The following is a 72,089-nucleotide window of genomic DNA, read 5'->3' as shown; positions in this document are numbered from 1 at the left end:
ACCTCTTCTTACACCTCAGAACTGAGTTTATAGACCCTCAATGGCATAGTGTTTAAGATCCATTCTTCTTTTTCATTTTCTATTGACCAGTTCAAGATAGAATCTTTTGTATATCTCCTCCGTGCTGCTTAAAACTTCCATATAATACGTTATTCCCTTCGGCACACAAGATGTTTTATGCAGTTTTTAACACCACCGTGTTGACACCTTTGTGGATCTGCCTCTAGAATTCAAAATTTCTCAATACCAGTACATGCTAACACATCTAAATCTGGTATTACAAGTACAGAATAAGCACAGTGAAAGTAGCAGTTAAGTAACAGTTTTTCTGCTTTCTGAATTGATTTATTAAAGCCTCTTAAATTATTTATCATTCTAAATATTTAAGTTGTAGTGATTCAAGCCAACACTGGCCTTCTTGGATTTTGAATTTGGGTTTTTTTTTTTTGGTCAGATTTTAATGAGCACTTCCCTTAATGCCTATGTCAGATTCTGTTTCTCACTGCTTCAATTAAATGGATTTTCATTACTCTATTTAAAGTTTAACTTCTCTAATATATCTGGTTAAAATGAATATGACACTGAATGTTACTCTTTTGCCACTGTTTTAAAAGATACAGTGATAATTATGCCAGATTGCTAAAACTGAACTGCTTAAGAACAGAAAAACACTGCTCACAGGGTGTGCCATAATATATTTTCACTTTTCACCAGATTCTTCACACCAAATTACATTTTCCCAAGAGGATTTAAAAATAGTCTCTTTTAAAACAAATTAAAGAACTAAGAAATTTAAAATAATGACCCTTTCTATCAAGTAAACTCAGACTGCAAAATGATGAAAGGTTCCCAGAATATTCTGTGGGATGTCAACCAATACATATTGTTGTCTTGGCAACCAGAATAAATGTAAACTCATTTTTCACCAGAAACTGAAAACAACACTGTCAGTTAAGAAAACTAATTATTTACATTGAATCATAACTTGAAAACTTTAAGTTTCCAAACATAATTATGAATCATTATATTTATGCAAAATAAATCAGAAATATTAAATATTAATTCATTGTATTCATAAAAATAATTGAAAATCTCTTTAGATATTAGAAAAAGTATTCTGAGCAACAATTTCCACTGGCTGGGAAAACTATCAGAGATGTTCAAAACTTGAGTGTGTGCAGTGGGAAGCTAGTGTCGAAATAGTAAATTTGTGTCGGTTTGCTCTTTTGTGCAAATTTTATTAGAACTACTTGAAAAAGTAATAACTTGTTGAGTAGACAACAACAGTACGTGATTAATCTTTGAAGATGACTAGCACAGTGAATGATCTCTGAAGTAATACTTTAAAATGTAACCTCTAGAATCTGATCTGTATGGTAGAGAGGTGCTCAACTGAGTTCTACTTCAGTGATTGTTTCACTGGGAAAACAAAACAAACAAGCGAACATAATATTTTATTAAAAGAATATCAACTCATAACATTTCTCATGAAGAAATCTAATCTGCAGTCAGACATATTTTCATCCATTCATGTTACATAAATATCTAGTGATGAAATTGATATGAACTGAATTATATAATTCTTTAAAAAAATTATATTCTCTACTAGGTAAGGTACATAATATTGCTTTGAAGCTAATTCTCAAACAGCACTTGAAATTTAACACTGAAGACGATGCCTGTAGAAAGGTGCAGTTTAGAATATTTACTGAGATAATGTGGTCTGGAAGAATGATGCTGTAATCTTTGAATGTAGTGATATTCCAGTGAATTCCAGTTTTTTCAGTGATTAATTATTCAAATATGTGGTGGCTCTTGTCTATCTTATATATGTGGGGCAGAAAATCACATATTGCTAGTATATATCTTTGTAAGCACCTGTGTTCAAGAATAACCACACACAAATGTAGTTGAACAAAAGCATAAATTTTCTGAGGGTAGAGTAGTGCAGGCACAATGGTCCCATTTCTTGTCACCTTCTGTACAAGGAGACATGAATATCCATGCCTTCAGGTCTGTGGTTTTTTTTTTATGATAATTATAATAATACATTATTATAATGCCTTAAGAGCTCCAGGTTCTTTTGTGCTGGGAGATTTTCAGTGGCTCAGAATACAAAAAGCAATACGTTACCTCTTGCACACTAGATGTAGTGGTCAACAACCTATGTAGACCTGTCAGACATCTTTCTTGCTATTGACATCTTTATAGGATAATGGATTTTTACTAAAACTGATTAAATTGATTAAATTCAGTCTATATGGACATGAAGTTAAGGTGATTTGATCCAATATTTTCAAGTCATGACTTCACTACTTTAAAAACAGCATAAGGTCCATAACAATAAAGAATTAAGTGTTAACCATCTAGTGCATAGATTTAACTAATGCTAGGTTAACCCTGGGTAACTGGACATGTCAACTACAGTTGGCCATTTCAAGCAGAGCCATATATGTGTAATATAATCTAGTAAACAAAAAGATGATAATTTGAAGAAAGCTGAAACAGCATGATAAAACTCTTCATGCCTGCACCAAAAAAAAAAAAAAACTTTTAAGAAGTGGGAACAGCAATTGTGCTGATCTAGGACAGCCACGAACACTGGTACTAATCTGTAGCTTTGACCAGCATTGAACTTGTTTAATCTAGGGCCTTCAATAAATTAGGATTGTGAAAGTAATGCATATTTTTACATATGTACTTCTAATAGCTTAGTTCTCCTTTGTTCTTCTATGTGTACAATGAAAATACATAGTAAATTTTTCCCTTCTTTTAGTAGAGAAAATTGATGTCTGAAATTCAGCTGCAGCAACTTCATTTCCTGTTCATCATGCATTAGCAGGAAAAATGCTTTTCAAAGTTCTTGTAGGTTTAAAGAACACTTTATGCGTTAACAATACAGTTTCCACCATCTTCATAGTACAACATAATCAAAGAAGCTAAAAATGTTATCTTGTAAATAAAGTACTTTCCTAACTCATCTTTTGAATACCATTTACTTACAGAAAATGGAGAGTGTAGAAAATAAATAATATTACATATGAATATGTTGAATGATAGAGTATTTTCCTTAAACTTTTAAGCTCTTCATAAATGTTCTTCTATTGTGTCTCTCCAGGATTGACAAAATCCTGTTGTATATTAAATAATACTTTGAAGCATTAACAATTTGGTAAGAAATGTGATTCTGACTCCAAGAGTTCATCAGCTGCTATATCCAAATAAATTATAAATAAAATCCAAAGCCAGTGATAACAAAATGTAAATGATTGACTACAGGCTTTGCTTAAAGTATTGGCTAAAATTTAATTATAAAACTCCTGGAATAACATTGGAGAAGTTATTTAGTTTCATAGATGGATACAGAAAAGCAACGTAGTGTTGCATAATTTGATGTGAAGAATTTTTCTTTATCCTGTTGGGGAATACTCCTGTATACAGGTGTGCAGTGCTTGAACTAGGATTTGAACTGTAAATTCAGGTGTTTTTCCCTATCTCACTGAGATTTGTGATGCACTAGTGGCCCAGAAGGCCAATAGTATCCTGGTCTGTATCAAAAGGAGGTTGGCCAGTAGGGTGTGGGAGGGGATCATCACCTTCTTTTCTACCCTCATGAGGTTTCATCTGAAATACTGTGTCCAAATCTGGAGACCCCAGACCAAGAAAGACATAGTGGTGTTTTAGTGGGTCCAGAGAAAGGCCATGAAGATGATCAAAGGGATGGAGAACCTCTTCTATGAAGAAAGGCTTGGGTAACAGAGCTTCAAAAGCTGGGAAAAGAGAGGGGAGATCCAATTCTGGCATTCCAACACTTAACAAGAACTTACAAACAGGAGGGAGATTGATTTTTTGCATTTATCTTTTTTTTTTTTTTTTTTACATATGATTTTAATGTTAATTTTGTCAGCCATTTAAGGTTAGCACCACTATGTACGCACAACGTGAAATAACTTGTAGACCTGTAGGTAATATATTCTCATGCACTTTCAGTCCTCTGTACCTTCAAGACACTTTAAAAGCCATATTTTAATACATTTTTTCTCATTTTATTTCAAACTGCTTTTTCATGCTACATTAAATGACCAGATTTTATACTAAAAATCATATTAATTTGAATTGTAGATACTATATGAACATATTTAAATGACAGTTACTTAATGTTATGGTGTTATTTTACACGAAGTACAGTGTATTTAAATTCATTAGACTTGGAGGAAGTGCAAATCAGGCAACAATGGATAATCACTTTATTCCTGTAGTAGATATTGCCTCAGGCAGGTAGGACTATTTAATGAGTGACTAATAAAATACAGTAACAGTACCATTGTACCTGCAAGACATTTAAGCAAGCTCAAGGTCTAAATTAAAAAACATTAATTTAGAAATTTAATGCCAGCATACTCAGACCAAACATATATTTTGCATCATTTTCTGTCTTTCTCTAAATTCAATTTTTTTCTTTGAATGCTAGAATGTCTAGAAACTTTAGAACTTTGCAGCACATTTCGGATGGGAAACCATAAGGTGATAGTAACTTGAAAAATAAGCACTGGCTGGTTTTAGAAACGTGGAAAGTAAAATAAATTGGCCTGGGGTCACATAACTAGCATTGGTGGTTCATATCCACAATGTAATCTTAAAATAAATGCAATTTTAAGACTGAGTTTCTTGGGATTATGGGGAACATGGTTTTATGGTTGAACTCCATCATGAGCTATATTCAGAGGTCAGGATAGCAGCCAGAAATCAAATCACAGAATAGTTTGAGTTGGAAGGGTTCATTGAATGTCATCTAGTCCAGCTCCTCTACAACAAATAGGGACATCTGCAATTAGGTCATGTTGCTCAGAGCCTGGTCCATCCTCACCTTGGATGTTTTCAAGGATGTGGCAAGGGTGGTAACTGTCCTAGTGCTTTACCATTGGAACAGATAGAGAAAGCTGTCCTCGGACGCAGTGTGTCATTAAGTTATAGATTGCTTGAGATCTCATTTGGCTTTTCATGTACCTTCTGTCACAATTCTATTTAATCCTTTTGAACATTAGTCTTAAAAATTTTGAGCATTCAATGTTTGAGGAGTACACTGGCTATCTCAAATGAACTGTAGAGATGCAAACCTTGGTAAATTATGTCTGTGTGAAGTGTTTGGATGTCATAGGAAGATTGCAGTGTAAGATGTTGCTCTCTTCCCACTAAACCCATTCTGCCCAGCAAATAAGTTTCAGATTGTATGTCTGTTCTTATTGTTGCACCACCCTAATTACCCCATGACATATCCATACAGCAATTACACCTATTTCTTAGGCATTCCTTCTTTATGTCATAGTATCTGAACTAACTCTGCTGTGTCTCTATTAGAACTTGTATATTACATTAGTCACAAAGATGACCAACAGGTAAGTATAATCTGACTCAAACTCCAATTCTTTTTAGCAATAAATTTCTACACATTCATTCTTTGAGAAATCACAACTGTTGCATCACCAGGATCTGGTCATATTCAAAAAAGCTGTTTCAGATTTTGGAAGCTGTCTGAAACTACTCAGAGAGAAGGTCCATTTATTTAACTGTTATGGCAGAGATAAAGTCCAAATTATTTTCAGTTGAATTAATGTGAGACTAATAGCCATGCAGGCAACATCTGATGTATTTAGCCCGGGTTTGCATTTAGTTCTAGAGGCAAAAGTTTAGTTTGATGAACAATGTAAATGAATCACTCCTGGGTCTTGGCACTAGAGTATGCTGTAATTGTAGCATAATGAGATAAGGAAGAGACTCTGTCAAATTTGTTATTATTATTTTAATTTAGAGGAGCTTGGGGAGATACAAATGTGTGTGTCACTGCAAAAGTAATGCCTCCTATTTATTTTTGTTATTTATGTGAGAGCATTTGCAGGACCCATCCAGCACAAACTTCGCACTATTCCAAAATTGCTATTATCGTTTCCAATGTATTGAAGCTGATATTAAGGTCTGTATACAAGTTTCCTGTTCATAATCCATCAATTCACATGGATGAGCTCATTGGAACACTCTTCATTTTGTGGTATGACATCTGTACATGGCTGTCTGGAACAAGGCTTGTGTCACTATTGCTAAAATGCACCATCCATCACCTCGCTGTGCTCATATCCACTGAATGTCATGGAGACCACACATCAACACTGAATGTTTAATGTCTGCCATTTTTTCTCATGGAGAAATTAAACAACACATTTTTACTTTATCTGCTCTTGCATGTCAGATGCCAATTTGTCAGACTACCCCTCTGCTGCCGTCTGTCACATGGCAACAAAATGTAATGGAATATTGGTGGAAACAGTCAATGTCTACTGTCCTACTACCAACATGTGCCTCTGATGTTTTGGGCTGATGTAATGAACTAGGAGGTATCATTTTCAGAGTAGACCTTGTAGTTAAAAACAGAATACCAACTAACTTCTCAATTTACATCTGCTCTTCTGCTCTCTCTGTCCAGGTCCCTTTCCACTGTAAGCCTATTTCAGAGTTGAATCACAGAACTGTAGGGGCTGGAAGGGACATCCACAGATCATTGAGTCCAGCACTCCTGCAAAGCTGCCCCTGTACAGCAAGCTGCACAGGTAAGTGTCTAGGTTAGTTTTGAATATCTCCAGAGGAGGAGAATCCACAACCTCCCTGGACAGCCTGTTCCAGTGCTCTGTCACCCTTTCTGTTAAGAAGTTCCTTCGCATAGTGGTGCAAACTTCCTATGCTCCAGTCTGTGGCCGCTTTCTCTAGTCCTGTCCCTACAGACTGCTGAAAAGACGTTGGCTGCATCTCAGCCTAGATGTGGTTCTGGGCAGCCTGGTCTAGTGGTTGGCGATCCTGCCTGTTACAGGAGGGTTGAAACTCGATGATCTTTGAGGTCCTTTTCAACCCATACCATTCCATGATCATGATTCCCTCCATCCCACACATAAGATACAAACATTAATCAGATCCCCTCTGAGTCTTTTTTTCTCAAGGCTGAACAGACCTAGTTTACTCAGCCTTTCCTCATAGGAGAGATGCTACAGGCCCTTTATCATCTTTGTCTCCAGGAGATCCCTGTCTTTCTTGTACCAGGGAACCCAGAAGTGGATACAGTACTCCAAGTGAGACTTGACCAGGACAGAGTAGAGAGGGAGGATCACCTCCCTTGACCTGTCGGTCGTGATATTTTTTATAATAGGAGTTCTGGAATACAAAAAAAGTGTATAATTTCTAGGATTACCATCTTCAGCATGATGTATAGAAGAGTGGAACAGAAAATGAAGTTCATTTCTGAAAGATAGCAGATTTCAAATTTCAGTATTTCCAAACTTTGGATTTCGAACTTCAGAAGCAGGATTTACTTGAATTAGCTCAATGCACTTCAAAACATATACTTCACACTTAGTATTTTCAATAAATATCAGATGTGCTATTAAAAACATGATGGCAATTATATTTTAAATATAATCATATTCACACTCTCTTTAGTATTCTTTAAAACAGGCCTAGAAGGGTCTATTAAATTGCATTTAAACCCAGTACAGTTTGCAGGTGTCCAGTATAATGAAAACTTTAAATGGTTATACTCTAAGGTTAATTTGTTCTGTAAAATTGCCCAGGCCCCTCTAGGGTATTCATTAGTAGAATGAAACAGAGACCTAATCCAGATAAATGCTAAAGGATTATCATTATTGCTGTAAGGATGACTTTGATAAAATTCTAATTGGTATTGCCTCACGAGGATTGAACAAACGAAGCAGATTACGATAAATATTGAGTTTCAGACCTGTCTAACTAAATTCTGAGACTAGGGTAAAATAAAGTGATCAAATACATCTGAAAACAGATAGCTACCTCAATTTACTCTGGAATTTCTTTGAGTGGCATGAAAGATAAAATTATACTGAACCGCAGATAATTACCCAAATGTCAGCACAGTACAATTAGAACTAAAAGACCATTGTGGCACTCATTTTGCTTTTAATAGCATCGTCATTACAAATAGCCTTTGTCTCATTAGTGCAGAACTGACAGATTTAAACTTGCAGTTATACAGATTAATCCATAATAGTATCAAATGTGATCATTAAATTTTCTTCTCTCAGCATTACATAAAATCAAAATATTTTCATCTGGACTACTTACATACAAGGCAGAATTTATGCTTTCTAAATAAAATTGAAATAGATCACCTTACATTATACTTAGATAAATTCCCTGACTGATAAAATTCTTACACTATCAAACCATACTGTAAGTTGAGAAGGTGGTACAGATACATCAAAGACAAAATTTAATTATTTGGATACCATTATGGTATTTATCCTTAGCAAAAATTATAAATCAGTATGTTTTTATGTGAGTAAACATTGAAGTCTAGCCATATTTGATCTATGTTCAACTACACTACTCTTGGAAGAATAACTCCACCCAAAAGGAGCTATGATACTAGGATAGTCTTTCTTTTTCTGTTGCACTGCAAAACACTGTTTTCTTTCTATGCCGTACTCACCTGGAGAATGCTATTATTCTGTATATTTTTGTTCTACAAACAATGTGCAAACTCTTATGTCAAGCCAGTTTCTTTCAAGACCTTTGTATTACAAGATAGATGAATATTAGCACAGTATACACAATGTTGGGTGACACACATATTTAGGGTGAATGTGTGTCTACACCATTATGTTTTTAATAACAACCCAAATTCTGAAGTATGCAAATGGCATAAATGTATACATATTTCAAATATTTGTGTTTATATTTGCATCCAGACTAGGATTTAAAATGAATTCATCAGTAGCTATTAAAAAATTAATTAAAATGTCAAGTAAGAATAATATGTAGGAAGTTAAAATATGAAATGTGAAGAATTTTAAGATAAACACCCAGCCTAGAATTAACAGAAAACAAAGAATTAAGTGCTTATTTTTAAGATCATTTTTGAAAAAAATGATGTCAAGGAAGGTCAGAGAAAATATTCTAGGGTACATATATAGAGCAAGTCTTCAAGTAAACATCATATCTATATTGTTTCACTATACAGTTTACTTGTAATTACTAATTCCAAAGGTTAGAGCTCAGCATAAGTTGACAAAAATGATGCTATATGATTCAGAAATACAAAAATAGTCTGAATTTGCAGTGAATCTGATCTGTTTCTATAAACAGACTGTCACATCTAATTCTTTTGAAAGAGGTGTTTCTATAACTTGCAGTATAATTTTACGCTGTTGGTCATCAGTTCCAATCCATTGTATTGGGAAATCATAAAAGAAGATAATATGACCTATTCGAGAGTTTTACCTCGAGTATCTCCTAATGATGTCGTAATGTTTTACCAATTACACTGTATCAGCGGCAGGCAGTTCTGAGACTGCAATCACTTCCACTGCAGACTCCACTACAAGTAATACATGTTGATAAGAGATGGTCCTACTATACATTTTTAATGTATAATAATAATAATAAAGAAATTTAATATAAATGTATAATTTAAAAGAAATATTTAAGATTCAGCTATTTATTTCTTTCTATGTTTTACTACATCACACTGCTTGTTAAACACAGAATTATGCAGCATGAATGATGTGTTTTCATGCAGTGTATTGATCAGGAGAGCTGCTGAAATTGTAATTAATCTGTGTTACAATAATATTTCAGGTAGGTCCTGAAATACTGTTCAAATGTGTACAATTAAAACATCATGGCCTAAGTTACAAACAAGATTGAGATTTTATGTTTCATCTGTTTTCAAGTCAAAAATCAAATAATGAACAAAACCACCCTATATTCTATGACTTAAAAAGTGGTGTATTTGTGGTATTTTAATTTTGCATAGCAGAAGCCAGTGTGTTTTTTTCAAGTATATCAATTGCTCTGATTTAAAAAAAAAAAAAAAAAAAAAATCTTCTGTTAAGCCCCTTACCTGATTCCTGTAGATTACCATTACGTGCCTCATTACTACCATTAATTTCTTTAAATCTACTTTTTTACAGTGTGCCACAGATCTTTAATAATCCATATTTACAGAGTATGGAGGCCTCACAGACCTCCCCTTTTCTGCTGTCAGTTTTGGAACAAAGATATTCAGTCTCCTTCCCTATCAGCCCTGCTCCACTGCAGTTTCTTATTCCTGATGATTGTTTCTCTGTCTTCCCTATTTTCTAAATGGACTTTTTCTTTCAGAAAAATCTGGCAGAAAATATCTCCTGAGGTAGCACTTACTGTCTTTGTGATTCTTAGTGATGCTGATAGGAAATAATGTGCACACAGAGTTTGACCACCTGTATACATATTTTACTGCATAGCTATTTCTTTTTTCTTGGAAAAAATAAGCATGGCCATACCCTTTCTGGAGAACAGGTGTTATCAGATTACTACTCAAATATCTCTGTCACTAATCCAGTCCCATTTTTTTGCTTAAAGACAATAAAATGTTCCAAATTATTCTGTTCCAGATTGAAATACACGTTGCATATGATTTACATTGTCTTAGAATATGTACAGTCAGCAGCACTGATTCCTGAGTGTTTGGGACATTAGTCAGGGTGTCAGGGACATCTAACTAATATCAGTAATAATTAAATTGGTTTAAAAAAATTTAAAAACTCACCTAACCAGATTTAATCTATTCTTTCCCCTCCCTGTTCTAACATCAGCATATCTATCTATCTAAGCTCTATCTTTTCAGCTCCTGTCTTTCTCTATCTCTCCCTGCTTTATCTACCTACCTTCACACCTCATAATGTATTCTGTTGCCTCCTATACTCTGAAACACAATTGAATTAGGTGTTTAAATTTATGCAGTAAATTCTACCTTTACCTGATTTAAGTTAAACTTGAAATGTGTGATAGACTAATCTCTTTTTTCTTTTTCCAACAGGAAATACTAACCAAAATTTTCACCCTAAGAGATTCCTTTCATATGATCACAAATCACTAAGTTTGGAAAAGACATCCAAGATCACCCAGTCTAACTGTCCACCTGTCAACTGTATTTCCCACTAAACCATGTTCCTCAGTATAACGTCAAAACGTTTCTTGAACACCTCCTAGGATGGTGACTCCACCACCTTCCTGGGCAGCCCATTCCAGCACCTGACAACCCTGTCAGATAAGTTTTTCCTAATGTTTAACCTAATTCTCCCCTGGCACAACTTGAAACCATTTTCTCTAATGCGATTGCTAGTTACATGGGAGAAGAGGCTTACTCCCACTTACCTTCAGGTAGTTGTACAGAGCAATAAAGTCTCCTGTGAGACTCTTCCAGAGTAATCTGGAAAAACAATCTCACTTCCCTCAGCCATCCCTCTTAAGACTAGAACCCTCACCACCTTTGTTGCCTTTCTCTAAACACACTCTAGGGATTCAGTGTCTTTCTTGTAGTGAGAGGCCCAAACCTGAACACAGTACTGAAAGTGTGGCCTCACCAGGGCTGAGTACAGAGGGATCATCTCTTTTTTCCTTCAGCTATTTCTGATACAAGCCAGGACAGCCTTCTTCGCCACCTGTGCACACTGCTTGCTCATGTTCAACTGAGTATAAGCATGCAGGTCTGTTTCTTCTTCCAGTCTTCCAGGCACACTGTCCCAAAACTTTGCTTTTTAAAAGTGCAGGACGTGGTACTTGGTCTTGTTAAACTTCATCCCAGCCTGTTCAGGCCCCTCTGTATGTCCTTCCTACTCTCAGGCAGACCAGCATTTCCTGCCAACTTGGTGTCATCTGCAAACTTACTGAGGGTGCTCTCAATGCCCTCATGGTGGTCATCAATAAAGATATTAAATAGGACAGGCAGTACCAACCCCTGGGGAACACAATTTGTGATCAGTTGCTAGCTGGATTTAACTCTACTCACCATCACTCTCTGGTCCCAACCATGCAGCTAACTCTTTAAACAGCAAAGACTGCATCTGTACAAGCCAAGGGCTGCCAGCTTCCTTGGGAGAATACTGTGTGAGACTGAATCAACAGCCTTCCCCACATCCACCAAGCAGGTCACTCAAAGACAGAAGGAGAGCAGGTTGATCAAGCAGGACCTGCTTTTCATGAACCCCTGCTGGCTAGGAATGATCCTCTGTCCTGCACACGACATGATCTCCCTCAGGATGATCTGCTCAATGATTTGCCTGTCCTGGCACTGAAGTCAGGTTGACAGGCCTGTTGTTCCCTAGATCCTCCTTACAACCCTTCTCGTACATGGGAGTCATGCTGAAAAACCTCCAACCCTCTCCAGTTGACCAGGAATACTGATAGAAGATGGAAAGTGTCTCGGCAATCACCCCTACCAGCTCCCTTGGCATTCACAGGTGGATCCCATCTGGACCCAAGGACTTGTGGCAGTCCAGGTGAAATAGCAGGTCTCTGCTTCCACGTGAACCGTGGAGGTGGTTATTGTGGTCCCCATATGAGACTTTCAGGTCAGGGGTAGAGTACCCTGGGGATAACTGGTCTGACTTTTAAATATAGTTATAAAAGAGGCATTGAAAACTTCAGCCTTTACATTATATCTCATTTAAATCCCTATCGTGTCTGAAGAATAAATATTTCACACTCACAGTTGTTAAGAATAATGAAAATATAGAGAAAAGGAGAATAACAAACTCTTGGAAAAATTATAGAAAAATGCATTTTAGTAAATGACAGATATAATCTTCTCATTCAGAATCTGTGCAGATGTTTTTCAGATCAATTCTGTAGATTTTGCTGGTCATCTATGATGCATCACTTTGTGCTTCTGTTTACAAGAAGTTTCAAGCAAGATTTAGTGTCAGCGAGTAGTATACTCCCGAAGTCCTCAGACAATCTCAGAGAGAAACAAATCATATTCTTATTGTCTGACAGGACATTTACGATTTGAGCTTTATTTCTCTGCTGAGGAAAAAATACCATCGAGATTGTCATTGAATTTAAAATTTAAAAATGTGCTGTCAGATCAAGATGACACCCTTCCATATCCCTTGGCAAATTCATCGTAGTGGTAAATACCTCTAATGTGTGCAACATTCATCATCACAGATGAATGTTCATCACAGCTTTTTTTCCTCTCTTTTTGAACCTGCTGTCATAAAAGGAATTGCACACTAACCTGAGTGCCTGAGAATACGTGAGATTTGGATAGAAAGCACGTGTGAAACAGAGCTTAGTTGATATCCATCAGGTGATTCCAATTATACTTGCTGCATCATCATGCTTTATAAGTGAACTTTGCACTTGGTACATTAATACATTATACTGCTATAAAGCCATTTACCCCAGCTGAGTTTATTACTCTATAAAGTTCAAATAATTGGTTTTCACATAGACATGTTTCCAGATCACTTTGTGATCTGGAAACTTCAGGAATTAAATATTTCCTTTCCTTCTAGCATTTAATGTCAGTGGATAGCAGGCATAGATTTTCTTCTTCTCTGCTTGAAGATTTGTTTGCATTATTCTATGTACTCAGCCTGAGAATGTTTTCACATTTTGTTCAAGCAAATTGTGAATATGTTCAGTTTTCTTTCCAAGAGTAACCTAATCTTAAATTCTGACTATTAAACATGTGCTAAGAAAAATACAGTGTTATTATTCAAATTAGAGGCAGGTTTAACTTTAAAGTGATTTAGAGGAGAGCCCTCTCTGTGTAGAGATTACTCTGTATGGCATGGCAAAACCAGACTGTGCTGAAATTGAGGGCTTCTGAAAGAGGCAGAATGCTTGTTCAATTGCATTGCAGCTAGATCCTCAGTTCCATTTCTCACATAAAAATGAAGAGAGTCTAATTGAGAACATGAAATCCACTTAATAATTTTCTCCTAAGTGAGAAAAATTTAATTTGTAAATTAAATCTGAATCAGTCTTCAGAACATTTATTCATAAATAACGTGCCAGAGAGGGAAATTACAGAAGTGTCTATCCACATATGATAAACAGGGAAGACACTCACGTGGGTACCTATGAGCAACTACCTGAATCTTAGAATTTAGTATACATGGTGATAAGGACATTGCTGTCTAACACTTTGGGGCATTAGAAAAGTCGGGGAGAGCTGAGGAACAGGAAAACTAAACCACACTTAGAAATTTTCAGGAAAGTAGTGAAAGTAGTGAAAGTAGTGAAATATATGCCTTGACAAGAGAATTCTTCTTAGGATGCTTCTTGGGTAAATCATGCTGCAGTTGAACACAGAATTAACACAAAGTTCACCCAAATATTTTTGATCATACATATGTGCAACTTTTTCTAACCTCCTCTTTGAGTGTCTTAGGCTTACTATGACAAAGATTCTGAAATAAATTTTAAAAATCACACAACAGGACACAAAATCCATTTAGAATCTATGGAAGGTGACCCAAGTCTTACCAAAACACAACAGTGAAACAATTAACTTGCATTCAGTAAAATTCTAAATGTCTAATATAAAACTTATTTTCAGAAGTCCATGTTGTTATTGTTACACATACTCATCTGAAAATTATCAGTGCAACACAGGTCCTCTTAAAACTGTTACTAGTAAATAGCTAATGTGTCCAGATGTTAATTCTTTCTCCCCCTTCTCCCCTACTGGAGATTAAAAAAAAAAAAAAAAAAAAAAAAAAAAAAAAGTAACAGCCTTTGATGAAATTTCATTGGCAATTACACTTTACTTTATGAAGGCTATTGCAGTGAACAAAGAGAATATGATTCCCAATGAAATAGGTTGTAAACTAAAATCAGGCTAGAAACCTTAGAGGTAACAGTTGCTTAAACTGCACAGGAAACTTAAACATCCAACAAGAATGGAAGGATCTCTGAAAGGGCAAAGTCTACTTAATATCAAATTTGAAGGACAAATTTGAAAATGCATTGTTACCAAATTGAATCTTTCCCCTACCTTCTGTCCTCCACACACTAAAAATATTATTTCAGATGGATATTCTTGATCAAATTAATTTTAATTTCCCTTTTGCCAAATATATCTACTTGCACTGACATAACATCTTAGTTAACATCTCTGTCTAAGCCTTCTCTTTTCAGTATGTGTTGCAAATACATAGTGTAATTTGCAGACTGTTACACCATTGTGTAATGCACCAGAAAGAAACAAGAATGTAGAATTAATGATTTAGTATTTTATCATGTTGAAATACATATATCAAATGATCCACATCTCATTTTGTTTCATTGAAATAGAAGAATGATATCTACTCCTTGATTTTTCCCTGGTATTTTGCTTTTCAAGTCAGGAAACTGAAGTATCTGGGTAGATGATATCTCTTTCCCTTGAATTAATTTAGTGATTATCTTTGCAACTTCCTTTGTCTTTAAATATTAAGAACTAATCTCACAGAGAATTTAACATTGCCTATAAGTTATAGCACAAGTAACAACTAAGGATATAATTATCAGTCAGATTTAATTTTCTTGGGGGTGAAAGAGTTAATAGCAATGGTACTTAAAAGACTGTAATAAGAAATTACATTAAAATAAAAAAGGATAACTTTTTTAACATCATACTGCTTCTAATCATCTCACATAAATGTAATGAGTGGGAAATTTTATTAGAATAATTTAATGCTCGTCCAGGCTAATTCATGGGATGTGATACATTATTATTCACCTCTTATTCTTACTCTTGATTTACCTTTCTTCTTTGCTATTTCTTTCCCAGTACTGCAGGTGACATTTAGAAGTAAAATCAGTATAAATACACAGTCATATAAATAAACAAATAAATAAATATATAAACACACATACGCACTTAAACCACACGACTGTAAACATGGATATCCTTGAATATTATTTAAATTCTAGACACTATCTTTTATAAAATTAGCCCCATGTTTCTTTTAGGGGCAAGAAGTTATGTGCATAGTGATGGCAAACATCTTCCACTGAAGCACATGAACCATCCACTCTTTATATGAATACATCATATATGTTAGTGGCTTGATCCCGGAAAGTGCAGTCTGTATGTTGTAGTATTGTTTTTCTTGCTTAAGTGAAGGCTATACCTTCATCTATGTTTTTCTGTACTGCACAGAACATCAATAAATGAATTTACTAGTACTTCTCATTGTTTTTGACATTTGTTTGAAAAGTCTTACTTTATAAAGCATTATGAAGAGATACCTTTCAGTTCAAAGCTTAGCTATTAGCTTCAATTTATTGTTCAGTTGCATTATTATACAAATTACATATTAGAATAACAAAGGATAATCTGAATGATAACATAGCACTAATACATATACCCTTTTATATTTATGCTATTATTTTATAGAGTTTACCATGTTCATGCAATATTTCAGTAGGTATTATTTACCAGTTTCATTCAGTAACTTAAAAAGAAATATCTGTTAGACTCAGGAACTCCAATACCCTCAAAATACTAATTAGGACTGAAAATTATGGCAAATTGATTTCTCAGAGTTTGAATTTTTTTAAAAGAAGTATGATCTAAAGAGGCTTTACTACTCAGAAAACCTGAAGGAAAATAATTATACTCTGTCCATCTTTCTTAACAAGAGCTTTAATGAGACTCAATCTCTGTCTCAGTCTTTCCTATAGGCAGCTATCATGCTCAATGATTTATGGAAAAATATTAGAGAATCCAGTAATGAGATTTTATGCCAGAGAAAGACTGTTCTAATTGATACACTTATATTGTCAGGGCACAAAGAAAATAAGTTACTTCATTGAAAACATTTTTATGCACTGTTTGCAAATACAGCATTCAAGCAAGTTTATGCATCAGATAAAATAGTTCTGTGGAAAACTGCATAGATGCAAACACAGAAAATAGGAAATGATCTGATCATGGCCTCAAAATGTGGAAATTAGAGCTAGAAGTAAAACTGTAGAAGGGTGTCCATTTGGTTGGGAAAAAAAAAAAAAAAAAAATGGTTCTCAGTTAACATTTCCCAATTAAAACAATTAGTCATTTCTCAGAGGGTACTTTGGAGTCTTTTAAAAAAATAGTGGATGACACTAAGCTAGACCGATACAGTAAGGTAGGATGTAGGGCAGGGTCAAAATGTGCAGCAATCATGACATACTGGTCTAAAATTAAGATAAAATATAATTATTTTACTGAAAAGTTCATTATTTCAATATACACGTGTATCTAATGTATGAGTTAGAGATTTTTAGCATGGAGGGAGAGATGGCAGATGGAGGAACAAAATACAAACTGCTTTGATGCAGCCAGTCTCCCCTAGCATTACAATCTCTGCCAAGGCTGGAGCAGCAGCCTCCTGTGGAAGGCTGGGTGGAATAGCATCGGGCTCTGAAGTGATAACATGGAGAGCAGCAGGCAGGAGGCACACACCCTGGTGATGTATGTGGCCTCATAGGGAAGTCTGCTGTCAGCTTGTGTGCCTTAGATACTTACAAGTAAAGAGACTTGCACATGTAAGGCTAATGGACCCAGGCCTCCAAACAGCTGCATCTCAAAACAATACAAAACAATGTAGTGTGCAGACATGTTTGTAGCCCACATATCCTGGGGAATGGGGTGAGTGCTTATATATAACTCTGAATATCATACTGAGAAGTTGTTATGAACTTTTGGTGCTAGCTGTCAGTCCTTTAGATTTTATAGGCATATACTTAAATTTTATAAGTTTCTCATTGTAATGCAATAGAAAGTGGAGCAATGACAGCAGAGCAACTAGGTCCTAAGCTGCAGCAAGGGAATGTTTGTTCAAATGCAACAGCCATAGGCAAGAATAAAAGGAAAGAAACTACTTACCTTTAGAAGGCCTCAGGTATAAAGATACCTTCAACAAGATACCTTTGCCTCCACTGCCAACCCTTAAATGAGGTGTGGGAAGGGGTGGAGACAGGATCCACCCCTTCCAGTCACTCAGGTGCACTGCGTGCAGCTGAACTCCCTAAGGTTGGCCCTGCTTTCCTCCCAGCTGCTCAATCATTGTTTCAAGCTGTGATTTAGCATTTCCTCTACACTCACATTATGCTTTATCTGATGTTTATTGATACTGTTTCTGAATGCATCACTTAGGAGGAAGTTTTTCACAGAGGGCCATGGTTGCCCTGCCCAACAGGTTGCCCAAGGAGGTTGTGGATGCCCCTTCCCTGGAGGCATTCAAGGTCAGGCTGAATGTGGCTCTGGGCAGCCTGGTGTAGCAGTTGGTGACCTTGCACATAGCAGGGGGTTGAAACTAGTTGATAATTGTGATCCTTTTCAACCTAGGCCATTCCATGATTCTGTGAACTTGTTAATTTTCTGTTATTTGTCAACAAATAAATTACTTCATTCTTGATTTGATTTAAACCATGTTATCTGAGGAGTTTTGTTTTGTTTTTTGTTTTTGTTTTTCTATGAAAAATACTCTTTACAGGAAGAAATTAATGAATTTGGAGGGAAGCAATCATGTTTACGACATTAGGAAGCTATGACTTTATTCTGCTAAGCAGAGATGATACTTTTTTGTAGAATATTATTTAATTTCATGCATTACCAATGCTATATCCTCCACTAAAATTGCCTACAATTGCATGGCAATAAAAAAAGAGTCTGGGATTTGTAAGAAACATGGGAAGAATTTTGTTTGTAGAGTCTTGATAAGAGAAAAGTTATGGCTACAGTTTTAGAGAATGTAAAACAGAATTATCATCTCAAAGACCACTTCATCATCAAAAAATAACAAGAATAACAAAAAAAAAAGGCACCAGAAAAAACACGAGAAATCTATTTAAGTTCATATAAACAATGAATAGATTGTGTATTAGGAAGACTCCCCTGTGTAACTTGTTGGACAGTTTCAAGAAAGTTTTGCTGAAAGTACATACAGATTTCAAGTACTTCTCTGAATTAAAATTGAAGTTTTGTCCAAACTGAGAAATCACGCAGTGAATCTTCTAGGAATTCCAGTGAAGTACTGCTCTGAAATCAGAAGACCTGAAGGATCTTGACCGCTGAAGGATCCCATAGCTGGAACAATACTCAAGGAAATAAACAACAGAAATTTCAGTTTGTTTGGTTAACCCTATGAGAAAGTTCTAACTTCCTGTCTTTCCAGTGCTGGTGGTAAAGCTTACACTACATACTCTGCTTTCTGATGGGACATTTTATGCCTTTTTCTTTCAGCTATTCACATTTCGCTCTTTAGACAAGCTAACAGGTTTTGTTACCATGGGATTAACACCGGTAAGGCTACAATGTATTCAGGGCAAACTCTTCCCTCCTGGTGTCTCTAGCTTCATTTTGCAGGCTTACTATGATTATATTCTGCCCGTATTTGCATTGAATTATTAGATTTTGACTGTCTCTTTAACAGAAGGGAACATATGGCACACAGTTTTAAAAGTGTGCTACCAAACATAATGAATGTTGGATTGACATTGTTACACCCATAGCTTTTGTTGATAAAAACAAATACTTACACAGTATGACATTCTTTCTGCAAATTGGTACTCCTACTCAATGTATGATTCATGAGAAAAAGGATCAGATACTATAGACTTGGCAAATGGGTAGAAACAGAAATAAACAAGCGGAGAGTAGAATAAAATTTTGTATTACAGAATATAGGGCCATAATGCCACTGCTCGAAATAGACAATAAACTTTTTACTGTGTTTTGAAGTCATCAGGACTGAGGCTTGTCAGGCTTGCTCTGCATGAATTTTCCTTGACCTGCTTGGGGCTTTGTTTTACTTGATTTCTCCATGAAAGTAATTTTTCTAATTGACAAGGTGTCTACTTCTACTTTATTTTTGTTTTGTTATAATCATAATTTTATTTAAGTGATAAGCAGTAAATCCATGTAGAATGATGTATTTATACTTCTAACATAATGATGTAGTACAAAGAAATGCAGACCTGGTGTGGTAACAGAAACTTTGATATGCAGAGACACAAGATGAGGCATAGAGGAACACAGAAAGATAAAGGATGTAGCATGAGCCTGGAGATCCCAAGGCTATAAACCATTCACGTACAGTGAGATGGAGGTACAATGGAGATATGCAGATAAACAAATCTCATTTTAGGAGTAACAAATAAAAACCAGAAATTATATTTAACGTATGTAAAAGGCATAATGTACAATTTATATACATTATATAATAATAACGTATACAGTACATTTGGATGTGGAAATGCAAAAGAAAGAAGAAAAATAAAAGGCATAAAAGCATGTTAGCAATCACACAAAATTACCCCAAGTGGGTCTTAAGTCAACAATATGAACATCAAGTGAAGGACTCAGGATGCTGGTGACAGTCTGCACACTTTCCCACCACAGTGTGCACGAAGCCATCAAGCTCAGGACCATGAGGTGCAGATGTGAGATAAGCATAACACCAGGAAAAGGGGTAGTAACTATGCAGTTTTCCTTCCTCTTCCTTTTCCTCCTCTTCTTCCTCTTCCTCTTCTTCTATTGAATTTATTCTATGTAGTACTTATTTTCTTTTGCTTTATTTTTTTTGGTGTAATAATTATATCTGGATTAATCTGCTGTTCCGTTTCTCTAGCAATCAATGACAGTGACTTGAGATAATAACATGGAACTGCATCAAGAAAGGGTCAGGTTGGGTGTTAGGAAAAGGTTCTTCACAGAAGGTGGTGGGCATGGAACAGGCTCCCTAGGGCCATGGCCCCAAGCTGCTGGAGTTCAGGGAATGTTTGGACAATGCTCTTGCTCTGTGAGTTTGAATTTTGGGTGGTCCTGTGTGGAGCCAGGAGTTATACTCAATGATCATTGTGGGTCCCTTAAAGCTTGGGATGTTCTATGATTCTATCATAAAAATCATAGACTCTTGCATTTTCAATTATACTTGCTTTATACATAACATGCAGTTTCTTATTACCTTTAAAGAAGATTTTGAGTGTAATGTCTCCATGAAGAATAACACAAGGAGATAATAAAACTAGAAATTACAATTTCCTTTGTTCTGTTGGTAAATGAACATTGCGTTTGTCTTTAAGGATCTCATAGTTGGAAAATTACTCAAGGAACGAGCCTCAAGAAAATAAACTCTATGACAAAGCTCTCACTTCTTACAGTCTTTAGAACACTAGTAGTAAAGCTGGCATTATTATTATAGCTGATAATTAAGTGTAATTATTATTACACTTAAAGGTCCTTTTACATATATCAGTGATACCAGTTTCTTCACTGAAGCTTCTTTCTTACATTTTTGAAGGGCAAGCATATTTGTCTTTAGTATAAGAAATGGTTCTTACCCTCTTGAATAAGATTTTCTTAGTGGCCAACATATTAATTATAACACACTTTAAACATAACAGATTTCAGGGTGTTTCTTGACATTAATTTATTGTAAGCTTCAGGAAGATGACTGTTTTGAAATTAATAAAAAATATTCTGGATGTGTCAGCCATAAACGTGTCACTGTACATTGTATAACATTAAGAAATGTACTAGGAAATCTGAGATAGAATTAATTTAACTCTCTTGTTATTACCTATTAAACTATTACAATATACATTTTGATAATATATACATGGGTTTGGCGTATGCATACATGTATGTAATTCTATATATATTTCAATATTTCATTATTGTATGTACACCCTGATATGAATACCCAGAATTTCAAATGGATTAGTGTTTGTAATGGTGGTTTCATAGGTAAACACTTGCATCATAAAATCATTGAAGCAGTTCTTATGCCCTGTACTTAGACATTCTAAGAAATCAGAGTTTATCTTCCACAAATAGCAATTGCTGATTTTTTGTTTTATTTTTTAACAGAGTCTTTTGCTACTCTTTGTGTTAGAATAACACTGGACAAGGAAAGTCTCACATAAAAATTTCTTCCAAAGAAAAAATTTTGCAGTTGGCTTTATCTTTGTATTATGTCACATACGGTAATTATGTATTTCTGCTTTATCATGGAATAATAGCCACTTATATGATGTTTATTCTGTTCTCTTTGTGCCAGTATATAAGGAGATATGGCAATTCAAAACCTATTATCAAAGGCAAGGAAGCTGTTGCAGGACACCAAGTTGAAGTGCTGGGAGCCAGATGGATTTTGAAAATCCATTAACAGATATTCAGTTTATTTGGCAGGCAGTCTGAATAAAGGCAGTATGTTAACAGTGTACAATTAGGTGTTTTGTACTGCCACTGGGACTCAAACGTCTCTTCTGAGACACTGTTACACAATTACTGCGTGGAAGTGTTGGTATGACAGCAGCAGACCTGATGACTCATCTGCCTTAGTCTGCATTAATTCTTGAGATTTCAGGCATTGAAATGGAGACAGTGACCTTTCTTTTCCTGACTTTTGGAACCCAAGCACATTTCCTCTTTTTCTCCATGTTATGTGCTTTTTTGTGATCATTTCGTAAGTCAGTTGGACCACGTCGTATTGGTAACACCAATGCTGCTCTTCAAACTGAATATGAATCAAATGCGGGGCAGATCCTGGCAGCCCACATTTAACTGACAGTTTTATTTGTGTTCAGCTGACTTTTCAAACATTTGCACATTTCCATTTCAGGTAACACAATTTATCACATTACAGATATCCTTGATCTCAAATGTCTGTTAAATAGAATATCAGTAGGTGTCAATCAGTGATTCTTTGGCGTTCTTTCTGCAAAGTAATGATACTAAACACCTTAGCACTTTGCCCTGCAGCCTTTCAATATCTATTTATTATTTTGACACTGATTTTCATAAGTTTATACACTATGCTTCCTTTATGTCTAACCCCAAACTGCATCATGTATTATTTGAAGTCGTGTTGAATAATCTGCAACTTATTCTCAAACATTACTATATTAAGCCTATCATGTCCTGCAGAAACAGTTTTGACTTGCAGGGAGTCACCTTTTTCACTGTCACATTTTCCAGGAAAACTAGCTTAGGGGAATGATAAAAATAGAATTACAAAAAGAAAAAAATTTGAACTGGAGGTACTGAAGAGGCTTATAAAGTCCTGTAGTTTTTAAACTGCTGTTGACTGATCTAAAAATTCAATGGACTATTTCTTAGGAATCTATAAAAGGTGAATAAAAATGTAGCTATCTCTAAATTGCTGCAATTGTACAAGATGTTGTACAGTTCTGCTATTGTCACATATCAGACATGTGTTAGTATACCCTGCAATATAAAAAAAAATAGACTTATATGTGCCCTTATGTGGGTTCAGAAGATAAGGCATCCCAAAAGTCACTTAATTATTTTTGGTTTACAGAAATAGAAAACTGCTGATTCAAATGAGAGGAAGAGACAATTTAGTGAAACAAGTCAATTTGAATAGTGATAAGAAAAGCAGTCTCTTGTTGTTGTTGTTGTTTTTTTTTTATCTCAGCTTTCAGCTGAGGCCATAATTTATTTCCAGTTTTGGAATAAATTGTAGAGTTGTTTAGAATCAAAGCATAATGGCATTCTGTATTTTCAGCTATTTATTCTTTTATGTGGCTGCCACCTATGACCTCATGGCAATAGATATAATTCCTTATATTCCAATACTGATGATTATATATTCCCTGTTATTACAACAGTGCTGTTAACTTCAAGTCATGCTCAACGATTAGCTGATCAGAAACTATGCTTATGGCTGACGAGTGACTAAAGAAAGGAACAATGAAGAAAAAACATTAGTTTTCCTGCCTTTTAGCAGTGAGCTGTAAGTTCTGTTTAGGAAAGAAAAAAAAAAAAGCTGAAATAATCTCTAAAATTCTACTATCATTAAATGAAAAAGGATGAATGGTATGAGGATCCTTAAAGGAAACTGAATCAGATAGAACAAATTATGTTCAAATGGGCTTTTCTCAGACTATGTCAACTGATGAACTATAATTTTAAACTTCTATTACAAAATATTTGCTAATGGAAAAAGAAAACTACTTCATCTTTGGCACCACCTTGAAAGAAGGCAACTTCATTTCAAAGACAATAGGAAGAGTTCCTTCAAGAATACATTGAGTGAACTGAAAAAAAATGAAAACAGGAAAGAAAATTGATTAGCTGCCACTGTGAATACAGGCAGAGAATTACTAAAATAATCTATTTGAATTATCCACAAAATTATGAATATTAGAAAAGATCTGAAAGTCACAGGAAACCACTAACTACCTTGCAGCAGAAAAAATACCTATGGTAGATGAACTATTGCATTCAAGAATGCCAATTTAATAGATCTTGGAGACAATATCATCAAGATATGATCAAAACCATATGGTTTTCAGTTTCTGTTCAAATATATAGAGAGATTTTATATTTATAGAATACTTTCTTACCCTTTGCCAAGCCCAGTTCCAGCTGGGCCTTGACCTTCCTGACCCCACCCCTACACAACCTTACATCACTCGTATACTCCTATCTCTGTATTTATTTGAAACCTATAACGTATTGTGTATGAAAAAGGGTGACACTTGATAGTGATCAAAAAATATAAAACAAATTCTTACACTGGTGTAAGAAATCAAAGAATGACTGGATGTAAAACCCATTTACAAAGATTTAGAAGTTTGTTTATGATTTGTCTGCCAAGGAGAAAGTTCTAGGTTGTTGTGGTGGGGACAAGAGCTTGAATTTACTGAGGAAACTTTCATTTTTATGATAAGAAATGTTGCCATGTGTGCCAATAAAACACTTATGGTCATAGGAGCTCACTATGTCAGCCTTACAAAAGTAGAAATGAAATACTGACGTAGCCTGGAGGGATATATTCTCTAGAACGGACATTGGAAATGGACATTGATTCTTTGAAACTTTCACTTACTTTGAATTTCAATCCTCTTATTAGAACCAGTAAATATAATTGTAGACACAGAATCCCTAAATGCATTGTCCTATGAAATATTTTGTCAATAGGTCTAAACATTCTTGAACCATACTTGGTCATATATGAAAAACATCTTGTTGCAATTGAGACAGTCCATTCTCTGTATTCATTCTGTGGACATAGAGAATACTCTAAAATATCTGAAGTTTGCTATCTACTTTTTCTCTGTATTTTCGAGGTTAATTTAAGCTGGGTGTTTTTTTTTTTGGTTTTTTTTTTTTCTTGCTTATTTTTCCTTTGTAAGAAATATTCAAAGCCTCCAAATATTTTTGTTAGCATATGCTGGCTTCCAGTTTTGTCTATGTATTTCTTATAGTTTAGTGGCAAAAAAAAAAAAAAAAAAAAAAAAACCAGCATTCTAACTGAAATCTCACAGTGCCAAGTAGAGCAGAATAATTGCCATCTGTGTCTTACATTTTACACCTCTATCAAATCCAGCAAAAATGACTTGTGGAGTCACCCATACAGGTAACTCACATTCTAAGAGTAATTTTCAACAGTATGTAGAACCTTTTTCAGTACAGTTGCCAAGAAAAATATTTATCCCTTTCTGTCAGCTCATATGATTTTTCTCCTAAAGTATGCTAACAGTTTTACTATTATCCTAATTTTATTTCATTTTATTGATTTCTTAAATTTATATGGAATATTCCAAATTCTATTTCTTTTGCATAATTTGAGAGATAAAGAAAGGACATTAAATACATGCTTTTTAATTGGATTAAATCTTATTAAAAGTCACATTAATATTATTAAGAAAAATATTACAAGCTTAAACTGTAAAAACAACAAGATTGATGTTAAACGCTGTATCACTAACTTTCTCCAAGGATTCTGACGGAAATCCCTAATGATTTATGTGCAAAATCATAGTCCCTTTAGCTTACATTTGCTGACTACACTCAAAAAGAGACTATTTTCATAATCCCAGCTTCACAAACTCTTTGAAGATTTGCAAATTTTTGCAAGATTGTACAATCCATTGCATTTATTCCATCTTTTGACAACACACTGTGCTGGTTGTCACTGCAAGCATCTATTTCTCGCTATTCTTATTTAATTATTACTTGTAACCCTAAAAGTCTTTTTGTTTCAGGGTAGATTCTTCTTCACATAGTGAGCCTCCTGTTCACTCTCCTGTTTGGTCAGAATCTGATCTTTCTGTGTCATGGATGCCTTCCTATTCACGTCTTCCCCATTCTCTTTTGTAGGCTTTCATCCCAAATTTCCCTAGCAACCTAGTATCAGCCATTAGGTCCAGTGTTGTAAGATCTACTCATATATCTTTCTCCAGTTATCCACAAGATGTTTTATAGATTTTTATTACTTCCTTCGAACTACTTAAGCATGCCTTTGTGTTATACTTATTTTGGAGTGAGGTTACTTTTCCTTGAGTTCTGTCCTGTGCTTTTGTCTCTGTCCTCATCTGTGTAAGCTACCTGAAAATAAACAGAAAGATGATGTTGCAGAAGGAATCAGTCTCAAAGGATGTACAGACATGTTTTTCATGTTATTGATATTTCCAAGAAGAGAATGAAACAACACTAAAGATTGTTTCATTTGTCTTTCACATTTTTCCAAATTTAGTCCCAGAGAGCTCCATTATTTTACATCATCCTTTCACACCTAATAGTGTATCTCAAATAAATCTTTTTTCTTCCTGGCTGCACATAGTGCAGAAAATAGTCACTATGTAAAATGCTAGTTGACAAAGAATTTTACTGAGTGCATTTTACCCAAAGAGAGTTAATATGAGATATTTATTAGTTAACAAGTTAACATGAGATTCTTTAAGATGAATTTTAAATAGATATATATTTATTTTTATACTGCCTAATAATTTGCTTATGCTTTCTCCTATATCTTTATTCATATAGCTGAAACTATAGATCCATTGTAACTTCATCACCTACTTTTTAAGCAATTGCTCACATAATATTTTGATTATTTGATAATAACATAGCACAGGGCATAATGTGTTTGACTAAATGATCGTTTTGAGGGTTTTTGTTTGTTTGTTTTGTTTCGTTTTATATTGATGTGACATTTTGTTTTATTACAGTATAATACTTTAACTAATAGCTCCTGTTTGGGATATACTCTACAGATATAATTTTTTTCGGTAGTATATAAATAGATATAGAATCACATTCATTTGAACACGCAGACTTTCAGAACTGGCACGAGCACCAGCTGAGTAATCTACATGCCACACCAGCTCTTTAATTAACTTTAATAAAACCCAACATAAATTGCTTTCCCCTGTACATAAACACATGAGAAAATGAAAGTGAGTGCTTTAGAATGGAGATACTAGATAGTTGTACTGACAGTAGAATGCTTTAAAGTACAGAAAAAGTAGTCTGATCCTCTGTCCATCTGGTTTTGGAATAGAAGCACAAGTAGATATTCAAACTTTTTCTTTGTACTGCATGGAGCAAAACTAGACACCTTGTATGCTACTTCATTCATCTTCTCTGCTGAGATCCCACAGCTTTTTCTCAAGAGCCAGTTTAAAGGTATGTAGAGGAACTGGTTCTGTTTTTGGAACAAAAGAGGATTTCTATTGCAGAAATCTCAGCTGTTTTTTGTAGTAAAACTGGAGATCTTGAATCATAGAAGGTTACAATACACAGGAGTGCCATTGCTGCTGCTGCTGTTATAATATCATGACAGACCAAATTATTTTTGAGTTAAACTAAGGTCTTGAGTTAAGACAGGAATGTCCTGATTTGTGCAGCAGGGGTCTGCTTCTTGACTGTATCTTGTCTCTCATCAGACAAAATGAATAGAAGACTCCACATTGTTAGGAGAAAATAGTGTCTTCCTTTCCAGTTCTCTTGGATTTAAATAGCAATATCTAATACATTTTCTGCTCAGCTTTGTTGGTGGTGCTTTTTACCCATGTCCTTAAAGGATTTCTCCCACTTTTATGTTAAAAATATACTGATGAATGCATTGTGCAGATATAAGTCTTTCAAATAAGTAAAGGTATCTTTGAAACCTGATATGGCAGCTCATAAATTGACATTCTCCAAACTGAGTGATATAGTTGTTTTATATCTTCTTTGTTTGAGCTACCTTACTATTTACATAGTCTGATGATGACCTACATAAATGGTACAGACATTATGAAAATCATTTCTCCCCTGGGCATTCAAAAAGAAAACAAACAGCAAGCAATATAAAACTTGTCTTATTTATTTTCTTCCTTTCTTACATAAATTATGATCTTTGGCATCATAGTAATCAAGCTTCTTTTTTTTGTTTTTTTTTTTCTCACACTGTACCTCTTCCTATATAGCAGATAGAGTCAGTCCTGATCAAAGATCAGACAGCAAAACTCAAATTTGAATTAAAAAAAAAGACTTATGTTAAAGACTTTCAACTACTGAAATACCAAATCAAAACAGGAGCAAACTATACTTTTATTTTTGTTAAATCTTTATCAGTGACATAAATTATGGGATTGACTGCACCATCAGCAAATTTGCTGATGACACCAAGCTGAGAGGTGCAGTTGGTAAAGCAGAAGGAAAGGACGCCATCCAGAGGGACCTTGATAAACTCGAAAGCTGAGCCCTTGTGAACCGTATGAGGTTCAACAAAGCAAAATACAAGGTGTTGCACTTGGGTTGAGATAATCTCAGATATGTATACAAACTAGGAGAACTTCTTGAGAGCAGCCCTGCTGAGAAGGACATAGTGTTTTAGATTAATGAAAAACTTAACATGAACCAGCAGTGTGTGGTTGCAGCCCAGAAAGCCAATGGTGTTCTGGGTACCATCAGAAGAGAGATGGCCAGCAGGGCAGGGGAGGTGATAGCCCCTCTCTACTTTGCCCTTGAGAGCTTGCAGCTAGAGTACCACAACCAGGTCTGGGGCCCCGAACCCCGGGAAAGATGTGGAACATTTGAAGAGGATCCAGATGAGGGCCACAAGGATGGTCCAAGATCTGGAGTACATCTCCTATGAAGACAAGCTGAAGGAACTGGGCTTGTTCTGTCTGGAAAAGAGAAGGCTGCAGGGGGACTTCATTGTGGCCTTCCAATATTTAAAGGCAGTTTATAAACATGAGGGTAAACAACTTTTTACATGGATAGATAGTGATAGGACAAGGGGGAATGGTTTTAAACAAAAGGGAGATTTAGATTAGAAGTCACTGGGAAATTTTACTGGGAAGGTTGTGAGGTGCTGGATTTGGTTGCCCAAAACGAGGATACTCTGTCCCTGGAGGTTTTCAAGGCCAGGATGGATGGGGGCCCTGAGCAATCTGACCTAGTACTTGATCTAGCAGCTGTCAACACTACTTGTGGCACAGGGTTAGGATCTTGGAGATCCTTGAGGTCCCTTTCAAGCCAAGCCATTCTATGATTCACATTATGGCCTCCTAAATGCCATTTAAAAACAGTTTTTTGGCCTTCACAGATTTCAATTCATTCACATTTCTAAGTGAAGATTTAACTGAAATACGCCTTTTTCTTTCAATGTATGAGTTCAATACTTTATAAGCTTTTGTTTCTGCTGATTAATTTTTGTAAATCTTGATTTTGATTAAGTTTAGTACATCACGTTCAAGAAAATAAGTTTTGAAGCATGTAATCAGCTCAAAGTTACCATGATACAGACTTCTGATATAACTAAACATTTCTAGGATAAAGGAGACTTCACAAGCCTGATGCTCATGCATGTGCTTATCATGTAGTTCCATATATCATATCTCACTCTAGAACTTCCACTTCATCAGGCATGTCCAACCTGCAGTCTCATCAGACTGTAATCAGACAAACTGAAGAAACAGGAAAATTTATCTACAGACATTTGAGGAGCAAAACTGCTACTTTCAAATTTTGTTTTTGGCTTTGGCAATAGGTAAAAAAACTGATTCTACAGATACAGCTCCAAGCACCATTTTCATTAGAGGTATTGATAATAAACATAATGTCACTGGAAAAGTGCTTGGTATGGTGCCATTGAAAGACAATACTTAATCTTTAGACTTATATGAAGCAGTAAAAATTATATGAAAGTGATTTTCTTTAATGTTTGTCAACATATCTAATATAGTTACTGGTAATATCTTAGTGATCAGTAAAAGAGAGAAATACAATATGATGCAATTGCCACTGGCAACTCATGTTTGATGAAACTGCACTGTATCATACATAAATAAAATTTATTTGCAAAAGCTTTAAAAAAGGATAATGTCATGCAAATTGTCATCAAAACCACGAATTTCATCAAGTCCAAAGCATTGGATCATCACCTGGTCTAAGGAGTTCTTTAAAAAATTGTAGATGCTGACTAAAAGGACATAATTTATTTTTCCAAAGGAGGGTGGCGATGTAGGGGTAAAATGCTACAAACACATTAAGATTTGTGAAATGAAGTCAAGTTCTTTATGGAATCAAAAGAAAAACTTGTGCCAGAACATGAAGATTAAAAATAGCTCACAGAGTTAGCATTTTTGGTGGATTTGACCACTCATTTGAATGAGTTTAACATGCACCTTCAAGGTGAAAATCAACTTACCTGTGCTATGTTTCAAACAATAACAGTGTTTGAAATAAAACTCAAGTTGCAACAAGTTCAAGCAATGACAAAAAATTTTGTGCATTTTGATGCATTGGATAAACACAGTGCTGTCAATAGCAAAATCATGCAGAATTGATTTCCATTTTAATAAAGGAATTTGAAAATGTGTTTCAAGATTTCTGAAAAAAATCATCAATTTTTTGTTTTATTTTCGACTCCATTTTAAGCCAACATGAATACTTTACCAGTGAATTTTCAAATAGAATGCATAGAGTTGTAATCAGACATTCAGTTTGAAGAAAAATTTGATCATGTCTCTTTACAAGACTCTTACAAGACCTAGTATATCAGAAAAAAATATGTCTTGCTTCACAGTGATGCCTTATTCACATAATCATTTTTTGGGAGTATGTACATTTGTGAACAATTATTGTCAAGGATAGAACACAGGAAGAGTAATATTTCATCAAAGATCTCCGATGAACACCCTGAGAACTCATTAAGAATTTCAACCATTTCCACTGAAACAGACATCTATGCAATAGTTTCACAAAAACTGAGTGAAATATCCCATTAGTTTTAAGTTTTTGTTGCTCTCTGTTTTTTATATTTTAATTAAAAGAAAAAAAAAACATTAAAAATATGTATTGTTAGTTATATACATTGACTATGTCACACATTCATATGCAACTCGAGACAACTCATGCTTGTTCAGTGTGGTCTCAGCAAGCCAAAAGATTGGAAACCCATGCATTATGTGATCTTTTGCAAAGAACAGTCACGTCAGGATTTTAAGAAATTGAAAAATCTGAAAGAGAGAGAAACTTTATCAGGAAAGTATTTATAATGCACACAGAGTTAAAAAAGAAAGATGTCATTGCAGGGGTATAGACCCTTAAGAAAAAAAATTACTTAAAAACATTATCTTATATTTAATGTTAAGTAGTTTTTCTTGTAATGAATATTATAATCCATGTTAGTGACAATAATAATTATGAAGACACACTTTAACAATATATAGAGAGAAATAAGTGAATATGTTCACTTTGCAGAGAAACAGCATGAAAACCTTTTAAATTACACACAAAGCTTAAGTTGAGTGCATTATTCATTTTGCGGCTATTTTACAATGAGGCAAATTTCTACACTTGCAGCATTAAGATGATAGCTCTATTAGCATATTCTGAAGAAAAAATACATGTTACAGGAGGCAAAGCAAATTATCTCGTTTTTATCACCTTGAACTAAATTGACCTCAAACTAAAATGAAGTTCCTAGTCATGTTCAGAGGTCAGCTTGGCATGGACTTACGTAAAAATTCCCTTGCAAAGGATTTGTTGCATATTCATGAAAAATTTTAATTTAATTTCTTTACCAAATTTATACATGCTGGTTATGATCTTCAGAGATATGAGACATCTGCATTGGATTCAAGAAGGCTTTTTTTGGTCATTTTTTAAGTATTGGTATTGTATATACTTATGCCTTTTTGAACATGTATCAAGTAACTAGAGAAATATGAGGGCTCTTTAAAATTATTATTTATTTTTCTTTGCACCATATCAGTTTATTTGAAATTAGCAGGGGAAAAAAAATAACCACACCCACAGGAATTTCCAGTGTGATACATTTTAATCTTAGCTGGTTGTAGCCATTGCATTCAACAAATAACCATTTGTCAAAATGCTACATTCTCTCTAATTTCTTGTTTTCAGAACTCTGTTTTTTAAGTACTTCGTTTTCTTCACACTCATTTTTATGACCTTTTCAGGTCATCTTGAACTGCTGATTATATGAAGTAAGCACAAGTTCTGTATATATTCTTAGGTAATACATACTGTACAGAACATCAATCTGCTGTCCTGCTTGTCATCTTTGCATTTACCATGCATGAATGCTTGGTTTTAGCCCATTTTAAAAATGAACGGCATTCTGTTATAAACTGAAATGTTCTGCTGAATTCTAGTACAGATGATGATTTTTTCCTTAAAATATAACTACTTTTTAAAAAAGTACTTTTCTGTGGCAGAATTTTTCCTGGTAGAGATAGTTTGTAAAAAATGGTTTGTATGAAACTGTGCAACTCTAGAGCCAGAGTGGAATTTTTCAAATATAAAATCTAAATATTATATGTTAACTATGACACTTACATAGAACTAATCAAATAAGAATCTGTACCTGAAATGTATTGGTGTTATTTATCTTGTCACAGGTGCTACAAAAAACTGTTTTTAATGAGAATACTTTTGCAACTTCGTGATTAAGAGGAAATAAATGTTTAAGTGTAGGCAACTTAAGATGAATGCATATGACAGAGAATAGCCTTCACATCAAAGTTTCTATCTGGAAAAAACATCATGTCTGGATGTAGACATGCACTAAACTCTACCACAAAACATCTACAAAATATCTGCTGAACAAAACAGTATCTGTTGAAGAGTTTTAATGCCCGAACTATGGTTTAAATAAGAATAGAATTACCATCATCCAGCTTGTCTTCAACTTGTTTCAGGATCTTTTGGAGCTACTCTACAGTGTTTTAAAATACTGTAAAACTAAGATTGTGTATTCTTGCTAAGAACTTTGTGTGTGCGTGTGTAATAGTGTATTCCCAAGTCTAATAATTTCTTACTTTCTTTGTAAAAATGCCTACCTATGAGCTGCAATGTGCTACTAACCACAGATATGCATGGCAACTTCGTAATAATTGAACATGACTTTTCATTTTTAAATTACTTACATGATGACAACTGCAGATGAGTGATCTGATACCAACAGAAGTTATTACCACTGCTCTACTAAGATGAGTGTCTAATTGGGTTCAACACCACAGTATAAAATAATATTGCCCTTCGCGAATTCTGTTCACGTTATTCATGCAGATGCTTTGAGGAAAATACTGTGTCCTTTTTTTCTGAAGAGATCGTTAGGAGGATCAAATTTTTAAACTGCAGGAAGGAAAGACACCCTATTTTCATACTAGTAAATATAATATTGCACCAGGCTATGAATGAGCAGGCAATAACACTTCAGAAAAAAATTAAATATGGTCATGTTAAAAGCATCCACTGTGTGGAAAAGTGCAATCTACTGAAAGCACAGGCATTCTGATGAACACAATTCAATGTATAGTTTCTGTGTCTTCATTTGTAGGGATAAAATATTCACATTTTAAATTGTCATTTTATTTGGGTACAGGACACACAATTTCACCTGCAGTTTACACATTAATGAAAAGAAACATTCATGCAGCATACATAATTTAAAACACTAACGTATGCAGCATCTGTTCATTGCAGTTAGAATTGTCTCCTGACCTTCACATGCATATTTCTCCCTTGTTAAAAGCAAGGAATATTGAGATAAATCAATATTTCTTTAAGAAAATGAGCAGGTACCAAAGTTTATTATGTTCTTTATCAATTTCAGAAACGCACAATGAGTTTGTCTTAAAGGCTATATTTTTTACAAGATACAAGAATTCTTTATTTTTTCAGTCCTCTGCATGATATGTGGCACACAACAGCAGCAGCATTCTATAAATAAAACATGTCCATAAATACTTCATAAGGAAGAAACTTCCACATAAGCTTGTGAATACAATAAGAGTTTTCTTATTAAATAAACCACAAATCCTTGTCATTTTACTTCATTATAATATATTTTTATTTAGTTGTAAATGGGACTCTGCTTGGTTATCTGGTTTCTTTTAAAAAATGAAAACAAAAGATATAAAAAAAGGACCGCAGACAAGATTATACAGTAGAAAATGCCTAATTCCATGCACTTGTTCCACTTTCGCAGTCATTTATGCTTCCATATGTTACGTGAAGAATATCAGTAGACAGATACTCTTCATTTTTTGAGAAAGTGACACATCTATGGCCTGTCTATGTTTCAGAACCAAAATCTTAAGAATTAAGGAAGAATCCCATTCCATCTTCAGAGGCATTTTTTTTACCTCAGTGTTCCTTTGTTACACTGTTAACTGCATTCAGCTACTCATATTTTAAAGAAAGACTCAACTGGGACATACCTATCTCATGTCAAAACTATATTAGTAACCCATTGCTAAGCACCTACCTGCAATCATATTATAATAACTAAAATTTATGGCAACCTTGTATTTTCTTCTTTTCCACGTATTTGAATAAAGACTTATGCAGTCATGTCACACTAAACACTAACTGGACATTGCTTGGCAAGAAAGGCTTTAACACGAGAAGTACTCACAATGACTTTAGAAATGGATATATCCTAGGGTGAACTCTAACATCTGCTATACGACTTTTTGATTTAGTTGTACTATTGTCTTTAAAAATGCATAAGCTTCTGTGCAGGTGACAGACTGAGTACTTATTAAGCATAATAGAATAAAAAGAATTTCAGAGTTCATTATTAAAATGCTTAGTTATTCAGAAGTTTCACATTGCTCCAGTGTCATCCCACCATCAGTGTTTATAAACTGGACAAATATTATTATGCTTATATTTTTCTATGTTGTTTTCATTAATATTGCCAGCTAGTATGTAGCTGGTTAAAATTTTAGAAGTGCCAAATAAACCACTAAAAAAAGTTTCACCATTAAAAATGCATGCTTCATCCTTGCATGAATTTGTTCTAAATTTTATTCTTTTGTAAATTGGGATTCATTAGAAAGTACAGGTAAAATTGGTACAGGTCATAGATTCATAATGTAGAAAAAAAACAGGTCAATCATTAAAGGCCACTGTAACAATCAGCACCAGTGAATAAACTGAACTCACTGAAAGCAAGATGAACTGCTGAAGGTTAAATAATAAAAACAGAATAAAGAATAACAATATGAAATGTGAAACTGTGTCAAGGTTAGCAGTAACTGAAGAGCAGTTGGCAGCAATGGACATGAGCTCTCATTGCAACACTCTGACAAAGAGTGTTTGAGAAATACTTTAAAATCTGAACAGGAATATAGTAAATAAAAACAGTAAAGTAGTAACATGTATGTTAATATTAATTATTAAAGCCTCTGTTAATGTTACTGGAACTTTTATTGGAACATTGTGTTCCAGGATTTACAGGGCATATGGAAATCTGGGCAGTGTAGAGGAAAGAAGCTATTCAAACACGAGTTTTGGATTTGTCTTATTTGGAGACATTTGAACTATTAATTTATTAAAAGAAAATTAATCACATTTATAGTTCATTCATATTATGGTGCTCTGTAAGTACATCAGATAAAAATGCTGCAGTTTAGAAATTGCAACTAGACACATTTACCAAAAAAAGTATAATTTTTTGGCCCACGTAGTTAGCCTCTAGAACAACCCTTGTATGATGGGTTTGGCCTTATTCAAATCTACATATATGACTTTTTTTTTATATAAGATAGTATTTAAAGTCTCTGAACTCAAAGCTTAGGGCTCAGTACTACCACAGAAACAGCTAAATGAATTTATATGTCTCAATGTGCTGCTAATATTTCAGAGTTCAAAATTGTGAAAGCCTAATTTTTTGTACTTTCCTTGTGCTATTATTATTCACTTTTTCTAATGTTACAGATGACTCCAAGAATATCTTCTAGCGACCTTCCAGTACCTGAAAGGAGCCTACAGGAAAGCTGGGGAGGGACTTTTTATAAGGGCAGGAAGTGACAGGACGAAGAGAAATGGTTTTAAACTGAAAGAGGGTAGATTTAGGCTAGATATTAGGAAAAAGTTCTGTGAAGGTGGTGAGATGCTGGAACAGGTAGCCCAGTGAGGTTGTGGATGCCCCTCCCTGGAAGCATTTAAAGCCAGGCTGAATGGGACTTTGAGCAACCTGGTCTAGATGGAGGTGTCCCTGCCTATAGTAGGGGGATTGGAACTAGATGATCTTAAAGGTCCCTTCCAACTAAAACCATTCTATGAGGAATAAAAAAGAGAAGTTAGAGTGCAGACACTTGCAGAGCTATGATTTACCACAATCATGGGGAATTGGTTGAATGGCTCTCATGACTGGAGGGTTGCAGTGAAAGAACACAGGTTCTTTAGGAAAGTCAGGTGTTGTCGGCAACTGCGAGACCCCCCCACGGGATGTGACGCGATAGGCCCTCTCCCTGCTCTAGGATTGATGTGTGGCACGTGCCCTTAGGGGCGTAGATGAAGCACATAGGTTATATAAGCTAGAGTTCACGTGTAATAAACGCCATTTTGCTGTTCATCGTACTGATGTCTGTGTGCAGTCATTTGGTCCTGGCCTGGTTTTAGGTCAGTACTGTAGGAGGCAATGCAACAGTCAGGTAGAGTAAATGAAGAGAGGGTGTCACTCCATATGTCAGTGACCAACTGGAGCGCCTGGACCTTCCTGTGGTATGGATGAGGTGCCTAACAAAAGCTTAAGGATCAGGATTAAAGTAGGGCAGGGACAGGCTTGCTACAGGCCTCTCAACCACGACTAAATGGATGAACGCCTCTACATACAAGTAACAGTAGTCTCACATTCACAAGCCCTAGTGCTCATGAAATCTACCAGAGGGACAACACAGCATAAGCATTCTAGAAGGTTCCTGAAGCATATTCATAGTTTCCTTATCCAAGTGATAGAGGGGGCAACAAGGAGAGCTGCTGTGCTGGATTTCATTCTCACCAACAAAAAAGGGATTGTTGATAACATGAAAATCAAAGGCAACCTTAGCTGCAGTGACAATGAAATTGCCACTGAAGCTTTTCCTTGAAATAAAATAAATTAGTTTTGTATCTCATTATCTTGAGCCACCTACTAATGTTGAATGTCTACTTATGTCTTGCCACACATTTTGTTTGTCTGTGAACAGGTGTTAAGGTAGAAAACACATGTATACTGCAGGAATGGGTCAAGCTAATGATTGAAGTTAACTAAGAAAATGTAGTGACTCCACATCAAAATGCAATTTGTAATAAGCAAGACTGACAGGGATGATCACTGTAGTAATCTGCTGCTGGTACATGATCCCATCCTCCTAACCTACCTAGAAGATAATTTTGATTTAACAGCTTTTTAAAATTATTTCCATGCTGACTATGTCAACATCATTGTATAAATATTTAAGATGCAGGTTTCTTCCTATGTAGCCATATTATGCAACTGAAATTAATTCTTCAGGGATTTTCAACTTTCACCTTCTGTGCTCATGTCAAGAGAACTGCCACTGCTGTAGAAAAACCTTCAGCATAACCAGAGAAATTAGTCATAATTCTTAACTAATGCACTTACATGTTTCTACGTCAAATGGCAAGCTCTGAATCTCTTTTCAAATGTTGTGAACTTTGTATTAAGTAGCTAGATAGTTATCTAGACATTGAATGACTTGGACTGGAAGGGACCTCAAAGATCACCTAGTTCCAAAACTTTTCTGGGGAGAGTTTACCCCTCTTTTCCAGGGCCTTATCCAACCTGGCTGTACAATCAATAGGTGTAGAAAGGTCAGGCTTAGTAAGATTATTGCAATGGAAAGATAATCAAAATAAATGGAAAAGCTCACCAGTGTTGTAAGCTCAGAGTAAACTCCTCAGGGAGCAATCTCCAGAAGGAGATCCTTCCTCAGTGGTAGTCAGCACATTAATGGGATCCAGGAGAGGTGGAACCAGGCTCCACCCCTTCTGGTAGCACAGGTGAATCGCCTTCACCTGCGCTCCTGTGGCTGACTCACTGCTTGCCTCAGGTGGTCAATCAGAGGTTCAGGCCAGGGTCAATAGTTCCCATACACTGCCATAAAAGCTTCCAGAAATAGGGCATCCACAGCTTCTCTGGTTTGCCTGTTTCAGTCCCTCACTACCCTCTGAATAAAGAATTTCTGCCTAATATCTAACCTAAATCTCCACTCTTAGTTTAAAAAAAAATTCCCTCTTATACTAATGCTATCAGATCATCTTAAGAAGTTGGTCTACCTCCTATCAGTAAGCTCCTTTTAAGTACTGGAAAGCTGCAATGAAGTCTCTCGGGAACCTTCTCTTCTCCAAGCTGAAAAAGCCTGAGTGCCTTTGCCTTTCTTTATAGGAGAGGTGCTCCATCCCTTTCATCATCTTCGTAGCCCTCCTCTGGACCAACCTCAACAGCTCTGTATCTTTCTTGAATAGGGGATAGGCCTGGATGCGGTAATCCAGATGGTGTCTCATGAGGGCAGAGGGGTCTATCAGCTCCATTCCCCTGCTGACCACCCGTTTTCTGATACTGCCCAGCAGTTCTCTGTAAAGGGTGTTGAATGTAGAAAAATTGTTACCATTTCCTTACCTCCATAACAAATTATGTTATTTGTACTGTATAATGATGTTTTGTAGTTTAGTACTCCCTCCAAAATTAAGTAAATCTACAAAAAATATATGAACTAGTGATTTGTGTACCTTAATTCTTTGGTGGAATTGTCTCTTTGGATCCTGGCATTCACTGACCAACTACAGGATTTCTTTACATAAAATTTCTACTATGTGTTCTGAATCAATGCCCTTCAAGCTGCTGGCTCACATAATTTCATCAGCACATTAGATTTGTACAGAAGCAGGTAACTGTAAAAGATACAACTTATCTTTTAACAGTACATTTATAATGTTATGTTTCCTACTCACATTTAAGCTGACTGCAATGACTTTCATTCCGTACATGATCTCATCTTACATTATCTTGAAATTTATTTACTAATAGACTGTTAATAAGGATGATTTTTATGATTTTGCATTCTGCTGGGAAACAAAAATACTTATTTTATTTATTTTTATTTATAAAAACAAATATTCCCCCCCCAAAATCCAGTAGCGAACTCTAAACTGAGGTAATGTTTGGAGTTAGTATTAAATACCAAGAAGAGCAAGATTGGATTATGAAAGTAGTGCTAAATCAATAAAATATTTTTGAACACACTATAGAAAGTTGGTTTAGGAAAGAATACAGATCCATGTAGCTCAGTTAAAGTCATCAGATTTTAATAGTTCTCTCAAGTAAAAGCTAAAGTAGAGATACATACCTAATTTTACTGGTTGCACATATAGCACTGTAATCTCAACAGAGCATATGTAAATTGTTTTAATACTGTACATATCCTTATCTGAGGAAACCTAGCATTCATTTTCCCTGTGTTGCCCCACAGTGAAACCCTCTGCTGCAGAGGTGTATAGCTTCTCTTCAACTTGTAACCTTTCTTACTATACCAACTATAATTCAATTATTATTATGCCTGTGAAAGATGCAGAAGAGAAATTCAGTCCATTACTCATAGCCTTTGTTTAAAAAAGATCTTTCCCTTTAGAAGCAATAGAGTTTGATGCTTAGTTTGGGATTAGCAGTGTATTTTCATGGTAATCATGGCAGATAAGTATTTGACTCTCTGAAGGTTGAGCTATGAACTTGAACTGTACTACAGACCTACACAAATACTGCAAATATATAGGTAATGCCACTTGATAGATATCTGGTCAGGGAAATCAAAGGCAATGACATGTGAATGTCAGCTATATAATCCCAATGTACCCTGTAGACTACAAATGCTGAAGGACAAGTGATTGAACTCTCTTATGCCAGTCATTTCTTTGTTGACATAGAGTTTTTATTCTGCAGTAAATTCACCGTGACACATTTTTATACTGAAGCAATGTTATGTTCTCTTTCTTTCTGGAGGAACTCTAAACCTCAAAAAATCAGAGAAAAGTCACTCCAAACCACTTTTCACATAGAAATTCCTATTTACTCTCATCTGAGATAGTCAAGTTCCAGTATAAATCTATGTACAACTAGCCTGTTAATATGTTTGTACATTATTAACATGAATATTAGTATAGAATGTAATATTCACAGGAATATACACTTTCCCCTTATCAGTGGAAATTGCTATCAAAGGAAGAAGAAAAATTTTAAAGTTCCTGAAATATTGAGAAATAGCCAATAAGGTATAGTAGAAGATGACATTTAGTCCAATAAAGAAACATTTCCACATTTCCATGAAAGATAAAAATGGGTTTTAAGAAGGTTCCACTTCTGCAATTTAATAGAAAATCCTACAGAAAAAAGAATCGACTCATTTGATCAAGTGAAATAATCCAGCTTTCACTAGAAAATCTGAAAGACAGAGGGAGCTGGGCTTGTTTAGCTTGGAGAAGATAAGGCTCTGGAGAGACCTCACTGTGGTCTTTCAATATTTGAAAGGAGTGTGTAAACAGATGGGGTACAATTGTTTACTTTGGTAGATAGTGATGGAAAAGAAGGAGTGGTTTTAAACTGAGACAGGGGAGATTTAGATTTGATATTAGGGGGAAGGTTTTCACACAGAGGGTGGTGACACACTGGAACAGGTTGTCCAAGGAGGTTGTGGATGCCCCATCCCTGGAGGCTTTCAAGGCCAGGCTGGATGTGTTTCTGGGCAGCCCGGTCTGGTGGTTGGTGACCCTGCACATAGGGTCTGACTAGACAAAGTTACTTTGCTAAGGGCTGCCTTGCCCTGTTAAATTTTGTATTGGATAATTGGATGAGATATCTTTCTTGACAATAGAATGAAATGAGCCAAAAATATTGTCTTTCACGTCCATATCCAACGTTCAGCATAGTAAATTTTGAAAAACTGAAGAGTCTGAATTCCTTGGTAGCAGACCACAAAACAGTGTTAAGCCACTATGATCAAAATTACATGGCTGAGGCAAGATTATCCTCAAATATCAGTACCAGCTAAGTGAGTCAGCTGCATTAAACATAGAAGCCAGTATTCATTGGTGTCAGCATCATAGAGTGATAATGAACTGTTTCCGACAGCTCATTATGTAAATAATGAAAAAAATCTTATGTAAATAAGAAAAAAATCCACACATTTAAAATAATTAATCTGGAAATTTTTACCTGTTATAAACTAGAAGATTCTTGCTTCTGTAAAGCATATTATTTTTACAGTAAATGCATAGTTTCTTCACATTAAGAAAAATTGTATTTTTTGTACGAAGCAGTTGTTCTCTAAACATGTTTAGGTATACCTACTCCTTTAGAGTAAAGTCAAGAATCTTAGTTTATATCCTTGAGGCAAAGCTGACATTTGTCTCAACAATATGACATTAAATAAACAGGAAGTCTTCCTAAAAAGCTAAAAATACCCAAGATTTCTCATAGCTTGAATGAGCCTTGTTTGCTTTCACTTATTTTGTCTTAGCCATTTATTTAGGAGTATCAAATTAGCTTTTAGCTTAAGTAATTGCTAACATTACCTCACATAATACTTAATACTAGCTTAATGAAATTTTGTTGTTGATACTAATCTGCTTATTCTAATTGAAATTGTTCATGTAACACTGAAATTTAAAATGTTGATCTTGCAAACACACAGATACCATGGGTAATACATATGAGCAATTCAGAGCTATTAGTAATGCTTATTGCATTTTAATTTCAGGCGTGTAAATATTTGCAGGATTTATGCCTAAAAATATTATGCTTTTTTCTCTGTAAAAATGCATAAACATGAATATTCTCTTAGTGAACATGCTCAAGTATTTACAGTAACAAGAATTTTCTATGCTTGGAGCATAAGTACATTTGTTCAATTTAATGTTCATTGTGGTATTTCTATAATGCTGTAATGATTGTTTTAGTTTCAACAAACAGCACTGAGTGTCCTTCCATGATATAAATATGAATTATTGAGATATGCTAACATGTTTCTCTATTTCATGAGTGGGCAGTAGAGACCATAAGTTCACTAAAATATAAATTTTTGCCCTGGACTGAGGGTCTTGCTTCATGGTAAGAAAATCGACACTTCACTGACAAGAAATCAAACTTAGCAATAATAACAATATTTCTTTAAAGAAAACAAATAAACGAACAACAAGAAATGAACAACAAACAAATCAGTTTTCATGGGAGGGAAATAGCACAGCTGGTCATTTGACTACTTTGTTTTACTGATGGTGTAAAGATACATAGCACCCTGAACCAAACATATTCTCTCCATTCTACTGCGTTTTAAACTTATAAAGTACAGATTATACTTCTTGTTGGTCTAAAAAAGAATAAAGCTAAGCTAAACTGGACTAGAATATAACAGAACAGACAATATTTCACCCCTCCACTTTAGTGTTAACTTGGTAGCAAAAACTGAAGCAATTATGGATAGATCTAAATAGCCTCATCACTACACTAGTATGTTCTAAACTCAGATGCTCTGGAAGTGAAGATAATGATAGTAGAATATTCTTCAATCTCCTTTCATAAGGGGTAGAACAGCATTTAGAGCAAAATTCAGCAACACATAAATACAAGTGGGTTTTTTATGTTTTCATATTTAGCACAGAGAGGCTTATGTCTTGTAAAAAGTTTAACTAATACAAATTCTGTTAAAGTGTTCGGATTCTATTTCAATTAAAAGTGAAATTCCTGAAGTTATTAGTTCATTTTTAAAATAAAACAGTGCTCAAACACTTTTGACAAGTTTCCATTGCATGTTCTTCAGTGGAATACTGAAATAATTAAACAGTGGAAAAAACAGCCACCAAAGAACGCAGGTTTCCAAAAGAACTTAAATTGTATCAACGAATATTTTTTCAGAATAGAGATACAATTAGGCAGTATCACCCTTGTACTGAAATATCCAGAAAAATATTATATTCAGGGCTGTATGTGCAGTCTCCGTAGAGCCATATGGAGATAGATGATCACCTCCCTGCTCTGTTAATACTACCATTTTGCTTTGCAAGCTGGTGTTTAAATTGCTGCCCACGCATAACTCATTTGGGTGTCAGCACCAAATGTGTTTATGCCAACTGTGTTTCAGTTTATTATTCCTCAGAGGTGTCTGGTTACATTTCTCTATAGTGAGATCTTAGGACTGGATTATTTTGTATTACAAAGATTAAAAAAAAAAAAAAGAGAGAGAATTTCAAATTATAAAATAACAAAGATGAAAAGCCTGGAACATATCTTCATTACAAAAATCTATGAAGAATAATAAAGAAAATGTACCTTTGATAGATACATGGCAGATTTCATTTTTAATGTGAAATCATCTGAGACATTAGCTATGTATAGATTTATTGTTTTTCAACAAATTTATAATTGTTTTCATTGAAGCCACTGAATATTAATTACAAAAGTTGTGAGGTTTTTGTCATACAGCTACTAAAGAAGAGAGCTGAGTCTAACAATCTTCATCAACATTTATGATTGTTTCGCACAGTATTCTGTAATTAGGGTTAGTGAAGATTGCTGTCCTCATAACTGCCAGAAGACTATGCCAATACATACTAAAAACATACTGCTCAGACTATGACTTTGACGATCAACTCAGGTAATACCACTGACAATATAACTGTCATCTGTTTCAGTAATCTGCATAAGAGCATCTGATGTTTTATGTAAACATAAGTTACATTCTGTTGTGCTTACTATTCTAATCATAAAATAAGTCTCACATGTCACAACAGATATCACAGGGGAAAAAGGGGAAGGAAAAAATCTAGGTTGAAATAGCAAAAATTAGTTTTCACTTTTAAAATTATTATTGCTTTTAAAAACAATGAACAACAAATTAGTCATATAGGTTAGCTTAAACATGACAAGACCAATAATATTGATTTGTTAAAATATATGTGGAATGATAAAGATAACAGTGAAATTTTATTATGCAGAGACCCTCAATCTGAATATAATGATTTAATTTATCACTTCATTACATACGAGGAGAGTTCCATTAAGTACCATGAGAAGTTTGAAGCCAGATCTGAGTTGTTATATATATAATAACTTCTAATATCATTGATGGAGCTACTGTGACATATATTGTTTAAGGATCTGATTTAATACACACAGTTGAAATTTCATCCATGACAGTAAATGTAGATACAATTTACGTTGATAATATGATATTAAAGACACAGGAAATGAGAAGAGAAAGAAGGTTTGAAAAGCTAAAAATAAATCACAAAACAGAAAGAGAAAGAAAAGTGAATTTTTCTGAAAAATGTCAAATGGATATTTTGGTGTTCCTTTCAGCAGTTGTATGAGGATTAATAAAAGGCTTTATGGCATAAACTCCAGCACTGCAAGGATACATGTCATATTTAGAAAAAACACGCAGAATAGCATAAGTCACATAGGAAAATGTTTTGCTGGAGTACTAGATTCTGCTATGGAAAGAAGTGCATCAAGGGCCACCTGAGATGCCCTCAGACATTTCCATGGGGCTGAACCTAGTGTTCTCTGTTATGTAGAGAGATACATCTCACTACATACTTAGTGAGAACTGTCTAGTATTAGGTGGATAGTTGGACTGGATGATCTTGTAGGTCTTTTCCAAACTTGGTGATTCTGTGATTCTAAAGGACATATGTCACCATTCTTCTTGCATAAATGGACATCAGTCAGAATGTCCCCAGTAAATTTGAATGGACATAGACTCCTTGTCAGCAAGAAATCTACAAAGAGCCAGTGAATCAACACAATCCGTAAATATTGTCTTCAATTAAATTACTTTTATGGAAAAGGTACGTTCTTAAGAATTTCTCATATATATAGGTGAATAAATGGGGTGAAATTTGGAAATACATACTTCTGGAGAACTTCTGTGGTATATGCAGAGTGACAGAATATGGAGATGTGAAGGAAAGTAATTGAGAAAGATAGATGTTAATGCTGTGCAGCTGAAGTGTTTCACAGGTTGGAAGATTTGGATTAAAAGGAACCATGAGTGGACAAAGAAAATAATTCCCAAAGCACTTTTAAGTATTCAGTGAAAAGTGACATAGATAGGATGTTAAAATGACTCTGAAGTGTTGCTGCTATCACTCTGATGGAATGAAAGAACTGAAACCCTGAATCTGTGTCCCCAGGACAGCATGATACAGTAGCCCTGATGCAATTTGTCTGCAAGAAGTGCTATGAAATTGTTCCTTAAATGCAAAAAGTGAAATTGAGAAGTCAAAAGCCAAAAGCCAGCCATTGAAGAAGTATGCTTTTTTCTTTCATGATAGTGACAGCATATTTTAACAATCTAATTCAAGATAGGCAGAAAAGAGGAGTTTAAATAGGATTTTGCACATGGTGTATTTATCTTCTCATAGTGCGTAAACTTAATAACTGAGCAAATTTGGCTTTCTACTTTATTGATGAGTTCCTCTCAGGAGTAACAAATGCTTACAGATTTTGCACAGGAATTGGTAATACGAAACATTTTTATATTTATTATTTCACCTCACATTTTGATGGTATTTTATGTCAATGGGGCGTATTCAGTTACACAATGTATTTGCTAAATATACATTTGCTAAATATACTGTTTGTTATTTTCTTCAATTTATAGAAGTTTAAAGAAGCCAGAATAAAAATGATAGCTAGATCTTACAAAAGGAAAGAATGTATATGTTTTGGATACTTTTTGTGCTATAATATCCAGAATTAATATAGAGATTCTTTACAGTTCAAACAAATCTTGTAAATGTTCTACTTGTTCAAAAGAATAAAGGACTGTTGAAAGAAGCTCCTAAGACTGTACTTAAAATTTAATCTGCAATAGGATGTAAAGAAGAGACTTTTAAAACTGAGAAGTGCATGAAATTTCTTGCAATGGCAATGAAGTGCTATTCTTTCAGAACTGCTTTGCACAGTTGCAAGTTTTCATGCCATAGAGTTTTTAGAAATACATCAGTTTCCCAAGGAAATATTGGTTCTGAAATTAAATCATTTGTGAAAGATATATATAGAAAGATAGAATCAGTGGGACATAGGGAACCTATAGAAAATTCTTCTCATTTTGCAGAAAGGAATGTGCTACAAAAGCAAAGTAAATGAAGCACTTTTGTTACACTTTTACTATTTGAATTTAAAAAAAGTTAACATTTTACCTAGTGTAATGTACTGTTTGTGTATTCCTTCTACCTGTTTGATTATCCATCCATCCTAGGGTTCTGAAAGGTTCTGATGGCTGATGTGGTTGCCAAGACGCTCTCCATCATATTTGAAAAACCATGGCTGTGTGGTGAAGTCCTTGGTGATTGAAAAAAAGGAAACATTATGCCCATTTTTAAGAAAGGGAGAAAGGAAGACCAAGGGAACTAGAGGCTGCTTAGCCTCACCTCTGTGCCTGGGAAGATCATCGAGCAGATCCTCCTAGAAGCTATATTAAGGCACATACAAGATAAAGAAGTGATTTGAGACAGCCAGCATGGATTCACTAAGGACAGATGTTGCCTGACCAATCTGATAGCCTTCTATGAGGGAGTGAAGGTTTTGGTGGATGGGGGAAGGGCAGTGGATGTCATCTGCCTGGACTTCTGCAAAGCCTTTGACATGGTCTTTCACCACATTCTTCTCTCTAAATTGGAAAGGTGTGGATTTGAAGGATGGACTGTTCGATGGATTAGGAATTAGCTGGCTGGACGCAGCCAGATGGTTGTGATTAATGGTTCTGTGTCAGAGTGGAAGCTGGTCACAAGCAATATCCTTCAGGGGTCACTCTCAGGACTGGTGCTCTTCAACATCTTCATCAATGACATAGACAATGGCCATTCTATGATTCTATGATTCTATATATATGATCTTATGATTACATAAATGGGCCCTGAGAGCAGTATACTGACCACCCTTTGTCAGAAGAGGAACCCTCTGGAATGTTCCAGTCAAAAACCAGTTGTTATAATGTAGTTCCAGCCAGATCACAATTTACAGTTTCCTTTCATATAATACAGTGGCAAACTTTTGACCTTGCAAAGGAAGAAATAATTCTTCATTTCTTTCTGCGCAAAGTGGTTTATGGGACTGTGGCAGGTCAGATGTCACATTTCATCTCACAAGTGCTAGGACTTCATTACTAAGCACAGATACGTAACATGCTGTGGGATATCAGCAAAGGAAATTACTATTTAACTATTAAGTGTTATTAAGTTATTCATAATTTTAATAACCCTAAATTTTCCGGAATACAGGAACATAAACTGAATTTCCACTAATTTATCTGTACAAATTACCATTATTTCAAAGAACGACTTTGAAAATACCTACAGAACATGTTCTCCTGTCTCTGACCAGCCACTATCTATCACCAGCGATAACAGTTTGAAAAATCAGTATTCTGTATTTGAAGACAGGCTCTGTAAGACTGTCATACTTACCTGAGCATGAATTTGTCTGCATCATGTTAAAAACAACATCCATAGGAGTAAATATAGTCACATATACTCTTGGTTAACTGAAAATTCTCTCTAAAACAGGGCATTATTCCATGCAAGACTGCCCTTCAGGGGCGTAAGTGTGGTGTTACAGGTTAGTCACTTGCTTTACTGTCCCTGCTAAATGTTACAATTGAGGGTGCTAGTTGTGCCATTTGCCCTTCCATTACAGCCTATGGAGAGCCCCATTTTGCCTCAGCCTGGAGGAACCAGTCCTGTCCTGCTCCAGTGAAGTGGTGGGATGCTGGTCTCCAATTCCACCTCTGTCCTGCCCTGTTTGCTATTTGGGTTCTTGGTAAGGAGGATGGTGATGAGACACTCTCAGTCCTGTTCTGTAATGCACAGCACTGCATGATCTTCTGCAGGCTAGTCCTGTTTGTGCATCCAGTTTAGCTAAAATCACAAATAAGGTCTGCAAATGATGTATTACTTTGAATGTTATTATCTTAAACATGTTTCATAGGAAATGGGAGAAACAAAGTTCTCTTCTATTTGCAAATCCAAAATACGATCATAAAATTTTGGAACCATAGAATGGCCTGGGTTGAAAAGAACCTCAAAGATCATCCAGTTTCAATGCCCCTGCAGTGGGCAGGGTCACCAACCACTAGACCAGGCTGACCAGAGCCACATCCAGCCTTGCTTTGAACACCTCCAGGGATCCACAACCTCTCTGGGCAACATATTCCAGTGCATCATCACCCTCTGAGTTATGATATTTGCAGTACTGTTTCTTAACCTTACAGTAGAAATAACAGTCCATATTTGCAGAAATTCTGTGTTCTTTCATTGGAAGTTAAATGAATTGGCCCTGTGTTTTTCATGAATAAACTATATTAAAATACTGAAATGAATTAAAAAGATCAAGTCAAGATCAAGCTTGACATGAAAAAAGTCTTTTTTCGTAATTTTGGTTTTCAATTCTAATTTTGAACACAAAAAATGGAAAAATAATGCCACTTAATTTCATTGTGGAAATACACTAAGTATCTACAAAGTGTGTCAGTGTTAGAATAGGAGGAGTAAATAATAATAATAATAATAAGTAAGGCCAAGGTGAAAAAAAAAAAAAAGAGATTTGTCAACAGCTGATGCATAAATACAAAGAAATCTCACTGCATGAGGAATGATCCTATGGGGAAAAAACAATAACAGTACATTCAGTGCTCCTGGGTTGACTCATAGGGAAAATTAAAATTGTGCTATGAACTTTACCATTTTCAAGGTCTTAGACTTTGACTTTAACCTTAATACTCTTAAGATATATGACCAAATAACTAAAATTAGAATGTAACTATGAAGAAAATAAATCATATTTTTTAAAAGGAGATTATTCAATTAAACTTGTTATTTACTGAAATATTTTTTGACAATTTCTCAATCCTGCCATCTGGTAATATTACAAGAAAAGTTGACTCCCTGTTAAAAGATACCAATTTGAATTTCAAAATCATAGGAGTGCTTCATAATTGCTTGAAGTTTGAGCATTATTTCATTTACCAGCAATCAGCTGTTTAAAAATAGTGTCCTTAAATCGTAGATCCATATTTTTTTCTGGGCCATTTTCCCCTTAAAATTGACTTGACATTTAAAACATCAGCTTTTTTCACAGTGTGCATCCCATCTGCAATTATGCTGCAGCCCACTCAGCCACTCAGCTCTGTCCTTGCTACAGCAATAAACCAGGTAAAAGAGCACGTGCTTATGGATAAAATGGATTGTAATTCATCCACACACAAAAAAAAAAAAAAAAAAAAAAAGAGAAAACCAGACCTCCTTACAAACACCCATTGCAGTACATGGTATAGTGCATTAACACAAGAAAAGCATATTATATAGTGGAGTATCTCCCCTGTCTGAGTAACTACAGGATCAACAATAATCAACCTCTCTCACATACAGGAATATTAACAAAGTTGAAACACTCAATCTTATCTCATATATTTCACTTGTAATACACATGAAACTGCAAATTAATAAGAGTGCTTGTGTCCTTCGTCATAACCAGCTACAACTTCATGTAAAGGAATGATGATAAAATGCTTGGATTTCTGTTCTTTCAAATTTTATTTGGTGAACAGCAACTGCCAAGACACTAAATAAATGCTTCATGTATCAGTGTGTGTTTGACCTGTTTAAACAAATTTTTATACTGATTCAGTGTCTACAATTACTCCTAATTTGGTATTGCATAGAAAAGGAGATAGGCTGAGTTTGCCTATTGTGTCTGCATAACTTGCAGTACCTATACCAGCTAGTATAAAGTTGGTTTAAATCTTTCTATTAAGCAGTGCAGCCAGTTGTGTAACAGAGACATAATCTCCATTGTGCATGCTCGCGTCTTCATTGATTTGCAAATCCCATAATGTAATTCATGCATTCATATAAACTGATAGGAAAAAAAAAAACTGAACCTGAAAATAAAATTCCAAGTGAGTTTATTTACATGCAAGACTTTTCATGAGGAATATAAACGGAAACTTTCTTTGGTTCTGTGTTATTCACAATCACCTATACCTCAGGAGTTTTCCTATCTTCACTTAACAGGGAATTTATAATATCTCTCTGTTTTGGAAATACTTAATCATTTTTAATAATAATAAAACAGTACAATCATGCTGAAGCCTTTACCTCAAAGGAGATGTTTTGAATATTTTTCCTCTATTTGGAGTACAGAAATTTTCATGAAGTTTGCAGAAATTCAGATCAAAATGTATTTGGAGATTGCCTACATGTTATAAGCTGTAAGGTAGAAACTGATATATAGACAAAAAGAGGAACATAGACAATAAGAAACTAGGCTAAGCTGATAGAAACCATAAATCAGAGTTTTCTTGGAGAAAGCTTGCATTTCAAGCTAAAATGTTGATGGAAGAATATCCCTGAAGTTTTGCCAAGCAAGATGAGTTTTCTTACTGTAAGAAGTTGCTTACCTAATTCAGCAGTTGGTGGCAGACAGCCTAACTTCCTTCCTAGTTGTTAATCCTATACCATAAAATATCCCTAATGTAGTTTTCAACAGTTCTGTTTATCTCCCTGGGGATAAAAGAACATGCTGTTTTGAAGTGTCAGATTTTATACTATGTTGCAGTGAGTTATTTTTATTTATCTTCCATTCTGTGTTTTTCTGAGGCATATACAAAAGTAATCTTCAAAGAGCTATTTGTACTATTTGGACTTTTTTTCATATTTAAGATTTGGTTTGTAGAATCATCTAGAAAAACATATATAGTTTACATCCTGGACATTATACTCAGATTGTGCACATCTAACGGATTTGTAATCATTTTTCCTCACCTTTTGTAACATATGAGATGTCTATGAGACAAATCATCATATTTTAAATAATATTGCATTCTATTTGTTTTCTGAGAACACGTGTTTAACTACATCTTCCTTTCTGTGTTCTAGAGATAGGAGATATCCAGGTTGTTTTCTGTTTAACTCTCTGCAAAATGGCCTGAGATTGAGTCTCTGCCATGCTTAGGGTTCCTCCAGTTCAGCAGCAAAGGCACTGCTGCCTGCAGTTTGAGAAGCAGTGGTGGATTCTTAAATATATGTTACCAAACCTGGTAATGTGCAAAGTACCCAAGTTTCTACATTAAAATATTGGACTGGCATCATATACTTTTGGAGTTTTCAGTTGTCAGAAGTTACAGATGTTGCAAAAAGGTAGGAAGTTCTAACATCATGTCTGTGAGGAGTCGGTCTGACAAGGGAATCCTTTGTGGACCTTTGGCCCAAATCAGCCCAAATCATTTATTTCCTTTTCTGAGAATGGAAGATTTGAAAATAAGACTGTTAAGATTACAAAACAAACAAACAAACAAAAAAAAAAAAAAAAGGGAAAAATAAACAAACAATCATGAAAACGTATGTGAAAGAGTCCTTTGTACCCCAGGTAAATGAATGAAAATATGTAATACTCTAAATTTCATCTTTCCTTGAGCCTCGAAGCTGAATTTTCATAAGAAAGTAATTAAAGCAGGAATTATCCAAACATTAATGCTCTTTTTCCTGGTAAGTAGAAATTTTAGCTGCTTGTGCATCTGAGCCCTGCAAATCTTATTTTAATTTGAAGAAGTAGAACTACTGAAAACAAAAAAGAATTTATCTCGGAAGTGCTCTATAAAGGGATCTGTAGCATAAAAGCATAGCATTTATCTAGACGTGATGATATAGCAAATTACTGTTTATCTGTTTATCAGGGACTTTATTTGAAATCTAATTTAGCAGCATAGATATGGCCCATGAATAAGGAGATATCTTCATGTATTTACAGGTACATATTCATGTATGCATTGCAGACCCAGAATAGAAACAATGTTGTTCTACTTTTGTAAAGTAGTTTTGGAGAAAAATAGAACAAAAGAGTCAGGGGATCTACTGTCAAAATAGTAAGAAGAGCACTGAATGTTGGGAAAACACAGATTTTCTGTAATAATTATTAGGAACTAATCATTACAGAAAATCTGTAATAATTATAAGAATGGGGCTATTATTTTAAGCTAGGATATAATGCTGCTTTTCATATTTAACCTTTTTAGGCATGTTTTTTTTTAATTTATTGCATAAGTGCGCACATAAAAAACAAATTTATTCTGTTTTCCTTTATTTCCATCATATAGACAACATAATTAATAAGTGATATTAGTAGAAGACTTTTTATCAAATAGGAAATCCTTTGTCTTTGAATTTTGTGAAACACATTAGTACTCACTACAGAGGAGGCAATAGAGCTAAACTATGTTTTGTAACAGTACATTATTTGTCTCTTTACACCTCTTCCAGATATTGGTGTTAATGGTTGCCTAACTTTTCTGGATCAACATTTTCCTTCATGAAGTGTAGCTTATATCTCCTTTGACTTTCACATGTTCTTATTTTAGTGTGTTCTGCTAGTACCGTAATTTTTGAAAATTTTCTCATTTTCTATTTTAATCTATTCTATTCCCCACTGTGTCATTGTACTTCTCTCTGCCCCTGTGCTGTGCTGTCCTCAGGCTAACATGAATAGCATTATGTATATATCTGAGATTAGACGCAAATCTGAACTAACACCTTTTAGTGAATATGGCCTGTAACATGTCTCTGATGGCTGCTCAAAATGTTCAGATAGTGTAAGCTGGGATAAATTTAATGTGTTTCTGGTTGCTATACTACAACTAATAGTGAGAATTTCACATTAAAAGTGTAGAGCATAAAGTTCTGTCTATGTACTGATGGGTTCTAGATTCACAGACACCTAAGGTCTGTACATCCAAACAGATGCTTAGGTGCTGTGATGGAGAATACAGCAATATTTATTTTAGGGAACACAGAAGAAAATAGAAATGTGTTAAGAACTCGCCATTTCAGACACACTGAATTCACAAAGGAAGGGAAACCAATGTGCTTGGTCTTAACCAGGAAGTAATCTCAACCCATGTGCTTTGGTAATTTCTATTAAATGTAATCGTCTACAGACTGATGTGGACTGAAATATCTAGATCCAAATCCAATTCATAGTAAAAGTTGCCACTAAATTGTTAAAGAGAAGGGCATGCCAGGGAGTGTCAAATGCAGGCTGCTCCACAAAGCACGAAGAGCAGGAAACAAGAGAAGCACCAAGGCAGCCAGAGCAATATCCTCACTTGCAAGGAGTCACAATGTTGAACCAGGAATGTCAGGGTCAAAATCAGGTCCAGAAAAACTGTTCAGAGAACAGCTACAGGCCAGTCATCATGCAGCAAGTCCATTATGATGAGGCAAGGTCAGGATGAGGAAGATTGGGATCAAACATACACATGCCTGTCAGAGCTGTGATGTAGCTCAGATGGCAACTATGCTAGAAAGCCTCAGACTTGAAAGAAGCTCCTAGGGAAAAGAAAGGTCTGACCCTCACTTGTAGTTCAACAGTTGTCAGTGAAGGAATTGGCCTTGGCCTTATCCTGTATAACTCTTTAATTTACTGCACTAAGCTTACAGAAGTGGAGATGGTCTCAGGATACTGATAGGAAGAATTTTAAATTCTCTTGAGATGATGTGTTATTTCACAAAGAAAAAGGGACCATATAAAGCCTAGAAAGTCATATTTGTATAACTGAAGACGACCCAGACTTATTTTAATTGAAAAATGTAGTCAGAGAATTTCCTCAGTGAAAATGAAGAAAATGAACTTCGGACTAAGACACTAAATCTGTCTGATCTGCCTGAAAAACTGGAAGGAGAACATGTTAAATGAGGTAAGAAGATCCTCCAATATGAATATCTGTGGGAATCCTCTGAGGACAAAGTCCTGGAAAGTGTTCTGTGAAGGAAAGGACATTCTTTTTCACGGATAGGTATTTTTATTGATCTCCAAATAGAAATGCAATGTTTGAAGCAATACTGAATTCACAATTACCATCTTGTATGGCAGCAAGTCACCTGAAGTGAAAGACTGAAGGAGAAATTTTTAAGAGGTAGTCTTGATATAATCAGATTAGATACAATTATCTTTTCTTTCTTCTTCTGTATTTTAATAAAACTTATTAGACTATTGTCTGCTCAGGCTGGTATGAATAAATGTTCTTATTTACATTTTATCATAGCCTGGATTATATTAAGATGTCATTTAATGTTTCTCATCTTAGGGAGGTGGGGAATAATTTAGGACTTAATAGCAATTAGACATCCACTAAAGTACCCTTAGTACACTTTTCACAGTGTCAAGGACTAGAAGTGATCACCGGTAATAACTGAATGCACCAGAACATTGCCATCCCAGAGATAAAAAAGGCATAATTTCTTAAAACACATATTTGTCACTAAGAAGGTTCTTTGGCAAATAAGATAGAGGGGTATGAACAGGTCTCAAGAAATATGCGACAAAAATATTTTTTTGCAAATGCACATGGACAAGATATTTTCTTTAGCGAGGGAAACACTGTAATATGAAGCCTCACTGTCTTGGTTCTGTCTCTTTGGACTCACTGATTCTGCAGTTCTTGTATGCACAGTAGCTATACTTCTCTATCAAGGTTGAAGAGTTCAACATCACAGTATCAGGGAAGCAGAGTAGTGAGTTCAAATAACTCAAGGAAGAGAAGGCCCTAAACTATTTTCCACCTTTTTTTTTTTTTCTTTTTCTTTTTTTTTTTTTTTTTTTTTTTCTCTCCATTCCTCTGGCAAATTGCAAGACTACTGATATATTTCCCCAGAACTGTGCTTTGAGTCGATAGGACTGCTAGCAGTTTGTTCATAGTACTGATCTCAAAATCTCAAAATTCAAAGAATCCGGTTTATGATTTTTATAATCTATAATTGTCTTGTATGATAGCAAAGTATGTGGAAGTTCAGACCATGATAGCCTTCTAGAGGAATGCAAAAGAGTGTCTACAAATTTACAAAAAAACCCCAAGTTCTTCACTTCTGTGGGTTAGGATGGCTGTTTAAAAAAACTGTTCCTTTCAATACAGTTATGAAATTATACCTGAATTTCACTTTAGGGGACAGTGCATAGTTTGAGATGCTTCCTGATGTTTTCAACTTCAATGAAAATCAGTTCCTTTCGTCTTTGAAAATGCTGTTGTTAATGTTTAAATAGTTGCACATTTAAAGCACAGCCCATAGATTTCTACTCCATTTATTTGAGAGAGACAGATGCAAAAAGTATTCAATTTTCTTAGTCCTCTGAATGGATAACCCAGAAGCTGCTTGTTGTAAGCTTGGAATCGACTGTGATTTCTTCAGCAGAGTAGGAAGAAAGAAAATTGAAAATTACTTTTGCTTAGGGATACATATAAAATTTGGATCACTGCTAGGTTTGGTTTCTGTAGATTTCCTATTATAATCCTTATCATAGACTCTTCTAAAGCAAGTAAACTTTACTCTCAAATAGAAAGGTATGGCTTATAGGCAAAATAACTCTTCTACAGAATATGAACATACTATTTTTAGTCTTTTTTTTTTTTAAGCAAAAAAAGTTATCACTGTTTGAATTATGTCACTAATCTGAGTTCTGGAAAATTACAAAACATGTTTTGTATAAATATTTTACAGTCAGTAAATTTAATCAGAGTGAGACGTAATTTTTGCATTCGGTGCTGCATCTCATCTTTGCTACTCATTCATGTTGCAACAATTCCAGACAGAAAAGAAGTGCACATTCTCCTATACTTTCTAGATAACTAACATTCACAGAGAAAGATCTGGTCCATCTTCAAAGGCAGATTCACTTCTTTATTTGCAATTATTTTGTCTTAGCCAGAGTAAAGCACTTGGAATATTTCAGTGGCTTTCAAGACTCCATGAGATTGACATTCCTTAAATCACATTTTGAATTCTTTAAAATGCATAATCTCAGTCTAAAAATGATCTAGCTCCACTCTAAATAATTAGAAGTATACTGCATGCAAAATAACTTTGGATTAATATAATGTGAATTATATTTTAATTTCATGATAAATATTTCAAGGTGTTTTGTCCAAAAAATAATCTGAGAGATATTAGCAACTAAAAGGGAATTATTATTTTTTTTTTTAAACTGTACAAAATCCTGTTCAAAGTCTAACCTTCAGCAACATTGCAAAGGGATCATTTTTTTCCAAGACTTCCTGCTGTTAGTGACCTACAGACATCCAGATAGGAAACTTAAATTTGAATTATATGCTCAATTATGAGTAACCACTGCAATTCTTTTTACAAAGAGTAAATTATTCAAAACCAGTTTGTGAAGTTTCAGACTCACAAACGAAGAAAAAGTACCAAACAGTGGTACAACCAGGACAAGTACCAAACAATAGTACAGTCTTGAATACTGGGCCCACATGAACCAAGTAAGTTCCAACAAGTTCATGTGCAAGGTGTTTCACTTGGGTTAAGTCAAAACCAAAAAAAGAGTACAGAATGATTTAGAAGAACTCACTGAGAGCAGCATGGAGGAAAAGGTGTTGAGGATTCCATTCAATGTAAGCCAGCAATGCGTACTCATGGCCTGGAAGTCCTGGCTTGCAAAAAAAGGAGAGTGGCCAGAAGGGAAGGGAGGGAATTGTCCCTCTCTGCTCTGCCATCTTGATGGTATCTATGGAGTACTGTGTTCTTTCTTGTTCTAGAACAAGAAAGACACAAAGCTGCTGTATTAGGCCCAGAGGAGAGCCACAGAGATGATCAAAGATCTGGAGCACCTACCCTATTAAGACAGGCTGAGAGAGTTAGGCTTGTTCATCCTGGAGAAGACAAGGCTCCAGGGAGACATAATAAAATCTTTCCAGTAACATAAAGAGACCAACTTCAGATGGTCTGATAGTGACAGGACAAAGGGGAATGCTTTTAAACTAAAAGAGTAAAGCTTTAGATTAAATGCTGGGAGGAAAATTTTTACTCCAAGAATGATGAGGAACTGGAACAAGCTTCCCAGACGAGCTGTGGATGCCCCATCCCTGGAGCTGTTCAGGGCCAGACTGCATGGGGCTCTGGCCCCCCCCAGTCCAGTGGGTAGCAATCAGGCCTACTGCAGGGGGCTTGTAACTGATCTTTAAGGTCCAGGCCAAACCATTCTGTGATATAATAAGCTCTAATAAAAACTGCAGTATATCTCTGGACATAATAAAAGTATTGAGTAAATCCTGTACTAAGACTTGCTCACTACAATTTATGTTAATAAAAACACATAAGAATCAAAATTTACAGTTTATGACTTATGTGGGGCAAAGTTACAAAGCATTCTGAGGAAAAAACAACTTGTTTCAGGGCAAAAAAAATAATGTACCATGATGTACTCTTCTATTGTGTTGACTAACACATGCGGAAATTCTGTTAGTACAGCTAATGAGGTACTCTTTGGCATCAGTGCCTCTACAGAGCCAGAGAAGAGGCAGGGAACTGACTATAGCCAAACACTTGGTCTTTTATATTGTTGTTAACACATGCTAATGGATTCCACAGAGCACTATTTTCAAACCATTTCTGTTGTGAATTTAGAATTATACTGTATTTTATTTATTCCGCCCATTAAAGTCTATTCCAGGATATATATTAACAGTTTGACTTTATAGACCACTTTGACAATTACATTTCCTCTGATTTGCCTTGCTTAGGCATTGTTTATGCTGTGTGGCTAGATATTTAAGTTACTGTTTTTGCTCATCACTTCAAATGAACAAGTAGTTCTAATCCAGAAAACAACAATAATGAACCTCCAATGACTTTTTAGATGAATAAGCATTTGTGGTAGAATTCCTGAAAATATAATTTCAGAATCACCATACTGAATACACGCAAACAGCAGTAAGACTTAAGCACATACTAAGAGGTTGCTTTACATTTGGAAAATGATATGCTATGAGAGTTCCTATTTAAAAATCCAAAACCATCAACATAATGTTCTGTATCTTATTTTCTAGCTCAAAAACACAATAAATACATGAAAAATGTAAAACATGACAATAAACAGACAAAATTGCCAAAAAAAAAAGGAAAGTAAACCTTTGGAACAGTATTGCCTTGTATTAGCAATGATGGCGCTGGAAAAAGTTGGTTAACGGATCTGTCAGAATATGCAAGATTTAGAAACAAAGTATTCAGAAGGGCAGACATATGCGCACAAGGTTATTCTCAGCTCAGACTTTCTCATAATTCTGTTCCAAGAGAATAGACCATGATCTGATCACGTGGGCACCAGTATGTATCCAAAGTATCTTTGCTTCCCTTTGCACTTTACGCTAACATTGCTATAGGTCTCAAATGTAATTCTTACATAAAATGTCAAAGATAAATTAAAAAAAAAAAAATTACTGAACTATGAAGAAAGCCAAGTTGAGCTCAAGAATATATGTTAAGTGAAGTCAGTATTTAATCAGTAAAATGCTTAATATAAGGTTTGCTCCAAAATTAATGCCACCTATGTTGGCCCATGATATCAGAGGTGCATGTTTGTGGTATGGCAGCGGAGGTTGGACACAATTTGCTGTTACATTATGTTGCTATGTGACAGATGGCAGCAAAGGGGCAGTCTGGAGCAATTGCCACTGACATGGAAGTGCACAAAAAGCAAAGTTGTGTCATCAAATACCTACACACACACACACACACACACAAAAAAAAAAAAATTGCACCCATTCACATTCATTGATACTTGCAGAATATTTACAGAGTCAAGAATGGATGTAAGCACAGAGAGGCAGTGGGTGGGGTGTTTCAGCAGGTCACATCTGGTGCAGATTTTTACAAGAACAGCTTTCAGGCTCTTGTTCCCTGCTAGTGAAAATGAAAAGCTAATGGTGGTGACTGTGTTGGAAAAAAAATATTTAATGCGTAGAATTGATTATCAAGTGGTTTAATGTGCTCTTTATATCTGTTATGGTTTCATGGAAATAAATAGGAGGCATTACTTTTGGAGCAACCTGCATTTGATGAATTCGTTTTCTGATTTTTTTTTTCTTTTATTCTAAGGGAAGAATTTCCACGTTCTTGGCGCAGTTGATTTACTACAGACATAGAGACATATTTATAATAGAAAATTTTCTCTTTTGCACATTATGCTTATAATTTTAATAGAAACATTATCATACATATACCAGAAAGAAATCTAAGATAATATGGTGTATTGTGGTGGGATGTATTCACACTGATAATTTGAGCTTTGTAAGGGCATCAATCTGAGCTCTTCGATCAAAAATATTTCTAAATCTAATTTTAACTCTATTCTCTTCTGTAAAGCAATGATCTGTAAATGTTTTATATTTTGACCTGGAGTGATTATATTTCTGTTTCTTCATAAGCTTCGTATAACTTGGAAATGTATCAAAAACTCATTCTCCTGATGAGTGGTTCCTTGTATATAATCATAATCCAATCTAACACTTTCTCTGATCTTCAACTCTCAGAATTCAACTTTTCTTTGGAACCAAGACAAGTCTTGTGGACTTCACAAAAACCAGAGAAACTCTTTGTTCCCAAACTGTAAGGTATTTCCAACCCTCAACATATTCTTAATGGCATCCTACTCTTGAAGCTGCATCCTAAAGCATAAGATAAGGCCTTTTTAATGTCAAACAGCTGTTCTTAATTTAGCCTTTGGTAGATTTTCAATGAATTTATTCTAACCCTTTTGCTCCAAGGAATAAAAGTAATTATACACACAATACTAACTATAACCTCAGTGTCTCATCTAGGAAATACCAAACTACTGCTTGCTTTCATTGCTCTCACATAGGTTTTATAATCTGGCTACAGAGCAATGAGAAACAAAGACCTGCGTGAAACTGTGTATTTGATCTCAAACCCTATTATGCCTCCATCCCTAATAACCAGCCACTGACAAATAGGCATCTAGAAAATGTTATTAAAATGGTTCCTCGTTTCTGAGAGAACTTTAGAGTCTTTAAAGAACTAGCAGGTAATCTATTGACAAAAACATAACTTAAAATACAAACCTCGCTTTATGCTCAGTGTTTGTTTCATGATTCATCTAGAAATAATATTAATATCAAGACATTCACTAAAAGATTGTCTATGCAGACCTGTCAAACCTGTGGAGTTTGACAAGGTTAAGATAGCAGTGATTCTGAGATTATGAGTTGTTAACTTTAGTTGAGATTAGTATTAGCTGGTATTTGAATTAGGACTTCAATTAGTAGCACTATTTATTACTATCTCAGGGTTCATGGGGTACAATTTAAACTCAGGAAACTAGCTCCTACTATTTTCAAGCAAACAACAGAAACTTGGATATGCACCAAAAGCTAAAGTTTTAAAGATACAAAGAACAATGCATGTATTCTGTGGAAATTTGAACTCCCTTTCTTGATATTATAGATCTCATTTTACAAAGGACATAGAGACGTGATATTAGCTGTACGTTGCATACAACTGTTCTCAATGTACAACAATAAAATTACTTCAGGAAAAAAAAAAATCTATGTAACTATTTTACTGCAGACTGAGAAGTTAGTGACTCAAATAGCTTCCCCCATTCTTCAGTTTTCTTACAAAGAGTGTTTGGCCTGATTTTACACACATGATTAGCAGAAATCAAGGTCAGGGGGACTCTTCAAATAATGGTTTTATAATCTTTACCAAGTCAATTGTGTTTCACTCAGTGGTTTATCAAAGAAAACTGTCACTTCTGGATGAACTGTAGCATGTACAATGGAAAGGCATGAATATCGACATCAAAGCAGCAAGGCCTGTGGGAAGAGACAATTGCTCTTATTAAATAGCAGTTAAATACAGTTTAAAAAAAAAAAAAAGTAACAGACAAGCCTGGACTTGCTGCCTCTTTATCATGGCTTTGAAGAAGGGCAGAGTTGTTGTAATGACACAGCTCTCCTAATTTATAGGTTGTCTTTTTTCCCGTCTGAGCATGATTGGTTCTAGTTTTCAGCTATTGCTTCTCTTGGATAAGCAGAATATCCAGTCACCAGAGATAGTCATTGTCAATCCTCACAGATTCCAATAAAGCCACTGCAAAACATGCCTTTAAAAAGACACCTAAATGAAGCTATCGGATTTCACTTTTTACAGAACTACTATTACAGAAAGTTTACAGATATATTCAAGTTCTTTCTCTAAAAAAAAAAAAAAAAAAAAAAAACACACAAAAAAAAAGCTTGTTCTTTTGACAATTTTTCCTGCAGATTGTATATTCTGAAGAAAACATCACACTAGAAGACTTCAAATATCAACTGAACAGAAGTACATAATTAACACAGGCCAGTCACAGAGCATATATGCGACAGGATAACAGTAGTTGGTGAGACTTATTTAGAAGAGACATTGAGAGGAATAAGCCACCCACAAACTGCTTTGTGGCCGACCTTGTAGACAGGGAGTTTGACAATTCATTCCATTGGGATAGTATTTAGTTTCAAGATAAAAATTGAGATGAAAATTCTGAGTGGCATTTTGAAAGATCTGTTTGACAATCTGTGCCTTGTTGATTTTCTCTGATGAGAAAGAACATCATTGTTTAACAGGGAACAATTTCTAAATGTCAATGATTTTTCTCTTCTTTGGGAACAGAGTCGATGTCAAACTAGGTTTAAAAAACAACCAAATAACAGAACAGTGAATCAAGCATCAGAACTAGGCTGGACAACATTAAACTCAGAAACTGAATTTCCTATTCTACTTCCAGTAGACAGAGTATACAGAAACAAGCACACTCAAAGCCACAGAATCACAGAACACTTTAGGTTGGAAGGGACCTCTGGAGGTTATCTGGTTCACCCCGTTGCTCTAGCAGGGGCATGTTGAGCTGGTTGCCCAGGACTAGCCACCCAGTCTGCTTTTGAAGACTTGAAGTCTGTGGGCTACTTGTATCAGTTCTCTCTCCCTTGCACAGAAGTGCTTCCTGATTTTCAATTGGAATCTCCTTTGTTTCTTGCCTATATATGCCACCTCTGCTTCTCAGTGATCTAAACCAAACTTAATCCAATCTCTGCTGCAGCGTATTTTTAGGTGTTATGTACTAAGCAATTAGCACAGAAAGAAAAAGCACATGTACTAAGCTGCATGCCTACAGACAGAAAAAAATACTCTTGCAGTACTCATGGTGTGAAAGACCCATAGTGAGCTGGCAAGAGTTGTGCATAGCTGTGCTAATCAGCAGAGCTCTTCGGGGAATGGAGAAAAGATAGGAATGGATGAAAGAGTAAGATTGGTACTCATGGCATGTTAATGAAGTGTGTCCAAGCCATCTGAGCTTTGGAGAAGATAATTGCTTGAGAGTGAAATCACCATTTTGCTGTTTCAGGACACTGTTCTTCAGAGCTGTTAGACAATGCTAAGTAAAGCAAAGTAGACAAAGTATTCATCCAAATTATTTAGCATCTTCAAGACAAGAATTTTCAATTCAACAACTTGTTGCTTGTAACCAGTACTTTTATCCTTAAAGAAGCAAAACACTGGATTTTCAAAACTGAATTTTAACCACCAAAAAAGAATTTGTTCTTCCATTGTTTGTCATTTACTTCATGCTAGAACAGAAGCCAGACTTCCTACTTTACCATCCAGCATATAAAAGGTGGAAAAAGGTCCATGAGATTTGCCTTCAACATAAGACTGGTACAGACTCTGCTATTTTGTTGTTGATTTTGTTTGTTTTGGTTTAGATCTTTTTTTTTTAATTATTATTTTCCTGCCCTGGGATTTCCAAGAGTAGAAGGTTCTGAAAGAATTATGCCTCTTTTGCACAGTAGGCACAGGTATCCTTTAATATTCCTGACCAAGTCTACATTTCTCCTTCACTCTTTTTTCTTATACTCCTTTTAATTTCTGCTTTTAAATTAAATAAAGCACTTCACCAGACTAAAGTATCAGTACAGCCACTGTCCATGAGCAACATGAGCAATTAAAGAACATTTGAATGACAAATTACTATCTTGAATTCTCTAGAAAAGTCAAAAAAGTGTTATACCTTTTTCACTATACCTCTGCTGATAATTAGCACTTACAACACGTTCAGAAAACTAAAATGTTTATTGTAGGAATTGCATTATTTTATAGTCTAATAGTGTTTCCTTCTATGACACATAATATCCAGGAAAATCAGAGTGGATTTGCCAGTCTATTTAGGACACCCTATTCCAAGACCTATTCAGAAAAGATTCAGCAGCACTATGGGAACACAAGTCTGTAGACTTAAGATGAAAAATGAACAAGGCAAGTCCAGCACCTATTACCCCTAAAAGACAGTGTGGCTGAAGTGAAGAGCCAGAAGAGCAGCTTAGCTGACCCTCTGTGCAGAAAAAAGGCTCATCATATTCCTTCTTGCCTGTCTACAGCTTCGTTATGTACACCAGGATTGCTCCTATCAACTCTCTATTGACAAGGCAGTGACAGGATCAGGGGGGAGAATTTTTCCCCTACTTTCACAAGCTTTTCATACGATGACTAGAAATACATCCAAAATATACACATGTAAATATAGATGTAAATACATATTCAGAGAAATATTTATTTCCCTAATCAAAGTGTAGAGAATGTAATTCCTAGAGGAAGAAAAAAAAGCCAGAAAAATTATATCCTTGCCATGAATGATTTGGGAATATTCCCATTTGGAAAACATGGATAAAAGTGAATGATTTAGCATATGAGTATATATGATGCATCAGAGAGGGAATATTTAAGTCCAAAGAGCTGACACCATGAGGTCTGCACCTCTTTTTCTGGAAAGAGCGCAGAGCTGGCTGTAAATATTTTCTTATTCATATGTGTATCAGCTATTATGGAGAAACAAGTCTATATAGCATATTATTAAGCTATTCCAGACACAGTAGTTAAGACAAGCTGTTTGGAAGAAACGTGAAGTCTAATCCTGCAGGGTTTAAAAGGCTGCTGTTTGCTATGATAAAGACTGATTTATTAAAGTGTTATAATTCTACAGCCAGATTTTACTAGAGACAATGTTTCATGAACTTAAAAATGGGAAAGTCCTGCAGTATGAGGCAAAGATTATTTGTCCCCGATTTTTCTGCTGACTCTCAGCAGCATAATATACTCTTACCATGGCTTTTCTGGGAAAAATGTGTAGAAAAGAATGTTCTATAGTGCCTTTAGCAAAAGTAAAAAGTAAGAGCCTAAATAGATGAGAGGTCAGGGATTTTTTGTTTCTTTGAATTTTTATGTTTTTATACTTAGAAATGAAAGATAGACTTGATTCAGCAAAAGGACTTTGGTACTGTAATAATGAACATCAGTATGCCAGCCAGTTCTTCAACACAGTCTTAACCAGTGCTCCTAAATAAGGATAAAGGAAATCAGATACCTTGGAATGGAATCCAAAGCACCAAGGAAAGTAACAGAATGAATAAACCAATGAAAAATGAAACCCTGAGGGGTGGGAAAAAAAAAAAAAAAAAAAAAAAAAAAAAAAGTGTTTCTGCTATTTTAGTGTCTGTGTCTTAGCTATGATAAGTCTCTTGTTTTCTTAACAGAGAAAAAAAAAACCTTGGGAAAACTGCCACCTTAAAGGGTATATAAGAAAATACCTCGGCTTTAAATATGCTCTGTTTTAACAACTTAAGTACTTTATTAAAAGCCTCTGCAGTCATTTTGACTGAGAGGGGCCACAATGTCAGCTTGCTACGTGGAAGTTACTGTGGTGGTAGAATCAGACCATATCACAATTTTAGAGCTAAGCAGGCAGATAAGCATAGGGGTTGAGGACCCTACTAAGAAAGGACAGCATGAGTTATCAATCTAAACTGGATAATAACTTCTGGCATAAGAAGAATCATAAATGTATTTTGCCCTTTAGGACTTGAAGAAATTTTGTTTTCTCATTCTACAATAAGAAGGTACATCTGTAATTATTTTGGTATATCTACATCAGGTTTTTAAGTAGAAGAGGAATTAATATTTAAAGCAAAGACAGTGGTCTTTTCTTACTATATCTTGGTCTTAATTGCAGAGCAGGCATAGAGTATGCAAACAGAATATCCTTCTGGCAGAACTCAGGTGGAAGAAAGAATTCTCAGGAGTTCACCTACTGAGTTGGCAGGTGATGCTTAGGTCCGACCTAATCAGTTAGTATGAAATAACCTTTTAATACAAACTCAGTGTAAATGTTAATGTCCTTATCTCTAATTGTTTTATGCTAGAAACTTGCTTCTATCAAAACTCTAGCTCTAGTTGCCAATGTGGAGATAACCCATTCAAACACAAATCAGATTCTTTGTAGAGTCCACAATACTTCCATAATTATCTTGCTAAATGCGTCATGGTAAAATCACCACACAACTTGCAGAAGACTTGGAAAGAAATAATGTTACCTTCTACTCTTTCTCTCTCCTCAAACTGAGCTCTTATCACTGTTAGCGGACACGATTTAGAGGGATATAACATAGTACATTCTTTACTTTTATCTAAGATTTCCTGAGTATCCATAAGATTAACCGAGAAAGAAAAGTAAACAAAAGTAAAAAGATTTTTAATGATTTCTTATAGTTTTCACTAAATACACTCTCACATTTGGCATAAGTTTTATCCACAGGCATCTCATTGGAGGTTAAATAAGAAAGAATATTGCTTCTCTAACTTACATAGAACATATCTAGACTTTTTATTACTTGCATATCATGAAGTATTTTATATTCAGTGTGTCACTGACATCAGTCATCTCTAGTAGTGACAAGACATGATCCACTTTGAGCTGAGGTTCAGGCTAAATAACCTCCAGTAGCCCATTAAAACTTAACTTATACTAAGATTTTGTGACACAACAATATCTGCCCCAGTTGAAAGTAAGATTCAGAGTAACAACTGTATTTACCCTTTAGTTTCCTTGTAACAAAGCACAGGAAAACAAGTGTTAGTATGCTTGATCATTTTCTTTATAAAGAAATGAAAATTAAGTATATGTATCACCATCAGACCTCTGCAGCACATGCTGCTTACTCATATTATATGAGATAAACAGCAACTACTAAAGAGATAGCCAGCAAAGAAACTAGCAAAGAAGCTGTAGTCTAGATTTCTGACTTGTTAAAAAAAAAAAAAAAAAAAAAAAAAAAATGTTACCCATAGTAAGGCATTTTTACATTTATTAATACAGAAATAACAATATAAAATAAAATATAAGGAGGTAGCTTCATTTGGACGCGTCACCAGTAAAATCAGAATAATTCTGTACTGAAGATTACCTCTCTAACACAATGGAAAGCACAACAATGATAGCAGGGCAGAAAGAGCTCAGGCTGTAGTGAGTGGGAAGTCACTCAAACACAACGGCAGTAAGCATAGGAAAAAAAAAGAATGGAAATAAAAAAAAAAGCTGTTTACCTTCGGAAATCCTCAGGTATGTATGGGTCTCCAACTTCCACTGCCAACTCTTAAATGAGATCTGGTAAGGGGTGGATCCTGGCTCCACCTGTTCCAGTCAGGTGCATTGTATGCACCTGAGCCCCCCTGGGTTAGCCCTATTTTCCTACCAGTTATTCAATCACTTTTTCAAGCTGTGACTTACATTTCCACTATGGCCTCTTTAACACAGATTTATATGCTTATGGGATTAAATACCTTTCACTACCTTGTAGGTTGTGAAATTGCTTAATAAATTAGAAATAAAATAGGTATAGCCTTTTTAAGGTTGACTCATGAGGCAACATGTATCTGTTAAACCTATTAATACTAAAATTTTCAAACAACCTTTAATGGTAAGGACATAGTATTATTATGCCTTCGTCAATTAACCTTGCACTTTTTGAAATGAGTTTATGATTTCATTCATACCGTAAAAATTAGTAAAATATGTTTTTAATAAAAAAATTAAAGAACTATGTATACAATTCCTACTGAAAGATGTTCTACAACTGCTTTTCTGCTTCCCTGAAATATGTATTTTAAATGAAAATAATAGTACAGCTAGAAGAGGTGAAGGAGGAGGCAAAATTGATTCTTTCTTTCAGGAAGATTCCGTCTGCAATAGGTATTGTTAGTTCTTGTCATTTCTGACAGAGCTGGGCAGTCTAAGACTCACAGAAGAGGGTGGTGTGGTATATCAGTTAATCCTGGTAGGAGGATAATGTTGATGTTTAATTGAGGAAAACAAGATTTGTGACTAGTGGTAACTGCTATGTTAGAAGGCTAGATGCAGGGTTATTTTCTCTCCTCTCCTGAATCATACTCCTATCAAAAATATCAGTCAAATGCTATCTACAACACAGATCCTGAAAACCTTTCCATATGTGCATATGAAAGCCTAATTGCCATCTGTATCCCTAACAATCCACAAAACATTAAAATCCTGAAGAATTTGGTTAGCAATCTTACCTTCAGAACAATCACCTAACTGTTCAACTGTTTTAAAAAATTTCTCAGAGCTTCTGTGTTCCTACTGACAGCCCAATATTGTTTCTCCAACTGGAGAAACTGGATTGTCCAACAATATTAAGGATCTTGTTTATTCCTTGGCAGGATATTAGCTGGAAAAGGTCAGTCAATATGAAAAGGAACTGAGGCTATTTTCTTTTCCTGACTACACCTCTAAAAGTGAGGTGAGCCCTGCTGGAAGGGCATTTGTTATGAGTTAGGAGATAATCTGAGAAAGTTGGTGTTAGAAAACAAGCCGTACACTATCTATTCATCCACAAGTACTTTAAATATTACTTTGTTTTATCCTTTAATTTCCAAGAAAAGTCATCCAACCTGGAAGATATTTGCTGTTCATCTGGGAGAAATCAGAACCGAACTCATTTAGAGAGTAACAAAATTCTCTGAAACTTGACAGTGTGACAGGGCAGGTGGATACCCACTGTGTTTACGCATCAAGAGTCTAAAATAAGAGACTCTTTATTTTCTTTGAATATGTTTCCCTTAGGGGATGTAAAAAAACAGGATTTTTTTAGTCTTTTTTTTTTTAAAGGTTTCTTAGGCTGGCATTCAGTTGCAGTTTTTACGAAGGCTCCAGCAAAATGTAACTGTAGTGATCAGTGAATTTGGAATATATGCCAGTTAAGTCTTATTGCCGATGTGAAAAACACTCAGTTACATACAAAAAAAAATGGCTGCAATCTTCAAGACAAATGGCCAATACATGTTTATACGCTATTTCAGCCCTAAATAAACATAGTTTAGGGATGCATCAGGAGCAGTTTAGCAATAAAAAACAATTCCCTGTGGCTGCTTGCATTCATTGTAAAGATTTTTAATTTGTTAAATATTTCCCTACATTTTTCTGTCCAATTTCATTATGTATAGTTGGCCTTTTAATTTGCATTCCTTTCTCATCACAGTTAACAGATAAAAAATGATATTTTTAATTATTTTTCTTTCCACAGCTCTCTGAACTCTAATACTTGGAAAAGATTTCAGTTACTGAAATAGTTATTATAATGGCTACTAGAATCTGGAAAAAAGCCACATCTTCTATACTGTAGCTGACAAGTTACATTGATCTAGCAGGAAATCTATCTTTTACTGAGACAGATGGGGGAGCTCTGGGACTCAGTTTAACATGGTTGCAGCTACTGCAGATTCTGATACCGTACACTGACAATAGCTGCAGTCTGAAAAGCAGAGTTTACATGCCTGAAATAAATTGTTTTGATTAGAACCTTTAGGAAAGAAAGTCATAAGGTACAGTTTTATTGACTACTTGCCAAACAACACAGACCTGTGCTCTGTAAGCTTGTTTTGCTCTTGTAAGTCAAGTACCAACTGGGCTCTTATTTTCTGAGGTTATGGACTTACAGCATAATACATTATCATTTACTCTGAATTATTACACAGACAGTATAATGGGAAACAGAATGCACATTCAGTTCTAAGTGTAGTTGACCTTAGGAAAAATATTTTTAAAGAGACTGTGCATTTGTCTTCTATCTTCCATGGGTTTATAAAGAAATTTGCTACTGATAAAAATGCTTTAAAAACAAAAAAGGTACATGCAAACCAAGCATGAGGAAGTCACAAAGGTCAGTGGAATAGTAATGCTCCTAATCATGAGCAAAGAACTACTTTGTCACAGAATTGGTTTTGTGGTTTTTTTTTAGGGTGTCATTTCCCATTTTCATTTTACTGGGGGTAAGAAACCACTGTGCTCATATCCTAATTATGTTGCAATCATCTAAATAGAATTGTAACAATTGTGCATGGCAGAGCCGTGATTTTCTTCCCTTAAGGAAGATCTACGTAATAAATTATCACTAAATGTATTATTTGTTGCACTGTCCTTTTCAAAATGATTATATGCAGGTATGAGGATGTCCATTCATCATTGTTTGTTCTGGTCTAAAGCATTTAAATATTTAGTCTGATAGCTAAAACAAAGCACATCCAATTTTGTTTCATGCCGTACCAGCCTGATGATGGAGTTTTGGCTTGCTTATTGACACTGCTCTTTTAAGTCAACATCTTCCTCCGAAGATGACTTTAATTTCAGATTTCATTTTTTTAAAGCATAGCAATTTGAATTTTTAAAAAATTGGAGAGCAAAGGAGATCATTTAACTGCATCCTCCATAAACAACAATGTAATATTGTGGATTTTCAACCTTGATAAAACAGCAAGATGCTGCTTCATAGCCAGCTACTTTAGCATATTGATTCCTATTATTATTGACACTAAAGGCTAGATAGTTTTTAAACCATCCTATGATGAACATTTCCAGTTTTGTTTTATGTTTTATATCCCACTTCTCTAAGACAACTGATTATTTTTATTTAGAGAAAGAAAGGGCAGATTTCAGTGTATTTGTTTCCCTTGTTTTTGTCAGTGAAGGAAGTCGTTTGGCAATTACCTGACAAATGTAACAAATTGACATCATGGTTCACAATGAATTTGATCCAGCCATAATATAGGCTAGGAAGCTCTCCACAGAACAACAGTCTTGCATTACATTATCTAAAAAGTCCATTTTTCTGTGGGACGCAATAATGGGAAAGCTACAGTTTCTTGACTTGTTCTGCTTCCTGTTGTTCATACACCAGCAAATCTACGGATTAATAACAAGATCGAGATGAACATCTACGTGTTCAAAATCAATTAATTAATTGTCTGGGGCACCACTGCTCTTTTGTTCAGTAGGATTCCATTTGAACAAGACTGTGCCTTTTAAATTATCATTCCTTAAAAGTAGGGTTGCCTCAGGCAACCCTATTATTAAGTTGGTCTGTGTCTTAAGCAATCACATTGCCAGGAAAACAGGCAACATATTCAGGCTCCTGATTTCAGTCATTTCTGAAATAGTCTTTTTCCATTGACTATATGCAGGAAATTTAGTGAATTGATTGTATTTACTGGATATGAATACTTTATCCAAGTCTGAGCCACAATGAAATAATAGTAGAATAGAAAATAAAATGGAAAGTAAATTACATCTGTAAAATCTGATTATTGTGCAATGCTAAAAAAAAAAAAACCAAAAACGAACAAACAAACAAACAAAAAAGAAAACCCAACCAAACTAACATAACTAAAAAAGACTGACAAAGAGATGATAAAAGATAAAAGTGTGGAACAGCATGCATAAAGGAAAAACATATCTAAGAAAACCTGAGCTTCTGATGCTGAGATAGAGGTGAATTAGATTTCTCAGCTTAGAGAAGGCTGGGGGACTGCTTCATTGTGGCCTACAGCTTCCTCACGAGGGGAGTGGAGGGGCAGCACAGATCTTTGCTCTCTGATGACTATGACAGGACCTGAGGGGATGGAATAATTCTGTGTCAAGAGAGGGCCAAACTGGATATTAAAAAAAGGTTCTTCATCAGAGAGTGAAGAGTATGGAACTGGCTTCCCAGGACAGTGGGTGTTCAAAAAAGTTTGGCTCTCAGACATAGAGTTTGGATTTTGGGTGGTCTTCTTGGAGCTGAACCCAATGTTCCCTGTGTGTTACTTTCAACTTGGGGTGTCCTGTGATTCCGTAATTCTGTAACAGAAAGTAGAAGCTACAGATTTATGTAATATCCTGAAAGGTGAAAAGTAAATAGGTGGGAATAGCTGTTCATAGTCCTTTCCAAAACTAGAGGGCATCAGGTGGTCCCCTAAGAGGCCAGAGTGTGGGCTAGATGAATCTTTGGTCTGAGTCACTGCAATCATTAATTATATCATGGATCTGTTCCACTGACAAATACAACTATGGGGACAAAAAGAAAATACACTTATTGCATTTTTTTCCTTACATTCTGTGTAGGATTGTTTTATGATCCAGTGCAATTGCCATTTTTCAGGGCAGGCATAATAACATAAAATAAATACATAAGGCTTTCTCAGAAGGCTATTTTAATTGTCTTCTTTACACAAAAGTAAATCAAATTGAAACACAAATGTATAGACTGCTCTCTGTATCTGACAAACATAGTGCTCAGTGTTGAGTGATTTCAGCATATTGCTGAATGCAATATGAGTGCAACTTATTAAAACAGCTATTTAGTTCACCTTTAAAACAATGGACAACCAGAGAACATGTCACATACTTCTTCCAGAGAGATTCAGTTTCCCTTATTCCATGTTGAAGCTGACATCACATCAGTCTAGTTGCTAGCACTGCCAGCTTCTGGCAGTTATCTTTAATCCTACTTGATCATTCCCTCCATTTTTTGGTTTGTAGTTGGTAATATTTGGCAAGAGATATTCTTACAGAAGCCAAGGACAAAAACAGCTCCAAAGAGTCTAAAGTCCCTGATTATTCTAGATTTCAGAGATAAGCTGTTGTTACAAAGGATCCTGTGTCTTTTGTACAGATGAACATGCTTGACTTGAATTCACTCAACAAGTCATTGCAATGCATTTAAGTAAACGTTTATAGTTTTCACAGTTCCAGCCAATAAACAGATGAATAAAGTATAATACAGGAAAATTACATTTTACAAACTTTGATCATGTTGTAGTATTTCTTTGGAATATGTAATTTTGCCAAAAGGTAAAAAGACCATATGATCATCTAGAAGACGGCATATGCAAACAAATATGGTAGAAAGTACAAACATATGTTTAATCTTCCCACTTCATCATTATAGAAAGCTCAAGAGATTTTGTCCACACAAGCCAAGAAATCTTAAGGCTTCAACTGCACTTCTTCTGCTCCCTTTTTCTTAATTCCAAAGTTTGTATTTCACAAAAAACAATCTCAGAAATATAGTTTGATTTTTGGGTAGCCATGAGTGGAGCTAGGAGTTGGATGTGATGATCCCCTTCCAACTCAGGATATTTATGATTTTATGATTATTTGTTTTTTAGTATTTAATAAACGCAAAGCTAGAAGTGTCCAGGCAAACTGAAAACTGACAAA

The sequence above is a fragment of the Tetrao urogallus genome, assembly GCF_951394365.1.
Source record: "Tetrao urogallus genome assembly, chromosome: 4".
NCBI classification, from domain to species: Eukaryota; Metazoa; Chordata; class Aves; order Galliformes; family Phasianidae; genus Tetrao; species Tetrao urogallus.
Note: the sequence above shows the minus strand (reverse complement) of the source record.